A 60948-nucleotide genomic window follows, 5' to 3' on the forward strand; every position below is an offset into this window, starting at 1 on the left:
GAGCACTTACGAACACTCCTGCCCTCACACACAGACTGCTCCCATACCTGTGTGTGTGTGTGTGTGTGTGTGTGTGTGTGTGTGTGTGTGTGCGTGTGTGCGCGTGTGCGTGTGCGTGCATGCGTCACCTTGTCCTTGGATTGAGGAGATACATCCCTGCAGTGAATTCATGTCTGTTTCAGAGTACTTTATCCTCTATATGCCTTTGAATTCCACAATACATTCACATAAAACAATGCTCTGGTTTTAACTCATAATCATTGTAATTAAACGTCAGAATGAGAAGAAAGAAATGACCTACATCCATTCAAAGTTTGATGCTGCAGTTTCAACGGACAGATTTTGTAAGTTTTAAAGTAAAGAAAATGTGTTCTTCATTTCCCACTTTATTTACTGAAGGGATGATTTGAAAATATAACGTGGATAACACTTTGTTACTCATATGTATCGGATTTGTAAGTGCATTAAAGTTCTAAATGTGTCTCAGGGACAGCTTGTTTGTTGATGGGTGTTTAGGTTTAGGGTGTTTTAGGAGCTTTCATTTCAATAAGAATTGAATAAAGTGGGAAGAGGACAGCGCCTTTTCAGTTGTGTCACTAATAAATTCCAAGCTTTTTCAAGAGTGTCCCCTGAAAAAAAAAAAATCCTTGCTTTTAAATTCCTGCCCTGGACAGACACAACAACAACAGGAAGAAGGGACATTTTCACAGGTGTCAGGAAGCACAGGAAATAAACAAGCTGAATACTGGAAAACATTTTTGTACCACCAAGAGTCAGAGGTGAGGCTAATAAGAAATATTTGTAGCTGGTACAAGATTATTCTTTGCACCTTCTGCCAAAATGTTTGATTATTAGATGTTTTGCACTTTAATACTGTGTGGTGACATATTAAAAGAGCACTCTTCCTTTAATCAAAAACAAATCTTCCTTTAATCAAGGTTCTCTTATCATGTTTGATCATGAATGACCCAAGGTTTCATTCTAAGCTTTTAAAAAAAGTAAAAATCACAAAGGTGATACATATTTAATTGAATCATTGGGGTAATTTATGGCATTTATCACTTACAGACATGTCTGTGAATCCATTTGATTTTTTAAAGGTATATCACAAAATTATCTAATTGATTATAAACTCAGATAATGTATCACAGAAAGATTTCTAAAGATCACAACTTATTGCTAAATGCATCAGTGATTGATATATTTATTGTAATACAATTTGCTACACATTTACATTCACATGAAACCTACTTAACAGTCTGTGGTAAATAATGAAAAGATGTGAGACTTCTATAAATTCAAAGCTTTATCAAATATTATGTGAAGGCTGTATTCTTTATAAAGTACTTGTTACTTTCCCTGGGTAAAGTCACATTGAATACTGGTATGCCACTCACTTAGAATATGGAGAAAATGAGTCTGCTCGCTCAGGAAAATGATTCATTTCAGTTCACTGTATAAGTTGAAACTCTCAGTCGGGCTGAGAGACAAGTTGAACAACTTTATATGGATATTTTCCTGCAGGTAGGAAATTATACAATAAGCATTTCTCAAGAAAGACCTTAAGTAATATCTCAAATGTTGACTAATGTAAGTCCTGCCTGCAATGGCTGTTTTTTAGTACAGCTTTATCGGCAAAGCTGTTGAGAAGCTTATCCATGTTGCTGCAGAGAAACTACCCCAAATTCTCTTTCGTCTGCTCTTTTGTAAACCCAGTAAACCCAGTATTTGCTATTTAGTTCTTCTTATGCTATTAGTGGTGCATTTTTTCATTTCTGATAAATGATTTCTGCATGGGAACAAAGAATATCTTGCCATTTGTGGAAGTTGAGAAAGTAGGCCATTCCAAGAGTCAAGGATGCCTGACAAGTTCTCAGCACTCTCTGCTCTTGAGTTTGGATGTCCCACTTCACATCATCATGGGAAACAAGAATTTCATCTACTCAGAACATATATTTCTATCCAGACTTCTTAGCATTTTTATACTGTTCAGAGAAGCTTTTTCCAGCTCCCATAAATAAATCCCTCTGATGTAATCTCGAGAAAATCAATGTCTCCTCCTCTTTTTTTTCCAAAGAACTCATATTCAGAATTTTATTTGCCTCAGTTTCTGGGCAAATTATGTTTTCAAATATGTTACAGTAGGTGTCTGCAACATGTAGATGTCAAATTTTCTAGAAAAACTGTATTGAGTGCACATGTCAGAGATGTTACTTATTTATGGATCAATCAATCCATTGGATAACTTGTTTAAGCGAGAACTTCCCATTCAAAATGGTCCCAAGATGTTAAAAGACGGACCCAAAACATGCAACTTAAAACATGTTAGCATGACATGTAATTGACTTTTTGACTTCCCCAACCACTCTATAGCCTGGTATATGAATTCAGTTTTCCAGTATACCAGTACTGGGAATGTAATATTATAAGTGATATTAATGAAGTTCCTTTGTAGAGAGAGAACCTGTTTCAGTCCCCGCAGCATTCATGCAACCAAGCCTATACAGTAAAAAGGCTAGAGCAGAGCAAAGCATCTTAAAAATACTCAAGAGCATTAGGAAAAGGATTTGTTTAATGTTCAATTTCGGTGTTTTATCTGATGAAAAACTTTTACGGATAAGCGGTTGAAGACGGATGGAGGGATGGATCTGATAAAAAACTCCAGCAACGACAGAACCTCTGATTGATGTAAGATCTCTCTTTTAATAAACTAAAGTATACAGCCAAGACAATGCTGTAGACACTTTGCTACAAGTCTCTAAATGCTTTTGACTTGCTTGTTTTTGCCCATGAAATCTCATATTCACTGTTGCAGAATTAATTGACTTTATACATTTTCCCATAATTGGTCATTTGAGCATTATTTGTCTTTCCCTTCAGGTGATTGCTTGCTGTGTCTTTAACTTTACAGCACTTTTATTTGTTTCGCTACAGACATGTACAGTATAATTAATTGAATGGCATTCACGGGGTTTTTAGATAACACAATTACAGATAAATTATGCAATTAAATGACAACAGTCAGTCATAACGTTGGTTTAATTGTAAGAGCTTTCTTTACATTGGCTGCCATATACATGATATTTTCCATGTCCGCTTTTCATATATACAGTACACATAAAATATCATTTTGGAAAACTTCAAAATATTTGTTGGACTACAATGCATCGATGAAAGATATTGCTGTGTCCAGTTTGAAAATAAATGCAAGGTCCTTTTCTTGTGACATTAACTCTCATGTTCTCAACAATATTGTATGAATGAGGGCACACTAGATGAGACAATCAGATGGGAACAGACTACAGGATCATCTTGAGGAACGGATGACGAACAATAACAGAGGAACAGAGAATTTGAAGAGAACAACATAGTCTGCTTATTTCATTAGAAAAAAGATGCTTGTGTCAAAACGAAGACCAAACAAACCAAATAAAACTTCCAAACTGCTGTAAAAAAGTTGTTCATCGTTTAACATAATAAAATATATCTTTCAGTTCATTTATAAGTTAATGCTACATTTACACTGAATAGATTCAGTCTTGTCAGCACTTGTCAGCGAGGGTTGAGCCGCTTTGGAGCAGCGGATCTTTCCGTGTGTTGATCTGTGTTCTGGGGAGTGCTGACCTCTCCTGAGCCTACCTCGCCCCCTGAAAATACAAATGAAAGAACATTTGTTTTAGTCCATTTGGTAAGACAGTTAACTGTTTTGACCCACTGAGAATTTACACTTTAAAAAAACAAACAACAACAGTATAAACAATCTTTATTCTAAGGAGTTTTTACCTGCTTGAGGCTCAGTCTTGAGTTTGCTGGCGATTTTGGCAAAGAATTTGAGGGTGAGACAAGCTCCTGTCTCCCTGTCGCATATGCTACCTTTGCAGTTGCATGTCTTGCGGCACTCAACCCCATAGGTTCCATACAGGCAGTCTGTAAAGAAAGAAAACATTATTTTAGAGTAGCATGTCTTGCAAAACAAGCAGGGAAAAAGATTAGTGTTTCTGACTCGGCCTTTCTGAAGTGGGGCCCTATTCTATATAGTGTTACAGGCTCATATTCACAGTCAACATAATGATGATCACTTACAAGAAAAAGGAGCCATAGACAGGAGCATTGATGTTTGAATGCCTAAACTCCAAGCCTCTAATGAGCTAATCATCAAGTTCAATGTCCAATTCTTATTTGAAACAATGATGCACAAGTCTGCACATGTGCCTCTATAACCAATGATTATATGGCAACGGTGCTATTCATTGTGATAATTCAATAAATAGAGCCTAAAATACTGTAATACCATAATGGGATACTGCATTTGGTGCAGCAGAGCATCACATAGGCTATTCAAAACGCAGCCTACAGGCAGAAATAGCACACCAGGGCACATTACAATATTGAATGTGAATGTAGTCTACCTCTGCAAATCCCATATTCGTCTCCATAATCGTCCTCATCTTTGTAGAACTCGCAGTAAAATCCCGGTCCGCACTTCACCCCGTGCATCCCCGATACTGTGCGGTAGCAGTGCTCCCCTCTGCCGGCTGCACAGACCTGGCAACAGCCGCAGTCATCCAGGACCGTCCGTGTGCACCGCTGTGTCCCACCACACCGCTCCACGTTGCATCTGTCGGGGCAGTTCACCGCGTACTTGACATTGGCGCCCCACGCCTCAGCATCTTGCACTATGAGTGAAGACAGCACTGTGATGAGGAGAAAAGACATCCCGGGATGCAGGTAGAGAGCTCGTGAAAGGGCTGCTGTCTTTTGGATGTCTCGGGAAGAGGAGACAGAGAAGCGGACCACCTCTGGCAGACTTGAGTCAGTGGAGTGACCTCTGGTTCATCAGGTTGTATGGTTATCAGCGATGAACAACTTTGTTTTGCACGTTGCTTGCACTCGTCAATTTCCTCATTCCGGTGTTGTCGTCCTTTTTGCCAGTCAGCCCCCTTTTTAGAAATCCGGCATGGAAGTGGGATTAACTCTGGACCGCCATCCAGGAATTGAAATGCGTGTGACCTGATGTCATACGTTATCTTTGGTTTGTTTTTGTGTGACTGACGGAACCCAAACATCGTGACTGCCTCGGCTTTGAAGAGTCACATTTGATGTTAGGATGTTTTTTAGTCACAACATCATATGATTCGAAACCATAGCCTACGGACAATATTTAACCAGATACATTACTTGAAAATAAAATAAAAGCAAAAGCTATGTTTATACTAATTAACATAGTCTACACAAAAAGAATAAAAGAACATGACATTACAATACAATAGCCTGTTAATAGCCCAGCGGTTTACGAACCTGCCAACTTTTTATCAAATCATTTTTTCTACTGTAACTGTAAAATTAAGGAACTGACTAAAATAAAACATGCCATCAAATGTACCATTTATAGCCTAGCTAACAGCAGTTTAAACCATTTGAATCTGGAGTGTTTAAAAGTTTCTAAGAAGAGATTGTGTTGTAGGCCTACTTGTGTTAATTTAGTTGATCACATAGGCTACTTTTTGTTTTAAATATTGCGACGTTTATTTCTCTTTTCAATTAATTGATTGGTGATACGGGAAAAGCCTAATGTTATTAGGGCATACAGGAGACAAGAAGCCTAATGATTAGCCTAGATAAAACACACACACACACACACACACACACACACACACACACACACACACACACACACACACACACACACACACACACACACACACACACACACACACGCACACACCCGATTACAAATGTGAAGGTCTTTAAAAGCGCACTTCACATTTAGTAGTCTAATGCAATTCCATAAAGTGGAGGACGAGATTAAAAAGACTATGGTCAAATCCAAAGCCGCAAAAAATGAGATATCCTCCCTTTTAGTCCCAAAAACACTGGATCCTACATTTCCCACAATGCAACGTCATCAAGGTTAATTTCTCATATTTGACAAAGCTCCCTCCTGAGCCACAATGGGAGGGCAATATGCATCTTTCCTTTTCACAGACTGAATAATAAAACTGTAAAAGAAGTGAATACAAAAACAATCGTATAGGCTACTGCTTTCATATTTGTATCAATGAAGAAAAAACACCGGACTGTGTCAGGCACGTTGGATGGGAAATATCTATTGTATACAGTCTATGGAAAATATAAGCAAAATAGGTGAATAAAAAAATGATTATGATGATGATGGTTATCCCTACTCCGAGACACAAGGTGGCGGTCATCAAACAGTGTTTGCCATCAGTGGTTAACACTCCAGCAGACGAAGAAGAAGTAGAAAGAGGAGAAGGTTGATATGATATTCACGTCCAAGGGAGACCTCAACGGGACGGGACAGGTAACGCAAACCATTTATCTGCGGGGGTTTACGGTCAAGGTAACTAACATGTCTGTGGTGTAGCCTATTGTATGTAGCTATAACACCCAGGTTAATATTATAATACGACGTCAATGAGCTGCGGGAGTGTTTTTGCTGAGAGCTGTCAGCCAACTAGCGGAGGGGCTTGGTCGGTTTTGATAGCCATGGATCAGACTAGCATCTGCACTGCAGCCAGTCGTTAGCTCAGCTGTCACCGCAGATGCAATAATAATGTCACCCGGTATTTGTCAATGACACGGCGAAGACTACGTTTCATATTCACATATTTGGCTGTTTATGTTTATGACAATGTTACACGGAGCTAACGTTAACTATTCCCAGATATGTAAAAACAATAATGCTACAAAATGTTAACATACGCTTTAAAGTAAGAAGCCATATACAGCAAGGCTGGATAATGGCGTTAATTGTACTTTAATTAAATTATCCTGTCGGCTAATGCCCTTAGCGTGAATGTCTACCGTTAACTTCTGACAAGATGACATTGTAAACGGTGTGTTTTAGCTCACTGCCTTTCCCCCAGCATGTTAAGACAATTAGCTAAGTTGCACAAGACTAGGCACTTTATAACAATAATGCCTAAAGAAATTAACACTAAATTCTAATGTAGTAATAAACATTTGAGTTACATGACAAATATTATACTTGTAACGTTAGTAGTTGGTACATTTTCACATAGTATAAGGCATGGTCGAATATAATTTGCAGCTATATCGATACATTAACTCTTATGACAATCCAAAAAAGTGAACGTAGGCTACACACTAGTTAAAAAAAAAAAATTGTATCCCCAAGTTATATTGACTTATTGATGTCATTGTTTATCTATAATGTTTAGATACCTTTATGTTTTATACTTGATTGCCTTTTTCATATTTCATTTGATTGATATGTATTTTTTTTACACTGGGATCTTTACCGTAATTGTATGATAACAGTGTCAATGACTGAATGTCTGTTTGTTCACAATGTTTAATAAAGAATAAGTAAGTTGCTGTCAGAAATTACAGTACGTACAGTAGTTCATAATGTGGTGAATACAAATTAGCAAGGTTTGTGATTACTGTAGCAGCCATTAATGCATCCATTGTAGAAATGCTTATTGTGGTTAGGGTTGTCATGACAACAGAGCAACCCAAACGTACTTTGGCCGTGTTACTTCCTCCAGTTTATTCGGCATGCCTTTCAAACCCCTGAATCACCTTGCTTTAGCCACTTCAATCAAAAGGAAGCAGGATGGTAGAGGTCATCCCAAATAGCTGAGCTTAGTCTCTCGTAGATTGATTGATAGTCCTGCAGAAACATGTAGGCTTATCTAGGCCACATTATATTCTCAATATTAAATCAACATATCTGAGGGTTAAGACTTTTCAGAGCTGTCCATTTTCATTGTTAATTAAATATCTTCTGTAATATCTGTGTCTCAGACGGTTTGTAGGACAAAACAAGTAATTAAACAATGTGAACTATTTTTCTAACATTTGGCACATAAAAGAGTAATCGATTTATAGAAAAACCAATAGGCCAGATTAATTGATAAGGGAAATAAGCATTAGTTGCAGCCAGGTTGAAGCCAAGGTTTAAATTTCATATATATTTTTTAAATTCACCTTCATTGTCCAATAAAGAGCATGTGTTACTTCAGCTGCTCAGTATTACAACTTTTTGGAAAAACACACTCTTTGTTAACTTTGTGATATAACTGACATTTTCTTTTTCTCTGATCATACATGGTGCTGCATTTATTCAAAGCCAGTCACTGATATTGATTTTAAATGCATGAATGTTTTTTTTTTTTTTTTTTATAATTTGCCTCTAGGCCTACACATGAGCACTTTACGTTTTTATTTTATTTTTATAGCTTACTGGCATGTCGCTAGGATATTTGGCTCAATTTGTTCTCTGTAATTAATAAGTAGTGATATAAAATGTTATTTTAATTAACTGACATTGAGCTGTATAGTGGATGTTTAATAAAATCTGAAGCTAGCCAAGCGGGGTGGGGGGGTGGACTTAAGAGGCGTGCTTAAAGTTTACGTCCTACAATTCCAGATAGTTTGTAATCAGTGATGGTTGCGCCACATTGCTGGTTGTTGCTTGCTGGTGGTTGTCTTACCCGAAGAGCCCATTACTATATCAATGCTTGCTGTTATTTTTGGCCAGTGTGGAAACCATATAGCCCCACAGGCCTCAGGCAAGGCAAGAGAGATGACTGTGGACTATGGTGGCATGCTCATGTTTAGCAGCCTGTAACTAGCATTCTGTCCCTCATACTGGTTCATGTTTGTGTACACGTTTTAATCATAGAAGAAGTTTCAGCCATGACCCAAGAGTTAGGAGATTTATGTACAATTCAACAGCTGATTTAGTTAGTTTTAGTAGTTTTCTTTTGCCATTTGTAGGTATTTGAAAACAAAATGTTGTTTCCCAGGCCCAAGGTGCTAACACAAAATTACACACATACACAAATACACAAAAGCAACATAGACACAAATATATGCAAGTAAGAATAAAAACAGTGCAATAACCCTAACCTGTTTTAACCTCCATTATGGATTGCATGGTTTTCAAGGGGTTGAGTCCACTTAACAAACCCTCATACGATTAGCCTTGCTAAAATGCAAGATGGGAAAACCCCAAATCTGCACTGGTGTCTGCAGTTCTTTGTTTCAGGAAAGCTGTTCCTGTGAATACTGTATGTACAATCTCCACTAAACAGCAGCAACAGACTTGCTCTTTATTTGTTTAGAAAACAGACAAAAATGCAGACAGACTGGGGGTTAGGTGGAGCTCCAGTGGTTTTTGCATGGGATTGTATTGCAGAGCATCAGGTGACGAACTTGGAGACGAATCTCGATGATTTTGTCAACTGCATTGAGAATATGAATTTATTGGAAGGAGAATCAGATTGTTATCATTCATCTGCCTAATGTCTCAAAGCAGTGTTATTTCATTGACTGGCCATAATAGGAAACAAATGCAATTCAAATGCTATTAAACCAAATACATCCCTTTGTATTGTGTAGCATAACGGCTTGTTCAAAGTCTCCTCATTAGTGTGGGTGTGTCGCTTAGCTGTTATCATAGGGTGAGCTGACCTATTTCAGTGATACCCACTGGGCCTATGCCACTAGCCTGAATGTACTGTATGATGGAAAAGTTCCAACGTGAAGGAGAAACCTGACACTTAACTTGGCATGAAATGCATTATAACATAAGCTTTTTAGTGGCAAATGTTGCCTGTAAATTTATGACAGAGATTAAACAAAAAGCCATTTCATTATGTTTATCAAGTGTGTGGAAATGATACATGGGAATTTTATAAATCTGCCAATTGACATCCCTCATTAGCTCTTTCGATCACATTTTCCCTCTGTTTTTCAGGCGTACATCAGAGTGTAGATAATGCTCAGACATGGTGCCTTGTCAGACCCATGTGTTGCGGAAGTGGCAGGAGCACTTCAATAGCGCCTGGGCAGCAGAAGACAGTGTACAGACAGCCAGGAGGCATGGAGCTGCTGTGCTCTACAATAAGCTCCTTCACAACAAGGAAGTGGTGACTCTGGCCCAACCTGTTCAAGAGCTCGTCGGCCCACGCCTGCCAGACTTCGAGTGCGAGTCCAGTGCCTCAGCGGAGAAGGAGGAGTACCTGTCATCCCTGCTTCACAGCCAGCGATGGCTGGCTCACCGGATGCTGTCACAAACCTCCTACACCTTGGGCCTCCACCAAAGGCTGGTAGTTCTCCAGAGGATCTACTACGCACTTCACAGCAAATACCATGACAAATTCCGCGTGCAGCTGTCCTCCCAGTCCACAGACAGTGGGACCGAAAGTGGGCAACTTGAGCTGGCCTCAGAGCCCGGCCTGCCAGGGGGAGCATCCAAAGTCAAGTCGGGTACAGATGTTCTGATAGAAATGGGCGTGAGGACAGGTTTGAGTCTGCTCTTCTCGTTGCTGCAGCAGAACTGGAGATACGCAGCCTCCGTGCACCCGGAGTCGGTGCTTTGCAATGACGTGCTTGCCACAGCGTCCTCTGTGCTGACTTCTCTACCACCACTCTCTCTGGCCAATGAGAATAAGATCCCATCAGTCGGGCTTGACTGCCTGGCACAGGTGGCAGACTTTCTGAAGAAGACATCAGTGAGCAGTGGGACAGGTGGGGCCGACCCCACCGGTCGGAGGTTAGCTCTGGAGCTACTGCTTGGCCTGGCCATGCAGAGAGGCTCTCTAAAGTTTCTGCTGGAGTGGGTGGAGGTAGCCTTGGCTGCTTCTACGTCCTCATCCACCTCTACACTGTCTTCCTCCTTCTCACTGAGCTCCCACCACCCAGCTGGTGTGGGCTTTGATGTCATCCATCAAACGCTTCTCCAAATGAAGCTATATTCGGTATGTCTTCAAATTTGGACCTTTGTTTTTTTGTCTGTTGTTGCCTTCTAGTCTTTTCCAATGTTTTTGGACTAATCCTCTTTTTACTGTATGTTCTGTTAACTCAGACATAACTGTTATTATTTACACCATTGGTGTAGGGCGGGGTGATTTATATAGATATTATATCGACATTGTGATATAGTCCAAGACTACATATTGTCTTGGATTTTGGATATCGTAACATGATAAGTGTTGTCTTTTCCTCCCTACGACTCCAATGTGACTCATTGACCCTGATGTGAGTAATGACCCTCAGGGGACACAACCCACCAGATAAATATCTGGAACTCCCCACTAGTCAGTCAGAACTGAAGAAGCCTTTTGGATGAGAGGCGAAACATCTTCAAGAATTTCTAGCAAATCCAGTTGCCATATCACAGATAACTGGTCTTTTCCTGGTATAAAAGGCTGCATTACAGTAGAGTGATGTAATTTCAGATCAGACTGTTCTAGCTGTTCTATCAGCTATCTTTCAACCACTTAGTCATTATATCCACATTATTGATGATTATTTATCTAAAATCTAATTGTTGAGATATTTTGTTAAAGCTCCAAAACTCAACCCTACAATATCGTCGCAATATCGACATCGAGGTAGTTGGTCAAAAATATTGTGATATCTGATTTTCTCCATATCGCATAGCCCTACATTGGTGTCTGCGTTATAGATTATTGGCAGCATTTATCAAGCTTCATGTGAACTCATTTTAAATTAATTTGTCCAGACATCACATTTATTTGGATTTATTATATTTCGGAAGTTTGACAGACCATAACATGGGATAACGTGGAGTAATCAACCCAGTTCTAATTGTATGGCAAAACTCTAATTTATTAAAAGAGCTTGTTCTAATATGGATGCATTAATAAAAAAGGCAAACAATAGCCTGCAGAAGGAATTCAGATGTGTTGACATCTCAATATGAGAATATCTCTGCCCATCGTAAATTGTCTGTGTTTCTTCTGCTTTGCCTTGGTTTGTTACTTTATTATAAGTAAAAAGTAACTTTGCATTAATGTATTGTGGTTAGTTTACAAATTATATGAGGAAACTTACATGCACATTTATGAACCTACTGATAAAGCAGGACAATTGCTCTTTACTGCCACATACCACCCTGCAGTAAGCTGTTCTTTTTATTTGAATATGTTTCTCATCTAAAGCTTGGAGTGATGCATTAGTGTGCAGATGGAGATTAAGATGTATTGTAAGATTCATGTATGCATAACGAGTCAATCTTTAGCAGGCTAATCAGCTTTGCAATATTTCTGGACAAATGAAAATAAGGGCTGGGTATTGCATTAAAACCTCATGATTGATTTTGCCTGTCCTACACATCATTTAGAGCTCTGTAATAGCTAAAGAAAATCCAAAGGGATTACACAACATAAAACACACTTAAGATCTGCCTCTAAGGACTGGGATCTCACATTTTTGCCTCTTTGTCTGTCTGGATTTTGCCTGCTGCAGCCTGCCGGATCATGCAATGACTTGTGGCTGTTCTTGGGAAAAGATGTTTTTCTTGTTGTGATTAATACTTCTGGTTCAGAAAGAAATGTGCTCATAAAATTTTTAGTTAGGAATGAAATGAAACCGATTCATTAAACAACAAAATAATATTTACACAAGGCTAAACAGAAATCCCCCCTCCCCCCCCCAGGGTTTCCGCGGGGACACTGTCAACACTCAGGTGCTGAAGAAGGATGCAGATGGACTTTGTCGACTCTCCCAGGCAGCTCTCTGCCTGTTTGAGGAGGTAAGGCAAGATTTAAGTCGCATACTAAAACATACAGGCACTATTTAGAACTGTTATACTTTCCAGTAACTGACCTTATGGACCTCACCCTCCTCCCTTTTGGCAGATTTGTAACCTAGCATCCTACTGCCTGTGCTCCTGCAGCACTGATGCAGCTGCTCCCGGTTCAGAGAGTGACACAGTCATGGTGTATGTGTGGGGCAGCAACAGCAGCCACCAGCTGGCAGAGGGAACTCTGGAGAAAATCCTGCTGCCAAAGCTGACACAGGGCTTCAGTGATGCCCAAATGGTATGGCTACCCATATGGACAGGACTAACATCTTTCCATGTAAAATAATATCAATCCATAATATTATTCTTCCCATGTCCTTACTTTTATCCACGTTGTCCTTTTTTTTTTTTTTAGATTGAGGCAGGCCAGTACTGTACATTTTCAGTATCTGCAGATGGTTCAGTGAAAGCATGTGGAAAAGGCAGCTATGGCCGTCTTGGCCTGGGGGACTCCAACAACCAGTCCATGCCCAAGAAACTTGTGCTGGAGCCACATAGGAACATGAAGAAGGTGTCCTCCTCTAAGGGCTCTGATGGTCACACTTTGGCCATCACTGTAGAGGGAGAGGTATAAGATGATAAAACAACTACTGTACCGATACATATTTCACACATCTGCAGATTTTTCTTTTGACAGTTTCTCTACTCTTTTTTTTGGTATCAAAATACATTAGAAGAATGAAAAGAAGTGTTTCTCCCAAATGTTTTAAATAACTATTTAACATTAAATTCTTGACAGTGACAAAACAGTGTAGAATCAGTCAAACTAACAACATGTGATTTACACTTCCTGCTTTTTTTTTTAACTTCTACTTCCTCCGTAGGTAGTTCAGTTAGTGAGATTTTAATTGACCGATCAAATTCTTTAGTTTCTTCATACAATTTTCAAAATATTTCTTTCAGGTGTTCAGCTGGGGTGATGGAGAATATGGGAAACTGGGCCATGGCAACAGTGCTACACAGAAATACCCCAAAATCATACAAGGGCCACTGTTTGGCAAAGTAAGCACGCAGAACACACTGCTTGTTGGGGAAGAGATGGATGGGGAATTTAGACCTACATTTATTCATAACTATTTATTTGAAAAGCCATGGGATTTAACATAATCTTTCATATATTATGGTGTCTCTGCCAGATTGTTGTTTGTGTGTCTGCTGGCTACAGACACAGTGCTGCTGTGACTAACGATGGAGAGCTTTATACCTGGGGAGAAGGCGACTTTGGCAGACTTGGTACAAAACTTATTTCTCAGGTTGATTGTGCTCGTTTTGTCTCAACAATTTCATTGATTCCCCTCCTCTTGGTATGTCAGCAACAGCCTCTGTTGTCCTGTGTTTCTCCCCTGAGCAGGTCACAGTGACAGTCAGAGTCGGAACGTGCCCACGCTAGTGAAGGACATCAGTGGTGTTGGGCAGGTGGCCTGTGGCAGCTCCCACACCATTGCTGTGGCGCAGGATGGACGCACTGTGTGGTCCTTTGGTGGAGGGGACAATGGTATGTTGACAGATGACATACAGTTTGATTTAAGCCCATAATGCAGTTCTGTGTGAAGTGGTGTAAATCACACTTTGAGTGGGAGGTTTTCATTTCTATACAGCATATAAAAGATGCTTGAAAATAACACACACTATGTCATTTTTTTAACCTAAAGACCATACTAGCATCATTTGTGGTCTATGTTAAGAGAGCTGGTGTGAACTAATGCTGGTACTCTGACATTACTCATCCTTTTCAGGTAAACTAGGTCATGGAGACACCAATCGTGTGTATCGCCCCAAGGTGATAGAGGCCCTGCATGGATTCATCATCAGGAAAGTGTGTGCTGGCAGCCAGTCATCTCTGGCCCTTACCTCTGCAGGACAGGTGAGATGCAGCATTGTGGGTCAACTTTCAACTAGCCTTAGTATGCTTCTTCAAAATAAAACCTTTCCACAAGGAGAATGTAGAAAGAGCTGAGTTTCTTTCTGCATTCTCCTAATGGAAAGCATTTATTTTGAAGAAACATACTATAACCTCAACAATTGCCTCTCAATCTGTATCAGCTCTCGATATGTTTGGTTCAAACAATGTATTTGTTTTTGATTACATCCTAAATACAAGGATTGAATACAAAGACGGATAAGGACATTTGTGTTTTTTTTAGGTGTTTGCATGGGGCTGTGGCTCATGTTTAGGATGTGGTTCCTCTGAGACAACCTCTCTGAGACCTAGGTTCATAGAAGACCTGAGTATCACCAAGATCATTGATATCTCCTGTGGAGACAGCCACTGTCTGGCTCTGACACACGGTAAGAGACCTACAACAGTTTATAGTCAGTTCTTCAGATGATTAGTGTAAAGAAAAACCTTGCTTTCAGAATATATATTTTTTTAAATTTGGGGTAAAAATTATCATTTTAATAGTTCTTTTTAATTGGATATTAAAAGAGTGAATGTGCTCTAACTGCAATGTTCCCCTTTCATCAGAGAATGAAGTGTATGCCTGGGGGAACAACACCATGGGCCAGTGTGGGCAAGGCCACACTTCGACACCAATTACCAAACCTAAGAAAGTCAGTGGTCTAGAGGGGGTGTCGATCCAGCAAATCACTGCTGGTACTTCTCACAGCCTGGCTTGGACCGCAGTTCCAACCGACAGGTAAAGGTCGTGTTTCCTTGGTATTAGGGAAGATATACAGTGGGGAGAACAAGTATTTGATACACTGCCGATTTTGCAGGTTTTCCCACTTACAAAGCATGTAGAGGTCTGTAATTTTTATCATAGGTACTCTTCAACTGTGAGTGACGGAATCTAAAACAAAAATCCAGAAAATCACATTGTATGATTTTTAAGTAATTAATTTGCATTTTATTGCATGACATAAGTATTTGATACATCAGAAAAACAGAACTTAATATTTGGTACAGAAACCTTTGTTTGCAATTACAGAGATCATACGTTTCCTGTAGTTCTTGACCAGGTTTGCACACACTGCAGCAGGGATTTTGGCCCACTCCTCCATACAGACCTCCAGATCCTTCAGGTTTCGGGGCTGTCGCTGGGCAATACGGACTTTCAGCTCCCTCCAAAGATTTTCTATTGGGTTCAGGTCTGGCTAGGCCACTCCAGGACCTTGACATGCTTCTTACGGAGCCACTCCTTAGTTGCCCTGGCTGTGTGTTTCGGGTCGTTGTCATGCTGGAAGACCCAGCCACGACCCATCTTCAATGCTCTTACTGAGGGAAGGAGGTTGTTGACCAAGATCTCACGATACATGGCCCCATCCATCCTCCCCTCAATACAGTGCAGTCGTCCTGTCCCCTTTGCAGAAAAGCATCCCCAAAGAATGATGTTTCCACCTCGACGCTTCACGGTTGGGATGGTGTTCTTGGGGTTGTACTCATCCTTCTTCTTCCTCCAAACACGGCGAGTGGAGTTTAGACCAAAAAGCTCTATAAACATAAGTGATCTCACCAAATAAATCAGAATGGCATCTCTATGTTGCAACATTTCCATTGAGTGTTCAGCATTGTTTTATACTGCTGACCTGTTGTTTTCTTATCCCCTGTCAAAGCTGTGGTTCTGTGTTATTATTTCTGACTCTGTCTTTTTCAGGCAACTGGTAGCGTGGCACAGGCCCTTTTGTGTCGATTTGGAAGAGAGCACATTCACCTACCTACGGAACTTCTTAGAAAGTTACTGTGATGGCATCGGGGATGACACCCCCCCTGCCCCATTCTTATCTAAAAGGTATGACATTAAATGAACACAGCACGCTATTAGTTATAACATTACCAGTTACAGAAGATTGTCTTTTATTATTTCTGTTTGAGACTTTATTCAGTATAAAAAATGCAAAAAATGTTCTTTTGCTGTTGTGAAAAATACTTTTTTGTGGCCTGTTGAGCTCTGATCAGTTCTAATGAGTTGAAACCCCTAACATTTAACCGGCACTCCTAATACTCTCTGCATGTATTACTCAGGGACCACCATCAGTTTCTTTTGCTGTGCATGAAGCTGCTGTCCATCCACTTGTCCTTGGCCCATGCTGGGGGCACTGGTGCCATGGTTTTGGGGGCTCAGGGCAGGCCCCTCAGAAACCTTCTCTTCCGGCTCATAGATACCAATATGCCAGACTCCATACAACAGGTAACTAACAGTCTGTCCCTTCCTAGATTATTTTCATTTTATGCCTGTGCTGTGTTATGACAGGAGGGATTGTTAGTGCTGTCTGTCAGGTGTAAGAACCAAGATATTAAGAAATGTTTTTGTGTCTAAATTAAATTGTGAAGCGTGTTTTTAGAGCCTGTATGTGCTAATTTTATTATATTTATAGCTTGCAGTAAATGTTAACCATTGATATCCAAGTGTCTTTTCATATTGTGTTGACATTTCTTTCCATCCTCAGGCAGTTCTGAACACGCTCTCCATTGGTGCATCCCTGCTACTTCCTCCACTGAGGGAAAGAACAGAACTGCTTCTGTCCCTTCTTCCTCAGGGCCCTCAGAGCTTGAATGTCCTCTCCAAAGGACAGGTATTTAGAGCTATTCTGTGCCATTTTAAACATTGTGTATAGTAGTGCTGGTTCTCATGATCAAATGTGTTTTTTGTGCATTTGTGCCTCAATACATTATCAGGCAGGAATGTCTTTTTATAGAAAGTGTTGGTGTAAATACAGAACACACTTAAACAATTACATTTAAACTACTTTAAAAACAATTAACATGTATTTTTCCTTTGCTGCATGGCTTTTTCTCATTTTCAGTATAACTCTGATCCACATAGTTGGCTCTAAAATGGATGTTTGTCAAATCACAGCACCAACTTGGAGCGTTGCTAGGCAATATGCATTAAAGAATTGAATCTTGTGAAAAAAAAAAAAAAAAAAACTTCTTCTCCACAGAGATGTTCTGGTAACCTCACATTTAAATGATCAAATAACAAACAATTCCCTCTTCTTCTTTCCTCTGTATCTTTCAAAGCGTCTGCAGTTAGACATGGTCCTCAGCAGCCTTCAGGATCAGAGCCATGTAGCGTCTCTACTAGGTTACAGCAATTTTGGGGAGGTGACAGCCCTGGTACCCCCTCTCACACCCGCTATGTCCGTCGGGCTGCCCTCCACATCCAGCTCTGTCATGGCCTACGACCCTCTGCACTTAGCAGAGGTGCTGCTCAGAACCCTGCTCCTCAGCATAGGCTTTTACACGGTATGGAACGGAGGACCCTGTGCATTTGTATGTGTGTTAAAGTGGGATAGATTTACGCTTTAACTTTTAGGCAAATGTAGTGCATTGTTTTCTCAAATCTTGTTACCTGTTTTCACAAATGTTCCTATATTCATCTCCGCCAAGGAGGTTACGTTTTCGGCTCGGTTTGTCTCTTTGTTGGTTTGTTTGTCTGTCAGCAGGATGACGGAAAAACTACAGACCCGGTTTTCGTGAAACTTGGTGGAAGGGTGTAGCATGAGTCAAGGAAGAACCCATTACATTTTGGAGCATATCCCACTGGGCAGATACACAAATTATTTGTCACTTTCGTGAACTTTGCGAGATATGGCATTTGTGCTGCATTCACACGATGTCTGAATAATCGTAAAAATAAGTTCCCGACTGGGAAAATTCACACTGTATTAACTTTGTGGGATAGGGCATGCCCTGGCGGAGGTCTGCGCTCTCCGGGTGCCCTTCTAGTGTCTGGATATTTTAGTGGTTTTATCACTGAATTAGAGTTGGTGTTTTTACTCCTTCACACGCTTTCTTTTTGTGTATTCATACAGGAGCGGGCATTTGGGGAACTGGAGAAAAACAGTGACAAGCAGCTATCAAGTGATAGCCAGGGACAGACTGATCCTCCCTGTCACTTCCACCAGCTGCTGTCTGGACTTCACAAACACCTGCTTGGCCATTGCTACATCCATTCCAGCCCAGAGGTACACTTCTATTCGCATATATTTATTCATTATAACAAATATTTTACCCAGAGCTCTGTAGTCATAGTTGCATTTATGCTCACACAATTGCTCTGTTCCGTAGGATGACAGCAGTGTCAAGCTGCTGCGTGAGCATCTTTACCTGCTTCTTCCCTGTGCTGCTGAGACACTCCGGAGATCCACCAAACTGTTGAAGGAGAGTTCCCTGGATAAACAAATAATCAAGAATCTGCACAGTAAGGATAATGGCTGTTAACAAGTGTGTGTTATTATAACCTAGTTACTCTACTGTCCCACATATTTTCTGTTCTTAGACACAGAGTGCTTTAATTAACAAAATATTATGTATTGACCAGTGGAAGGAAGTTTCAAACATATATACATATCTATGCATATACTGTATGTATAGGGTAGGGTTCTGTTTACCAAAAACAACATCAGGTATACTTATCTGTCTTTACTTATTTAGATAATGAAGTTCAGGTCTATAGATTTTAGAGCAGCTGTGTCAGTCAACACTGACGTGTCAGTTGGTATGTATTTTAAAATCCATGGTTTAGTCTTCTACTTTGCTTCTATATCTGTCTGTATTTCTCAGTCATTTTTATCAGTCACTCTAATCCCCATCTCTCATCTTAACCCTTGCCCCAGTGGTGTTGTACAACTCAGTGGCTGGCGGCCTTCTGTGCCAAGTAATGTACTCCTTGCTGCTGCTGCCCCTGGGCACAGTTCAACCCCTCCTGAGCCATTTACTGGCAGTGTTGGAACAACTCAATGATTTCAACAGGTTGCTGCCAGAGACAGGCCTCCTGGAGCAACAAGAACTGGGGATAGAGGCTCAGAAAACCTGTTTAGGTCAGTTGAAGTTTGATTAATGCTTGACCCATTGATTTATCCTTATTATTGTTGTTGTTAGTGGTACTGTAACATCAGTGTCACAGGTTTATTTTTTAATTAAAAGGATGTCACATTTTTACCCTTGAGAGGATATAACATAGAACAGTTTAACAATGACACGGGATCTTCCTTACAGATAAAAGTGAAGAAAACACATGCCTCGGACAGCCGCAACAGGAGGAGGAGTGCACGTGGGTCTGGCTGTTGGATCTGGAACGGTCTGTTGCGTTGGCAGTCGGCCGTTGCCTTGGTGGTATGCTGCAAGGGCCTCCACCCTCACTCCAGGAGAAAACGTCAGAGTTCTGGCTATCAAATGTCCTCCTCAGGAATGGGCTTGAGATGGACTTTGAACAGCTGGGTAAGAAAACATACTGTTTGCTCTTCATGCTTTCATATGAGCCAATGCAATGTGTTGGCAAATAGATACCAAATGCATGCAATGTTTATCCCCAGAATAATGTTGCACCAATGTGTCCACATTCTGTTTGGGACCACTAATAATTAAAACACATTGTTTGCCAACTGGCAAAGAGGATGTAAGGGAGACTACTAATGAGTAAAGAGTAATGTTTATGTTTTGTTGTTGTTTATTAGGTAATTGACAGCAGAAATAGACAGGAAACACGGGGCTAGGTTGAAGGTCTACCTCATATTGTATACATACTGAAGGGCATCTTATGCAATGAGGAAATAATCTGTTCACTTGTCCTATGTCCCAATGGTTGTTTGTCCGTCAGAATCGAGCATGGCGTGGCTGACTGAAGTGGTGCTGCTAGGCAGTAGTGATGCCAGGCTGGCAGAGCTCAGTCTGAATGAGGAAACCAGGACTTTACTGGAATTGGCACTGGGAACCTCCAGAGGACCTGCAGGTGGCCTGTGGCGGAATATGCAGGAGTATGCTCACAGCAAAGGTACTGTGATTTGCACGTTTGTTTGTGTGTATGCCTGTGTTTCAAAGTTTGTAATGTAAATTATAAGTAATAAATTATGAATATGCATCTGTATACATGTACTTGCTGTGATAATTGCTGCAAAATACATCATATATATATTTTAAATTCTGGTCCTCAGGTGGTGTCTTTTTTTTGTGTGTGACTTTGTTGTAATTGAGCTGTGTTGTTTTGCTGTGAGAGCAGAATGGGAGAGTGGAGGCTCTTCAGGCGACTGTTTGCTGCAGACTGTCTGTCGCTGCAGTCTGGCTGCTCTTCTGAAACACACTGGACTGCAGAATGAGGCGTGTTGGCAGGACAGGTCAGTAACACAAATTGAATATAACTGAAATGCCTGTTCCTGTGCATTTAAAAAAAAAAAAAAAAAAAGAAATTATGTAAGATTCATACTGCAACGCAGAGCAATGCTAATCACCTACTTTATTTATCCACTTACCTTGATCCAGATATGAGCCCTGTGAGATGCTGTTAGACGTCTATGAAGCGGTTTATAAAATCAGAAGCACTCTGTTGGCCCATAAAAACTCACCAAGGATGTCACAGGTGCAGACTGCTGTCAAACAGGTACGATTACTAAAATGACTCCACTTTATGTCAAAACCAAACATTATGCAATGCATTTCATAGTTTATTTTTCCACTATATTTAAAAAGGACTCAGATAATCTGATTAAAAATGAGAGAAAACACAGGTGTATTTAACACGTCTTGTATTGCAGACCACTCAATCGCCCCAAAGTCCCGATGCAGACAGGCAAGAGCCGGGCACCTCAGTGGAGCAGGAGGGAAAGCATCCTGAGCAGCAGTCAGGAGGTCACTGCAGCCGGGAGGTGCAGGTGCCCCCACCCCCCACAGCAAACCACAACCAGGAAGAGGTTGCAGAAGAAGACACATTTGGAGACAGTCGTATGTACCTGTCAGGTTAGAAATATATATCTCTATGTCTGCCCTTTCTCCAGCAAATGTGTTTTCTTATATCTTAAAGGTAGACAGACCCAGACAGAAACACACACACACACACACACACACACACACACACACACACACACACACACACACACACACACACACACACACACACACAACTCATTATCATCATTACGACCCATCTGATCCTCACATGACTTTCCTGTCTCTGCAGAAGTCCTAGAATCGTTCATGGCCACCCGGGAGGCCATGCAAGTACAGCAGAACGTGACAGTGTATGAATCCTTTGGCACTTCCACCCTCCCCAGCAGCATGGCGAGCCCAGTCAGCCCAGAGAGGGAGCTGGATCCCAAGCAACAGTGGGAGAAGCAGAGGGAATCTGAGGAAAGCTTGGGTTTCCCTGACGCCTGCCATCTGGTGGTGTCCCGCTGTCTCTTCCTCCTGCTGGGGGTCAGGCCTGCTTGTGTGGAACCCAGCGAAAGGGAGAACAGTCAGGCTACTGGAGCAAGGTAGAGTTTGTGTTAGGCAGCCATGTTTGTTATGGTATGTTTGCTTTTTAGTGCAGTTGTGTTTTCTGCACTAACCGTCTGCATTATCCCACTTTTAGGAAATCAACAACAGAATTCTTAATGATGGCTGCTGATGGCCGAAAACAGGTGAGTCTTATACTTTATCAAGATTTGGCCCCATGCCTCTTTATCAGTGCTAATGTATTGTCTCTGTCTTACTTAGTCTGACCAATCCAAACACTCATTGGGATCTTCCAAGAATAAAATGGGTAGGTGGAATATGTATACTCCTTAATATTTGTTCAATTAATGCATTTTTAAGAGGTACATCTTACCCTACAGCCATGTATTGAGGGAATAGTTTAGCAGAGAATTAGATGAGAAGATCAATACCACTCTCATATCTGTGTGCTATATATAAGGCTACAGTCAGCAACCCGTTAGCTCAGCATAAGGACTGGGAACAGGGAGAAACAGCTAGGCCTGGCTCTAGCCTGGCAAGAAAGCGAAGAAACGTATTTCCCAAAATGTCCAAATATTACTTGTAATACTGTGTCAGTACTGCACATTTTTTTATCTTCTTATTGTGTACTGAACTTAAAGTTGTCTCTTTGGGTCAGCACAGATTGTTGCACGTCAAGTCTGAGTTATTACAGGGGAACGTACTGTAGCGTGACAGAAGGAATGCATATAGATAAACATTTTTCATTTTGCTCTGCGCACAACTTGTTTGGACATCAGAAAAATTAACACACCAAGTATGTTTTTATACAGAAATTAAAACTGAATGATTAACTATGTAAGAGGTGTTGGAAGTTAATATCAGAAAAGACAGAGTACTGGCCTTTATTCTTCAGGTCTGTTTGTTCCAGGCTTACCTCTGTGTTCTCTGGGAATCATGAAAGACGCTTGGGATCGCCTGCGGCAGTGTATCAGCCCAACCACCAGTATGTCCCACTATGGCAACAACACGTTGCCTATTCTTAACCAGGTGTTCCACTTTGTCTGTGGAAGCCTGCTCCACGTGCCATCCCCCTCACCAACATTGCCGGGTGGACAGACTTGTAGTCAAGCAGATCCGAAGGCCATTACTTTTGCTATACTCCAGCAGCAACAGAGGGCTGAGGTAATACGATTTTTCTCTTTTACACAATATTACAAGCACACCGTTAATTATTACAGCTGAAGAATTAGAATACCCCATAACACCTATCTGTTCTTTCATTGGTTTCATCATATTTTTGACGTTTTAAGTCTCATTAATGTAATGGCTGTCTTCAGTGACTGCATTTAAAAGGTCTGAACTAGCTACTAACTATTCCCTTTGTTGTGATCAGCTGCGTCTGGAGGCCTTGTGTCAGATGTCATCCTTCCTGTCTAAGATGGAGGAAAAGAGCAGTGGGTTCACCGTCTCCCCTCAGTTTCCTGCATTGTTGCAGTCCGTGCAGCTTCAGTTCCTCTCAGGATGCTTTGCTTTGGGAACACAAATAATTGGCTGTCACTCTGGAGCTAATTATGAGATGCAGCATTACATGGTACATCTTGTAATCATGCTATGACAATTGTTTGTATAGATGTTTATAAAAGCTGTTAAGACATAATGAATGAATATTTAATTCAAGCCAGATTGGGAGAGGAGAATCTCTGAATATTGTATTAATTTGGTATGTTTGTTCTACATTACCATTTTGTTGTATAAATTACCCTCCAATCCCTTTTATCTTAATCCAGTCTGGTACGCATTCAGCTTCTCCGGATACACAAAGAGAGCTACAATCCGCAGCCCACATGTTCTACCAGCAGGTAGTGTGTGTCCTCAAACAGAGGGTCCTGTTGGAAAGAGAACATCCAGGTTTGTTCATTATTGTTTCACGTTTCTTTAACAAAGTATGCTTTCATTTGCACTGCCTTGTACAACTCCCTGTTGCAGCAGTTTTTATTGTATTTTGCATGTAGTAAAGATGATGTCTCTATCATACCCAGGTCCCTGCCAGCACCTTCTCCTAGCTACAATGTTTGCATTGAATTTCTGCTACCAACCAGTGGACCTGGTGCTGGTCATAAAATGTGGCATCCTGGAAATTCTTTCCATGCTGACCAACAACAGCTGTGCACTGATGAACCAGGGTTGGTTTGCAGCCCCCAAATCTGGATCCATGCTGCTAAGTGGGGCTGTTAAACTAGCTTGTGCCCGCCTGCTTCAGATATTGACTGTGGCTGCAAGGTGAGAACGAAGAGACTAAACAGCTGCTACGAAGTGTGCATTAGTTCTTCTATTACTTTGATTAATTGAAAACTGAAAATACACTTTAGTGTTTACATTTGCATAACAAATTGTCCTGTGCTCTCAGCTCCTGTGAGGATTTGCTGCCTATGGATGTATCCCATGCTCTGATGGAAGTGATGTGTGAGCAGCTACAAAATATCCTGTATACTTTCCACCAACAGCAGACAGCAGAGAGAGGAACAGCTGAGAGAACAGATCTGGACTCCAGCAGCAAGAGCGCAAATCAAATTGGTATTGCATATTTAGCTATATTAAACTTCACAAAAGTATGTTTTTTACATAGAGCACATTGAAATATATTCTTTTTAAGGACAGATGTTGCTTTTGTAAGTCCTTTTTAAATAGCCCTTCTGGTTTTGAGTATAGCTTTCCTTTTGTTTTTGTTGTTTTAGGAGTGGAAAGCAGCAAAGTGGTTGAATCTCAGCTTGCAGATTTCTTGGTGTTTCTGAGGCGTGTCCTGTCATTAAGAGTAATGAAAAGACTTTCTACTTTTGTCAAATGGATTGATCCACTCATGACAATTATTTCACATAAGTGCTCTTCAGGTAAGACAATTTGAAACAATAATTTAAAACGGCATTGATATTGGTTACAGTATAGAACCGTTTACTTTGGTTCCTTTTAATTCCCTGTTCCCCTCTACCGTCCTCTTTTAGGATCCCCGTGCTTCCAGAACCTTCGCACTAAGCTTTTGGCCTTCCATGTTTTAGAAAGACTGTTACCTGCTTGTTCTGAACCTGTTCAAATTCAACAGGTATGATGTAAAATTGCAAATGCAACATGCAAGTGAAGATATTTATGCATTCAACATTTGAGTTTGAAACTGTGAATGTGATAATGAAGGCTTTATCCATTACATGTATTCCTCTTCTCTGTTTTCCCGTAGATTGTAAAACAACTCTTTCAGCTCATGTCTGTTTATATGTGGAAGGAACCACTGGCTGAGAAGAACCACGAGGAGATGGCTGAAAAAGAAAAGGGGGTAATACAGCAGTACTACATAGATATGGAAAAGGCTTCTAGATTCCCTGATATGAACTGCTCTCTGTAGGTTCATAAGACTTTTTTTTCAATAATAATACTATGTACTTTGAAGACTTGTGTACTTCTCACTATACTATACCTCTTGCTATATAATACTGCTATATAAGCAGTATAATTTCAGTGTGTTATTATGCAAAACAAATTATCCTTGCAGTTCTATGGCATGTCCTGCCTAATGATCTCATCATGTGTTTAATCACATTGTAGCTACTGATCTGCTGTCTCAAAAACAAAATGAGGCAAAAATTGATTAGTCACCTAATGTACATAAAGAATAGGGCAGTAATTCTCCTTTTTTCATGCAGTATCAGTTTTACAAACTATCTATAGCTAACATTTTGAAGGTTTGTGCTATCGCAACTCTAAACTTGAGTAAACGTTTCACAAAATGCTCCACTGCAAACCCTTTAAATTAAGTTGTGTGTCTTATTAAGTCATCCTGTTTTCTTGATTTTAAGGAATTCTTTTTAATGTATTTTAAGGTATAAATAAATTGCTAGCCTTAGCATTTTGTTCCCTACATAAAAAAAAAAACCCTGTCTCAGCTTATATACAATTCGATCAAAAATGTTTCCAAATAATCAGCCTATCATAACCCTCATAACAATATCAGAAAATGTGTTGATGTTTTCTTTTGACAATTGTGAATGAATGCAGTAATCCAAGACTCAGACAATGCTGTGTTTAAAAAGAAGTGAAAATCACTCCTGGCAGTAATGAAATTGAAAACAGCAGGGCTTCTTGATAGAACAGATGGGCCTGTTCTCCATGGTGGGGGTGGAATGAGAGGTGGGAGAGGACAGGAAAATAACAACATTTTTATGTTAATTTAATGTTCCCTGTATGTTATAGTTAATCACAAAGTGTCATATCATTTATGTCATGTCGTTGGATGACTTTGTTTCTATTTTCTTTACGTTCATCCACTGCTATTACACATTGCAACATGTATTTATTTATTTATTAATTTACTGTATTTATTCAGTTGATGAACATTGCTGGTAAACTGTGCTTCTCTCACCCCCCCCAAAAAAAAATTATGCTTGCAGAACCCTGGCAGCTATGATGAATGTATTCCCATTGGAGATTTTTCCTTTGACCCACACAAGATAATCTGCTGTTCTTTGGAGAGTGGGAACATCCTATCCCATGGCTCAGGAGGGAAAGGTTACGGCCTGGCAACCACTGCCATCACATCTGGCTGTTTTATTTGGAAGGTAGGGACTGGTAATTGCATAAAGAAAAAAAGCAAACTAAAACAGTTCATCTTAATTTTTTTATTTCCCAAACTTTACCACTGAAATGTGTTGAGAGAACATGTTTAACAAACTGACCAAAACGTCTCTCCTCAGTTCAACATTACCAAAGAGAATAGAGGCAATGAGGGCACATGTATTGGCGTGTCACGCTGGCCAGTCAGAGATCACAACCACCACACCACCAGTGACATGTGGCTGTATCGTGCCTATAGTGGCAACCTGTACCATGGGGGGGAACTGGTCCGCACACTTCCTTCATTTACCCAGGGTGACACCATCACCTGCATCCTGGACATGGAGGCTCACACCATATCATTTGCTAAGAATGACAAGGTCTGACCAAATGTTCGCAGTCAGTATTCAGGGCTTTAATTCTTATTGCCTGTTGTGTTTTTCTGCAATCTCTGCGTGTTTGTGTTTTTCTGCTAGGAACCAAAGTTGGCATTTGAAGGCGTGGTTGCCTCTGAACTGTACCCCTGTGTGTTGTTCTACAGCAGCAATCCTGGAGAGAAGGTACTTGATATACTGTACTATAGGCACTTACTTCCCATCTTTGAATCCTGTGTAGGTATTGGTGTATTTTTGCCACTAAACATTTTAGTTAAGTTAAAGACCAGGAGAACTGCTAGCTACCCGTACAGTGAAATGACTGCAGAGTGAATGTGTAAAGCAAGTGAAGATGAGTTTTCTTGGCTATTCCAGGAAATGTCTTGAAATTTCACGTACATTTTATTTCAGGTGCATTTTGTAGTGCAACAAAATTGTGCCTCTGTATTTCTCACAGGTGGCACTGCGTGACCTCCAGATGCGAGGCATGCCCAGTAATCTACTTCCCGGGGAGCCTCTCTGCAGTCCTCGGACCACGGTGCTGCTGGAGTCAACAGTGCAGCTTCTCCGTCGGCTCCATCAGTTTGACCAGTGGGCCTCGCACATCAACCACTACATCCACACCCACCTGGAGCTCATTGGTCCCCTGCTGAAAGAGGACGACTTAGAAAGCTTCAATCCAGGTCAGACACTGCATGTTTAGCCTGCACTTTTGTTAATAGACCTTGCTTTAGTTACTTTTTAGTTTTTTTAGATACATTTTTTAATATCTTCTATATTTTTGAACATACAGAACAGATAAACACAATTGAACAAGAACAAAAACCCTCTCCCACCCTCTGCGGTCTCGAGAAAAACAAAAACAAACAAATAAGCAAAAACAGAAATCACACCTTGCCTAGTCACTCTCCTCTAATTCTTGTGATGCTGAGGTCATTACGACTGATACTTGTGCCGGTGCATTTTTCCATAGGTCTATAATCTTTGTTAATCCTTGCTGTAGAGAGCTCAAGCATAACTATGTCTAAAAAATACGCCAACTACTGTTTTATACAAAGCGAGTGGGGGGGGAGCCAGCGTTGAGCTATCATTTTCTTGGTTGCGGTTGAGCCAGCTAGCCAAATTTTCTTCCCAAGCAGGTGTCTCTTGCTCCCATTTCCTTGCTATTGGGAGTTCTCCTATGGATACTTGCATCAGTCTAGCATAGATCTTGGACGCTAATCCTCTCACCGGAAAATCAACAAACCATTTATTAACTGGGTGTGGCTCAAGACTGTTTCCCCATGGCACTCCATAACATTAGCATTTACAAACATTTACAAACATTACAAACATTAGCTCTTAAGCGCAGATACAAGAAGAAGGATAACCTGGGGACCTCAAAACTACCTCTTAGGTCTTCAAAACTCATACCTTTCTCATTGAATAGCTGGTTTACAGTATAAATGGCTCTGTCACTCCACTGCTTACAAGTAAAGGGTTTGTTACCAGACATTAAGTGTGTATTGTGCCAAATTGGGGTGTCCAGATGCCACTTGTTGGTGTAGCATAGTTGCTCCTTTTAGTTTAATTTTTATAAACTTTGCTAGCACAGGAAACCTTTATATCTTCAACTATTTTCAAAAAAGGTAAAAATAATAATGTCACTTACTAGTTTCTGAATGTTTATTTTACAAACAACAATCATTCTTAGACATGCACTGCTGCATTATTTCTTAGATAGTGATAGTGGACAGATGACGAGGGAGAGAGAGATGCAACAAAGGTCCCCGACCAGATTCAAACCAAGGAAGTTGCGACTCATTGTCTTAACTCCTTAGGGCTTTCTTTTCAATTTGCACCCGTATTGTTCAGATGTACTTGTCCCAAGAGAGAGCTGATACCTGACCTGCTAGGTACTCCGTATAGGTATTCTGATCCTGATAACGCTAAATTAAGAATTGCTGGCCATTCTGGCAGTTTACACTTTGATTCTTCGGGTTACTCTGTTGTGCAGCCACCCTCATTGTTTACCTAAATTCACCAGGCTTAAATGAACTTTCTTGAAAGTCAGGTTTGTGTAATACTACTCCCTAAGATTTTGACAGGCCTCTCCATCACAATAGAAACACTATACTCCCTGAGGTCAGTTTAATTCTCTCAGCTTCACATTATCTTTTAATTATGTGAAACTGAAATGAAATTAGCGATCCCTGTCAATCACAAATTGGCTACAGTGGACCAAGCAATGAACAGCTGGTGTAAAGAACAGCTGGATGAAAACCAGCGGTGTTTGATTTGTTACATCTTTGGCTTGAGCATCTGACCGCTGTAGAGTATCAAGTATTTGAAAATCAATATTGAAGGCAATGGATGACGTTTATAAAAATGTACCATCCTTACAAAGCATTTTATTCATGCCTATTACGTATTAGGCTACACTTTGATTTCTTCTCACTGTCTCACATTCTTCTACAGGCTTCAGTCCCACACATTTTGAGAAGGAAGAGAATGAAAGAGACCCAGACGTTGCTGTGGACGACACAGGGGAATTGTTGGCACATCGTCGGCCCCTGTCAGAGGCCAAGCTAGCTGCTCTTTGCACTGAAGTGTGGCCGGTACTGGCCCTAATTGGAGGAGTGGACAGTGGTCTCCGTGCTGGAGGTCTGTGCCTGCACAAGCCCAGTGGGCGTAGGGCCATTCTGCTGGGAGTCCTGAAAGAAGGAAGCTCCCTGGCCAAGCTTCAGTGGGAGGAGGCAGACCTCTCTGTCAGGTATAACAAATATATATAGATATTCATATGCCAACTTATTTATGGTATGATATGTCTTTGCATATGTTTCTTAAACGATGATTCTCATTGACTTCCATGAAACAATTCTTATAATTTTCTTGTCTTGGTCCTTTCAGCATGTTTATTACTCTGTATAATTCGTTTCTGTTAGTCTTTATTTTTCCTCCTCTGCAATCTGTCTAACATCTTTATTTTCATCATTTACCCCCCTGATCTTACTTTCTTCTTGCTTTTTCCTCTTCATTCTTAAATCCATTAACCCCCCTGTTGAATCCGTCCTGGTGTCACTCCATGCTGTATCTGTGGGTTCCTCCCATCCTTTCCAATAACTAAGCTCCATGAATTCTTGGTCACCCAGCGACACGCCGATCATCTCATTGGAGCCCTGTGACATATCCTGCTGTGATGTCACCCCACTCGGAGGCCTCAAACCCACGGTGTTGTTAGACCTGATTTATTTGATGGGGCTGCTGGAGGAGCAGGGATGGCTGGGGGCTCATCCAGCCTTAAACCATAAAAACAAAAACTCAGAGGAGAACATTGAAGAGAGAGAGATGGTCGAGCCAGACCCCTTCCCATCACCGTCGTCAACCAAAGATGCCACAAAGATCGGTGACCATCATGAGTTGACCTGTCTACCCCAACCTCCGCAGACATCCCAAACCTCCAAAGTGGATGCTTTTGCACATGAACTGAGAGCAGTTAGGGTTTCATACCTTCTTATTGGAGCTTTGAAATCCCTGACTGTCATTTTTAGTTGTGAGAAACTATCAGATTTGCTCTTAGTGCCTAAACATGACCCTCCCAACTCCTCAATTAGTCCCATTTCCAGCCCAAACCCTGACCAGGCAAAGGCCAGCAGCAAACAGTGGGATGAGAGTGCTGAGCTGAGATCGGTGCTGCAATATGTGGTGCAGAGCATGGTGAAGTGGGCAGTCAGGCCCTGCCCCATCAAACAGGGCGTGTCTCTTGTAGACCTGGAAAGGGCTCAGATCATGATCTACAAAGGTGCCCTTAGCAGACTGCAGGAGGACAAAGAACACAAAGGTATCTAGATTTATGGATAAGATTGCAGATACTTTGGTAGTTATTTTAGTTTGTTATACTGTGTTGCAGAGCTGTAGGTTTGAAACTTGGACTTCTGTCAGGCTTAAATTACAAATGACTTGGACTTCTAAAGTCGGGAAACTATTAAGAAATTAATAAGATATTGACATGGAGGTCTTGCTTAGCCACACAGCATGATTATTTCATTATTTGGCCTTGGCAGTGAAATGACTTATATAGTATTAGGGCTGCAACTAACGATCTGTTGATCATTTTCTCGATTGTTTGGTCTACAAAACATCTTAAATGATGAAAAATGCCCACCACTATTTCCCAGAGCCTAAGGTGACGACTTCAACTGTCTTGTTTTGTCTGACCAACAGCAGACAACCCAAAGATATTCGGTTTACAATAATTTTAAGACAAGCAAAAGCTTCAATGCATTAAAGAAGCTGGAACAATCAATTGTCAGATTAGCCCATTTGCTTTCTGTTGATTGACTAATCTTTTCAGCTCTAGTTTGTATGTAAAAAAAACCCCACTATAAACTGCTTTAAAATTAAAATGTTTAAATGATACGACACGCTAATAATCAACATTCAGACCTGAAAGACTTGCATCTTGACTTGCAATTTGCTTATGAAGACTTGTGACCGGACTTGTCCTGAAAGACTAGGGAGTTGGACTGACAGATTTAAAAACTAAATAAAAAGCATAGTATAATAATAAGTACTGAGTGTGATCTGACCTTCCTCTCTTCTTTGTCCTTGCAGAATCTGGCCACCTTCAGCCCATTTCTAAGTCCTCCAGCTCCGTGTCCTTGTACAGCGCGGGTTCAGAAGGCACTGCCATCTTTGGCCAATCGAGCAGAGCCTCTGCCTCATCCTCTAACACTGACTTGGCATCCTCTCTGCCAGCACACCTGCAGGCGGATGGCCTTGATAATTTTAACCCTTTCTTTCCCATCAGCCTCCTCCAGTGAGTATAGAATGGGTTAATCATGAATGATTTTCATTTGATTTAACTGTTGGTTGAGTAATTCATACTAAACATGTTGAATGGACACAAACACAGTAACTAGAGTTATCTTCAACCCTCATGTTGTTACTGATTGCTACAGACCTGTCTCTTTTGGCAGCAGCAGCTTTTCTGAAGTCCAGGGAATGGGTAAGTTAGGATGATAATGAAAAAAGAGAGTGAGGATTTTGCCTGCACTGTCTGTAACCTCAGCTGCAGTTCTGCCTGCTTGTTCTTCTCCTAACCCAGACAGCTGACCCTAGTGTCAGTGTTATCCCTGCTTTAACGAGGCAAACAAACAGCCTCAGCGCTATATACTCAAACAGAAAATCAAATCAAAGCCCTCCAGCGAGGAGAGTTTTGACAAGAATAGTACTCGCAGTACAATTCCCTTATTGTACAGGGTTTCCCGCAGAACATTTGTTAGTTAAGGTGGTAGGGTTGGGGGGGTTCTTTGTGCGACTACAGACTCTGTACTACATTTAACAATTATTTATTAAACACTAAATATAAAATTTAAATAATATATAATAATAAATAAGAAAGTGCAAAACAACAGTCAAAATGTGCAAAGGTGATCCCAGTCACTGCTTATGGCAGAGCTGACATCTAGCATCGCTACAAGCTATCCTTGGTTTTAAAAAGATCAATTCATGGGCCCTTTGGTAATTGCACTCTTTTACAAGTGGACCATTGATGCTTATTTTCATTACAAACACCATACAAACTATACAACACTATACAAATGGTTAAAAATATTTGTCCTTAACAACTGAAACAATTTTAACAAACTTTACAAACTAAAGTGCAAAAGAAAGTGCAAAACAACATTGTCAAAATGTGCAAAGGTGATCACAGTCACTGCTTATGGCAGACCTGACATCTAGCATCGCTACAGGCTATGTAAATAATGCACATAAAATACAAACGTGAGCAAGGACGTTCAACAATCGCCATTATATCGAATCAACAGGCACGTGCAACCTAGCTAGCAGGTGAAGAACTCAAACAACAAAATCACCAGCTTACTTACTTTAAATTTGCAAGAACTATAGACTAATACAATAACAGGCTTAAATAAACCCAAAACATAAGTTATACGACTTACAGTTCTCACGGACACACGCGCAATATCAACTGGCTAGTTATCCTCCAGACAGCGACGGACCACGTCTCTTTTTCTTTCTCTCATTTCGGCCGTGTGGCGCGCGTGCCCCCTCGCGGTGTGAAGCGCGTCCGCGCTATTCTCCGAGATGCACTTGACGGCCTTTTGTGCATTTGACAACCTAGTTAAGGCGGTAGGGTTCCCCAGCTTAGGCGGGCCGCCCGAACTGCAAAGTGCTGCGGGAAACCCTGTTGTACCTGCTTCTCTGAATGCAAGTCGATACAACAAATACTGGGCTTGAGCATAATGTTGAGATTCAAATAATTGACATAAGGATACATGCCTGGTTTATTGCAATGTTTAGGCATCTCCAAATGTAAAATCGGGTTAAATAAGACTCACCTTATTCCTTCAGATACGTTATATCTCAAATCTTTGGTCAGGACTGAGCACTGGCAGTAAAGCACCACTTGCACTGTGTTATTACTGTATATACTTTATCTTTACTCCCTCCAGGCACATGGTCTTAACTCGGTTCCCCACGCTTACCGGCCTGGTTAGCGCTCCCCCCGTGCTGCACCCTTGCTTCAGCCTGGCCAGCTCTGCTTCTTGTGATGCCTTCACAGAGCAGCAGACTAGCTTCATGGAACCAGGTCCCTGCAGCACACAGGCCAGAAGCAGCCTGGGTAAGAACAAGCGCAGAGATGTCAATGGGGGAAAAGCTGTCGGACATCAATACATAGACAAGAAAAGAAAAAAATGTCTCTCCTAATTTAAAATTAGTGACAAACGACATCCTGTGTTAAAGAGAATAGCTCTGCTAATCGTTGCAGTTCTGCAGGTCAGTTCATTTTTAAACAAACTTTTTCCCCATGCTGGCTTCATATTCAAACACGCTACTAATATAATTTGAATCTTAAGTTATAGTAAAAGGAGTGGATTTATGATTACTCAGTGGAAACTCTCTTGCATGGTCTTATATGTTCAGCTATTTGTCTCAAAACAGCACGTGTTTTGTTTGCAATTGGACAGATATGGTATTTAAACTATCAAATGCATGCATGACACAGTTTGTGCTCCCACATGCTTGAATGGCACCATTTTTTTCATCATCAGTTATGTTGGTGTTATTTTATTTTGTGCTTTTTGTGGTCTGTAAACTAATAAAGCGAAGCAAAAACTGATGGGGGGGAAAAAATAAAACAAAATGTGAAAATAATTTATTACTTTGACAAATTTACAGTCTACACGTATGAACATTTATAAATGGAGCTGTGGGCTTGTTTTTGTTTTCTGTTTTTTGTGTACTTTTTCTTTTCTCCTCAACCACCAGAACGGACACAAATGTTTGTCACCAGTCGGTTGCTAGAAATGGGATTCTCTATGAGACATATCTACTGGGCCATGGAGGCAGCAGGTACTGCTTTGTGGAGTGTCTAATATCACTAAATCCTTTGCTTCCTCGGCTTTCTATTTTAACTGTCCTTCACTGTGGGCTGCAGCCTTTTTCTAGTATTTGGCATACATAAAAGTGTAGTTTTTGAATTAAAAAATGATGCTGTTACTCATGGTGGAAATCAGTTGAGGCTTTCTTGTTATTTTGTTGTTTTAATGCAAAATTAACAAGCACCATGTTACAATTGTCATATACTGTATATTATGATTAGTACATGTAGGATTTTCAAAGAGCACAAAACAATCTGTACCTCAGCGACTGTACCTCCTGGAGCAATGTAATTTGATGGGTAGTTTTCAGATTTTACTCACTTCTTATGGTAAAAAGGCAAAAATGCAAATCCAATTTTTACTAAAATGTTGCAGAATATACAGAATATATCTGCTTCTAGGACTACAATTTCACCACATGGTAAAGGTGAACAAATTCAGATTTTTTTGCTCACGCATGGCATGTACCAGTATTATGTCTTAAAATACATTGTAATGTTTTCAGCATCACCCATTTTAATCACAAACTCCCCACATTGTTAAGTTGTAGGCCTTCCCTCACGGTTTTTTATTTTATTTTATTTTTTACAAATTTTACACACTAACCCGTGTCACACACTCTGTATCATCAGAGCATATGTGCCAGTCTGACCTCAGACACTACACAGAAGCGTGGTCATCTGGTGGTGTTGTCCAACACGAATTAGAAATGCAACACTCCATGAGCCATCTTTTCTTTTTGAACTCAGTTCAACTTCCCTGTGGTCCCTCCCAGATGTAGCAGGTCACTTGGACTCGCAAACCATCGAGGTGTTGGCCAGCTGGATGCTGGAGCACCCCCTGACAGAGGAGCAGCAGGCAGCTGACTCAGCTAGACCCGAGGGTGCTCCTGACACCCCGTCGTCAGATGGGCCAGAGACAGTGCAATGTCCTGAGCGCTCCACCAGTCAACCCAATGAAAGGTCAGGGATTTGAATAACATACAGACATTTTTTTTTTAAATTGGTACTGGCATGATAGTATTATCATTGTTATATATACAACCAGTACACTGATGGACTGTATGTTGTTTTGTTTATAGTCTGTTGCCTGGGCTTGACTGGATAGAGAGGGAGAACTTCTTGGATGTCCACCTCACTAGGAACAGACCTCCTCCAGCACGGCGGCGACGCTCAGGCCCGAGTCAAAGGACCTCTTTCCGAAGGGCAGGTCAGAGTCACCGCTTTGAACCAGAAATAAGATGTGCTCATCAAAGCTCATGTGTTAGTAAAAGCAGACATTGTAAAAAAAAATGAAGAAAAAAAACACAAATGTCTACATGCTGGTTTTAAGCTTCCATTACCTGGTTAAAATATTGTGATCAACCTGTGCTGTGACTCGGAATAAAAACCTTACTACAAATTGTATTCATTTTCATTTGAAGCAAACACCATCTTTTCAGACTTGCCATCACCCAACCCCCTCCCGCAGCTGTACCAGCAGCACACATCGGTCAGCGATTGGCCAGAGCAGGTGGAGTTTCATCCCTTCTCTGCTGAGGAGTCAGAGTTGGGCTACATGGATGACCCATACAATGAAGAAACTTATGAGGACCTGCTCACCCCTTCATTCTTCAGCTTGGAGAGAGACACGCTCCAGATAGTGGAGGTGGCACATACACACACTGTCACCAAGGCTGCATGACATAAACAAAACACAAATACAATTTTTGATTACTTTGAATATGCAAGTCATGGTGGGCCTGATGTTGCCTTTTTGTTTAATGGCTTATTTGAAACATAAATGTATGCCTGTTCTTTTATGTCATTGTTCCTTACTAGAAATATCCTGATGAATCTTATCACCCTTCTTTTAGGCCAGAGAAGAACACAGTCAGATGGTGAAGTGTGAGCTGTGCAACACCTTCACCCTGCAATTTAACAATCACATAAAGCGGCGTCACCCAGGTTGCGGTCAGAGTGCTGCACGCAAGGGTTACGACAGCACCGGGGCCTACGTGGATGTCTGGTTCAAAGGGGAGTGTGGCTCCAACTTCCCCTTCTACCTCCTCTGCAGCTCCTGCAGAGAAAAGTATTTGGCTGCAAACCTGAGCGACTCAAGTTCTAAATATGAAAGGTATAGTAGATAATACAGGAAATAATGGATGCATGCAACACACTACACATAGCAACCAATAATGATACCTCTAGACTGTTTCTTGTTCTCATACTTTTATAAAGACTTACTAAACTGGTTATTTACTGGAGCCTGTTATTCAGCATTGTTCTCTTTCTTTTGCTTCAGGATTAAAGGTCTGACATCTGATTTGATTGGCCAATTGGACAGCACTTCTGATGGTAGGGGAGGTCACTAAAGTGAAAGGTGTACAGCAGAACGATTTCATTTTTACAATGATTTTACAATGAATTTTATAATATGAATGGTGCTTCCGTTTGCTCAGATGATTGGGAAATGAGCCACCAAGACGAGTGTGACACAGACAAGCTGACGGGACTGGAAGACTTTGGGCTTTTGCTGAGACCACTTGGGCTGACTGAAAATAAGCTGGTGCCAGACCCCATTGCCTTCACTGAGCCAGATCCCCTCGGAGCCCTGGTTTACAGCTCAGCTGACCCTACAAGAGCAGTAGCTCCCAAAGGTATTGTGTTTTGGTATAGAAAGACCAAAGTCCTATCATTGGCTGAATGCATTTTAGTCACTTTTGGAGACGATATATGATATATACGGGTGGAGTACGGAAAAAAAGAAAGGGGGAAAAAAACAGTTCCGTGCAAAGCTGTTCATTAGTAAACGGACATACATTATCCTGTTTAAATCGCAGGGCAGGGGCTGACAATAGACCAGACCGGCATTGTGTCATCAAGAGCCATTCGCCAAGGTCGCACCCCATTTTGGGAGAAAGAGGGAAAATGCTGAAACGCTGTTATGTAGCAGGTTGTGAAACAAAAAAAAACAGAAGAATCCATATCAGATATGAGGCACTAAAGATGCATGTATATTCACTGTAGGTGTGGTAAATTGCTAAATAAGGCTGGTGGCAACTGTTACTACTGATGAATCGCTACCGTTAGCTTGAGTGGGAGGCTGCTACAGTACAGTCTGGTACAAGCTGTTGGCTCCAATTAAATCTCAGCCTAGCCTTGATCAAACAGTTGGCTATTAAAAGGTTGGTTATTTACACTTACCCTAAAAGATACCTGTTGATGTAATCAAATATGTATCGATGTCTGGGTAAGAAATAACCGGCCACTCCGGGTCATTGATCCACTTGGATGGGGGAAGACTTAAGGGACATGACGTCAGACCAGTCAGCCTTAATTTATTAAGGTATTGTGAATGTGCAGGTTCAGTTAAGGTTGCAAAATAATTGTCTAATAATATCTATGAAATAAACGTTTGTTTGACAAGAAATAAATGCATAAAAAAAATATACCAAACCACCTGGCCATATACAGAGCAATTACTCCTTAGCTAACTGTTGACCTCTTGTTCATGTTGCAGTGAATGTTTTTTATAACTTTATCTCTGATAAAAGATTCAGCCCACTTGAAACACACACCCACATTCCCTCTGTACTTGTTGGCAGGAGGAGAATCCAACCACAGTCAAATGTGCTGCAGAAAAGTTACTCATCACTCATTTATCATAGCTGGGCATCTGAAGCAGACATAAAGTACTCCCAGTTGTCCCATTCGATCCAGTATTTTGACTTTTTTGCCTGCCCACACCAGATGGTGTGTAAAAATGTGAGTTTAGCAAGATATATCAGGGATTTGGCCATAATGATTTACCATAATATAATGCCTTTTTAAATGTGTTTTCCCTCACTAGGGAATGCCCTTGTTGAGCAGAAGACCTCTCTGAGCCTTGGACAGCAGGCCGTATCACTGAGGGATTCTCATGATAGACTAAAAGCTTTAAGAAGAGTCACCTCCACAGCCCAGATCCTGCTAGCTTACAGCATGGTGATGAGAGCACTGTCTCAGACTGCCTCCAGGTACGTTTGACCAGAATATATAGCCTTTATGAGATACTTTTTTTTTTTCACAAATTCAATGGGGTTTTGTTAAGAGTCTTCTTGTATCTTCCTCTCCAGTGCATCAGTGTGCAGCCACTCTAATGGACTAGAGTCCTTGGGTCTGGCAGATATCCGTATCCTGGTTCGTTTAATGACTCTAGCAGCAGGGGGCAGGGCTCACGCCTGCGTGGACAGACAGTCAGGTGTGAAGGGGCTGGCGAAAGAGCGCAACAACTCCACCTGCCTCAGCTTCCTTACCTCAGCCATCGGCAGTGTGGTGTCCCACAGCCCTACTGCTTACAGGCAGCTAGTGGAAATATGCACTCAGGTCAGTTTTCTTCAGTTAATCCACTAATTATAAATACTGTATATGGTAATTATAGGGCCAGGAGATATGATCTAAAATATACATCACAACTAGAAGGGCATTCGGAGAGCGCAGACCTCCGCCAAGGTATGCCTTATCTCGCAGTGTTAACGAAAGTGAAGTGCCACTAAGTTTTATAAGAAAATTGGGCCAATAGTTTTTTCTATAATCCTGCTGATAGACTGACAAACAAACAAACAAACAAACAAACTGACCATCCAAACAAAAAACATATCCTCGACGGAGGTAATAACAATATCACTACATCAGTTCTATATCAAGTGTTACATTTGTCTTTCATAACAATAAATTAAATTTTTTTGTTAATACATCAGTAAATTACACTTTCTTTTTTGTGCTGGCTTACTTTTATATAATTGTATTTACAGTGTTCAGTTTAATACTGTGGATTGCTGGACTGGACTAATGTTTGGTTGAAAATTCAATGAGAGTAACTTTAGGTTGGTAATAGACTAACTAGTAATTCATAAATTTGGTTTGTTGATCAGCTCTACTAATTATAAATAATGAAATGATGACACATTTCAACATGTAATTATCTGGGCTCATCCTGGATTATTGAATTGTGAAGACATGTAACTGTTAGCAAATGGATGGAAATATCTTTTTAATGTTACTGCCTGTAGGACCTGATGGCAGCAGCTACAGGGGTGAACATTGGGGCCATCAGTGACCCGCAGCAGAGAGATTGTCTGAACTCCAGTCTAACAGCTGCAGCCCAGGGAGCCCAGCAACAGAAGGACTACAATGAGCAGACGCCCCCTACATTCTTGGTCACACAAAATCTGGTGTCCCTGCTCACTGAAAAGTGTGTTCACTGCTACAGCCCAGATAAGGCAGAACATGAGGCTAATGGTGAGAGGAAGTAGTACATTTAAGTAGTTGTGTTGGTATGTATAATTATTTATTACAGTGTTTAAAACCTTGTGATTTTGTTATTCATCGTAGCTCTCTCCTCTGCATATGTGACCTAGATACAGGAAACCAAGGGGTGTCTTCTTCATCCTTGCCTCCTTCCCCTTTACCCCACCTGAGTGCCAGAGTGGGCCCTCTGGAGCTGGCTAATGCGTTGGCAGCATGTGTCCTGTCTGCCAGGCTGACCAGTAAACACCGCCGCTGGGCAGCACAGCAGCTGGTGCAGGCTTTGGCTGCCACAGGAAGGGACAGTCCTAATAGGCCCCAAACATACAGTGACCTGGCTGGCGACTTGCGCAAAAGTCCTCTCAAGAGGCTGGAAGGACATTACAACAAGGTGAGGGACTCACAATGTAATCTGCATTATAACATGTTTTTTTAAAACAGGATATGTCTCGTTTTTGTTTACCCTTGCTGCAACCTTATTGACCAAACAGTGTTTCCCTTGTTCTCACAACAGGATGAGATGTTTTTTTGGTTTGTTTTTCAGAAAAAGTCCTGTTTAGAAACTCAGGGCCATTCATTATCCACATAAACAATCTGTATGCTTATTTTTACTCCAAAACAGCAATCTTTGCGCTTTAGCTTGAGAATATGAAGAATTTTAATCACAGCTCTAATCGTTACTATGCAGAGAATTAAGGCCTGTAAAACATCCACCAAGACAGGGATTATTTGGTGGTAGCATTTTAAAAACAATATGTGAGACACAGACAGGTGTGAATATTCAAGTCTCCTTGGACCTAGTGAGAACCTGGCCACTGGCACATTTCAGTTATAGCGGGGGCAGGTCTGGTATTTCACAACAAGTTAAAGGAAGCTTTCCATTATTTCTGTTCTGTTCAGGTGACCAGCTGTTCCTGGAACAACGACCAGAGTTTGCTGGCTACATGCTCTCAGGACAAGGTGGTGCAACTGTGGAGCATCGGCCAGAACACTGTGGAGTTACAGACCACCTTCTCCTGCATTACCAGGTTTTGTCTGCTTGTTTCCTTAGTGTTTTGTCCAGTGAGGGTTTTACAGTTTCATGCTTATTTTAAAAGAATATCCATTCATATTTATATCGACTGAATTGAAGGTCTCTTTTAAAGCTACGTTGTGTAAGAATTTCTCCCATCTAGCGGTGAAATTGTATATGACAACCAATTGAATATTATTCTCTAGCCCTTCCCATTCCGAGCGCGTTTTAACTCCTACGGTGGCCGAACCCGAAATTAGCTCTCTCCATCGTTTACACGCAACTGATCTAGCCACTCCAATATTAACTTTGGTCTTGTTGCTTTGCCTGTCGCGTTGTCGTTTTAATAATTTATTTTTGCTTCCCTGGCGAGTAATCTCCCCCCTTGCATTCGTCAGGGTGCCACTAGGTGTAAGAGGGCGAAAGGCGGAGGTATGTCCCTCTTTGGCTAATGTATTTTAAAGATGGAGGCGCTACATGGCTGCCGTCATTCAAGCGAGTCACTTGTATGTATTCTGAATGATTCTGAATAGCAGATTCTACGCTTACAAGAATACTTTGATTAGTAGGTGGAAGGAATTACACATGAATGAGTACATATTTGTGAAAGAAATGGTTTTTGCTAAGAATCAACTCAAAAAATTACACATGTAGGTTTACATGTAAATAAAATGGACTGACATTTATGTGTTGGGTTCTTGAACTTGATCATTTTGTTACATTTGTTGGCCATCACGCTTGCTGTGCTGTAGCTTGTAATAACTGTTTTAAAAATGTAAGCTTAGACCTCGATAGATTATCTGACAATTAGCTATAATGGGAATGAGGTAAGGTTAGTGACTAACTGTCAACTAACTGTGTTAATTGTATCCATATGTTAAGTCTGAGAATATGTAATTTAGCAAGTCTCACATCATTTTAGCCTAATGCATATTATCAAAAGTTAATGGCAAGTTTCTTGGGTCTTGTAGATGAAACAACAAACCTAGACATTTCTGAAGATCTAACAGAGGGGGTTGCAATTCTATCAAAGAACTGGGATTACTTATAGTTGTAAACTTTTCCTTTCTCTCTCTCTCTCTCTCTCTCTCTCTCTCTCTCTCTCCAGTAAGACGGACAGATCAAGCAGTGAGAGGGCTGCTAGATGTCATCACATGTCTCCTGTATACTGGAGTACAGGGGGAAACTTTTTGGCCGCTCCAGAGAACATACACATCAACATCATGAACATCAGGGGTAAGTCTGTCTTTTTTTACTATCCATCTACTATCGTGGCAGGACCCTGCTTGACCTCATGTTTGTAATGAAACTTTTCGGTTGTACGTTATTGCTGCATAACAACTGACTAACTCACTTGTAATATTTCTAATTCAATTCAGTCCTAATAATTGTAATAATGAGAACAGTTTCTACAATTTGAAATGTTCTGTTACATTACAGGATCTCACTGTCACGTGGAGGCTCAGTTGTCTCGGGTCACAGCCCTCTGCTGGGCTCAGACCTTCAGCTTGTGGGCTCTTGACCAGCCAGCGGCCTGTAAGAACAGACCTGCTGAGAGCCTGTTGGTAGGACGGCTGGATGGCTCCCTCTGCTGGCTGCAGGTCACGATGCAGCAGATAGACCTGACTGTAAAGAGCACCGAACTCACCCATTGCCACAGAAAAGAGGGTAAGGGGACTGCCACACACACACACACACACACACACACACACACAAAGATATTTCTCTACATTAAACCATTGCATCTTAAGAATAAAATAAAAAGATTGATACCACTCGCATGTCTATGCGGTAAATATAAAGCTGCAGTACAGCGGGCAGATAATTAGCTTAGCTTAGCATACAGTCTGTAAGCAAAGGTTAAAAATACACCTACCAGCACGTCTAAAACACTCTAATTTTAACATATGATATTTTGTTTGTTTAATATGTACAAATGTACACTAACAGAAATGTAAAAGCAACACATTCTAGATTTACAGGGAATTACATGCTGGAACTATTTCTTGCTGGATGCAGTGACTTCCTGTAGTTTTTTTTTTTTTTTGGTTTGGATAGTGCCAGGTTAGCTGTTTTCTAGCAGTCTCTTTTCAGTTTGCTATGCCAGGCTAACAAGTGTATTTTTCAAACTGTCAAACTATTCATTAAAGAGATTGATCTTTTCCTCTGATTCCTTCTAGCTCCCCAGTGTGTTGCCTGGCACAGTGAGGACAAGCCTTTCGCAGTGGGCTACTCCAATGGAAAGATCCTTTTAGCCTCAACCGAGATCTATGAGAATGAGCAGCCTGTAGTGCTGTCTGTCTTCCAGGTTTGTTTGCAAAATGCACTCCAGAGCACAACCAAAAAGACAAACAATTGGATGTACTTCATACCCAAGTCAGTCGGCATATGTGACTTTGCTGTTTACACATTGTGACATAAAATTTACATTGTATCATTTTCCACTGTTCTCTTATTGACCACTCCACTCTCCCTTTCTTTACTCTACAGGATAGTGTGAGTTCTCTAAAATGGGACCCCACAGGACACTTACTGCTCTGTTTGGGCAGGTCAGAGGTAGTGAAGATACTGGGACGCTCTGGGGCCACCTGGGTGACCCTACACTCCCTCATTCACACCAGCAGCGTGAACATCGCTGAATGGTGCCCACTTGCTGGCAGAGCACCGGATCCCAGGCTCATGGTGGCTGTGTGAGTAATTAATTATTCTTTCTTTCTCTGTTAAATATTCTTCCTCTTTCTTAATTTTACCCTTAAGAACAGTAACAATGATACAGTACAAAGAAATGGAAGCAATCAGAGAAAATCTATGTCATATGTTTATCTAAATATGGTGTAGATTCTCAATACATTCTCTCCATGTTTCTATAGAGGCTGTCAGAATGGCTCTGTGCATGTCTGGACACTGCCACAGGGGGGTACTTTTGTGTCTTTGCCCAACATATTGAACTCCCAGGGCCAGGATAAAAGCACTGATGTCAAGGTCAGTTTGGATCTGCTGTTGGAGCTCCTTTTTGCAGCCACAGTTTTACTAATAACTTTAAATGTTGGTATGATAAAACCTTATCAGGATTTTATGTTATTAAAATTGTATGTTTATTTTATTTTGACCTGTGGTGTTTGCGACAGTCGCCTCTGATTTAGCTCATGTAATCATTCAGCTCTGTTTTGTTTTACAGCAAGAGCATGCAAAGTGTGTGTTTGTACTTCATGGCCACATTACGGCAGTGAAGTCCCTGTCATTTTGCTCCAGTGGATTGGCTCTGGTCTCTGGAGGGATAGGAGGACTGCTCAACATCTGGTCCTTACAGGTCAGAAAACAGCATACACAGTTTGCTTGAGCTGAAGTCAGTGCAAAGAGCCCTTACTTAACAATCAACTTTATCAAATTACCCCAAAATGTAACTATAATTGTGTATTACTCTTAACATCTGTCAGGGGTCTCATTTTTCATAATCTTAATCCTCCGTCTTCTCTGTGCATTTTACAGGATGGTTCAGTTTTGCAGACTGTTACAGGTTTGGGTTCAGTCGTCAGTACTACCTGGATACCAAACTTGGGTGTAGCCGTCTGCTTTGGGAGGTCAAAGGTATCACTTATAACTTTTCTAACTGTCACCTGGCTTTAACTTCATATTCAGCATACAGACATGAGAGTGGTATCAATCTTCTCATCTAATTTTTGACAAGAAAGCTTATTTCCCAAAATGTTGAGCCAGAATATCACTTTGCTTCTCTTCATACTATTCTATACTAATGTTAAGTTCTATATTACTTATCAGATATTACTATTTAATAGCCAATTTAAAAAAGTGCCCACATTTTTGCAGATGTCACTTTACAGTTCTGTTCTGTCATTGTTTCTTTTCCAGGATGTTTTGTTGATCTGCTGCACCCCTGACTGGATCAGTCAAAATCATGTGCTAGCTTCCTGTCGTATGGTCCTCAGAAGCCAGAACATCCTGGGTCTAAATCGGGCACCTTGTTTGGCTGTCTTCCTGGAGAGGCTGCCCATGCTGTTGCAGGAGCAGTACAGCTATGAGCGGGTCATTACTGATATTACGTTTTAAAGTTGTTTTGTGTTGTTTGTGGGCCTCAGCTGAGACGTGGTTTTGAATTTCGTCTCTTCATGCAGACCCACGTGGCGGCCGGTGACCAGCTAGTCCACAGTGCCTTCCTGCAGAGCCTGGCCTCCTTGACTGTTGGTTTGTCCTTAGAGAAACACCTGTGCCGTTACCCACGCCCTCCACACCATATCAGTCCTGATGCCCACTCCTGCCCGTCAGAGTGGAGCTGGCTCGCCACTTATGCCACTACTGTCCGGAGCGCTGAGGCTATTTCCAGTGGTACTGCCTTCCCAGAATCCTTCAATCTTTCAGAGTTTCAGGAGGTGGAAGTCACTGAAATCACCAAGGCACTAGTGAGTGGTGACAATAGTCTTTGTGCTATTGTTGCATATGTTCCAGGAATCTGAATTGACTGCAATATACACAAGTTTCCCCAATGTAGGCAACTATTGAGAGACTTCTCTGTCTTCTAGGACAATAGTAAGTGGAGCTTCAGGATGGATGAACAGCTGATGTCGTGGGCCACCACCAGACCAGAGGTACACAGCTTAGCCATCTTGAAACAGTACACACAATAAATTGCATTTCTCTTTAATTTACTGTCTGTCTGCACAATTAGATACTATTTTCTTTTAGCTGGAGAGTTATAATAGGTTGTAATTTCTATTTCACCTGCTGGGTTTCACAGGACTGGCAACTAGGGGGAAAGAGTGAGGTGTACTTGTGGGGGAACGGACGTTACGGACAGTTGGCAGGAATGGGAACCAATCTCATGATGCCTACTCTTGCACCCTCTCTTTTACAGACGCAACAGGTAGGAACTTTTTCACTCCGGACACAGACTTTGCCTCAGTCCTTTGACTTTGCCTCAGATTTGATTGCTACTGTTTTCTAACTTTTCTCTCCCTTTGTGGGTGTATTCATTGTCATTCAGGTTGTGTGTGGACAGAACTGTTCCTTCCTGGTGCAGTCCAATGGGACAGTACTGGCTGTAGGGGAAGGACAATATGGCAGACTGGGCCAGGGGAATTCTGATGATCTCTATGTCCCCACTATCATCTCTGCTTTTCAAGGTACAGTATTCATCCAGGGACCAGAGCTTTTGCATGTTGTGATGAATTTTCATCAGAGCAGGGGGAAAAAAAAAAGACATTTCCGTTGTTATTTGATGTGGCACTTTCTACTTCAGCCTAATTGTTAATACATTTTTCTCCGTATTCTTAGTTTCATAAGTTGAGCTTTATTGACTCTCTCATCTGTGGGCAGGGTATGTGGTGACTCAGCTGGTGACATCCTGTGGATCCGATGGACACTCCATGGCCCTGACTGAGACTGGGGAGGTGTTCAGTTGGGGAGATGGAGATTTCGGAAAACTGGGCCACGGCAACAGTGAAAGGCAAAGAAGACCCAAACAGATAGAGGCCTTCCAAGGAGAAGACATCATTCAGGTAGAGATAAGCCTGCTTTGAACTCTTAAGAGTATGGTATAGGAAAACAGTTTGACATTGACAAATCAATTTAACTCTGTTTTTGAAACTTTGATATGGCTTTTCCTTCTCTTCCCAGCTTGCTTGTGGTTTCCGACACTCAGCTGTGGTAACAGCAGATGGGAAACTGTTTACTTTCGGCAGTGGGGAATCTGGTCGTCTGGGTCAAAGGTCAACATCCAACAAGATGGTGCCTGAAAGGGTGGCTGCTCTGGAGGGGTATCATGTGGGACAGGTAAGAAAAATGGACTGTGTTTGTTTTAATTAAATTCAGACGGTTATACAGTCTCACCAGTGAAATAAGAAAAATGATTGAGATATAACTCAACGAAGCTAACTTGGTGACCTTTTTCAGGTGTCCTGTGGTCTCAACCACACACTAGTGCTATCCCTCGATGGCATGGTTGTGTGGGCATTTGGAGATGGGGATTATGGCAAATTGGGAACAGGTTCCTCTACAGCAAAATACTACCCTCAGGTAAGTGACAAAGGCCCAAATTCAGGAGTCCTCAAAAGTAAAAACACAGGTTCACATTTATGTTATGTACCTGGTTATGGTGAATATCTGTCATGCTTATTATTCTTTTGTATACATTGCTTTAGTCACTTATTTTAATTTTAATTGAGTGCTTTTAGATAGTATAGATGAAATATTATATTTGTTGTTGCTATTTTCAGAAAGTAGAGCAGCTTTGCAACAAGGGAATTAAGAAGGTCAGTTGTGGAACTCAGTTCTCTGTGGCGTTGGCCTCTGATGGACATGTTTACACATTTGGACAAGGTACGTTGTACTTGTTGTACTGTGTGTATCCATTTGGTTTTTGAAACACCTACAATGTTTCTTACTTATGTCATAATAACTATGCACCAACTTTTTTAAGTGTACATTATTTGATTGGAAATTCTTAAATTGACTCTTCAAAAAACACAAACACAAAGATTTGTATTTACATCTAAAACGTGTAAAATTGTTTGTACTTATTGTATTGCTGTCTGCCAGTGTCTTTTCTTGAAGCTATGACTTAGACCTGAGCCCCACATTTACAAATCTGACACATTGGATATTTAGGTAATTAAAAACACATTTGTTTCCTGGGTCTTTTGGACAATGACTGTTATGTGTCATGATGTGCAACATGTCTGAACCGTATGCTAGTTACCTCACAAAAAAGTGTTGATGCTGTTGACACGGAGGGAATGTTCTCCTGCTGCATGCAGAAATAATATACCATGTTCTTCGTTTAAATATGCTGATGTGTTAATTCCCCTTGTTCATCACTCAGAGCGTCTGATCGGCCTGCCGGACTCTATGCTGAAGAATAAATCCTGCCCCCAGGTGGTACCGTCACTGGAGGGGCTGTTTATAGAAGATATTGCCGTGGGCTGTGAACATGTGCTCGCCCTGTCTTCCACTGGAGATGTTTACGCTTGGGGCTGCAACAGCGAGGGACAGGTAAACAACATCCTCTAGAACAAAATGATACACTTCACAATCTGATCTTTGCTTTTATTTAACATCAGAAACACTATTGTTGTCATATGTGTGTGTGTGTGTGTGTGTGTTCTAGCTTGGCCTTGGACACTCCAACCCAGTGAAGGAGCCCACGCTCATAACAACCCTCCAGGGGAAAAACATCAGACAGATCTCTGCAGGCCGCTGCCACAGTTCAGCATGGACCACCCCCTCTACCTCGATGAAAAACTCAGGTACACACACACACACACACACGCAGCAACCTACAGTACACATGTACACATGCAAATACTCTTTGTACCTCTGATCCATGAAAGAGAATACACTTGGGACTCCCACTTCTCATCTTTATCTCTAGGTGGCTCTGGAAGTTTCCAGCTAGGCCTTCCCCAGTCTGTTCCTCCCCAGTACAACACTCTGAAAGACTGCAGCCCCGATGTCCTCAGTATGCGCCTCAGGGTACTCTACCACTTTTCTGATCTCATGTACAAGTCCTGGAGGCTGCTCAACCTGGATGCCAAGAATCCGGTAAACTTTGATCCCATTTTCTTCCCTTTTTGATATGTTAAGAGAACAAAATGTTAGGAAAACATTCCTGCTTATAATAAAGCACCTGCTGCTTGTTAGTTCTCTCTGTGCTTCACTGTAATTTTTTCATCGTGATGCCTCATTTACTTCGTCCTATTTTATTTCCTGTCCTGCACTCTATCCAGGTGTCCACGTCACGCTATAGTTCAGGGACAACAGCCATCCTCCGGGGTGATCTCAGAGGTCTTCTATCACCCAAGGTCAACACTCTGCCTCTAGTACGCTCCATTGGCAGAACAATGACCCAGGGCAAAACATATGGGCCACAGATCACTGTAAAACGAATTTCCACAAGGTAAGGATGACCATGATATACAGTCCGTTGGCATAATCTGTATGTCTTCAGGGGTCAGCTGGTGGAAAAAAAGGCCAAAAGAACCAGCCAGCAAGGCTTATTTCCATTTTAGGACTTGTGTCTGGCACCTTGGTTGTTTTATACAGTATCTGATAGTATTTGTTCATAAAAACTTTGATTGATGTCCCCTCCCTTACACTCCCACAGAGGGCGTTCGAGCAAGCCCATCTTTGTGCAGATCGCAAAGCAAGTGGTGTCCCTGAATCCTCTGGAGCTGCGGCTTCCATCCCGAGCCTGGAAGGTCAAGCTTGTCGGAGAGGGAGCTGACGATGCCGGAGGAGTGTTTGATGACACCATCACTGAGATGTGCCAGGTAGGATGGAAACCACACAGAGAAGCTCTGCAGAGATGGCTAAAAATGCAGCCTGGAATATTCTCTTCATTTGTAAATTGACAAATTACAATGTTTTTTGTTTTCACCAGGAGCTGCAGTCTGGTGTGGTGGATCTTCTGATTCATACTCCCAACAGCTTTGCAGATGTGGGCAGTAACACTGACAGGTGCGCATGTTGTAGTTATCTTTTAATATTCACCAACAGAAACAGTACCCCTACCTAAAGCATAACAAAACATCTAAAATTGTACCCTCACAGGTTCCTGTTGAACCCAGCAGCACTCTCAGAAGATCACATAGTCCAGTTTCGCTTCCTGGGCATCCTCATGGCTGTGGCTATCCGCACTAAGAAACCTCTGGACTTACACCTGGCTCCTTGGGTGTGGAAACAGCTGTGCTCGATGCCATTGGGAGGGCCTGACCTAGAGGAGGTGGACCTGCTCACCTACCGCACCCTCCAAGGCATCCTTCACCTGGAGAACAGTGGAATCACAGAGGATAACTTCCATGTGGTGGGATGCTATGCAAATCTTCTTATTGCAGAGTTTACTTCTTTCCTTTTCATTCTGTTTTCCAACTTCTCACTTCCTTTTTCTACGCTATGCACTGTGACATCTCTCCAGTTAGTGCATATATAGGTCCTGGGCATGTGTGTGCATTTCAGGCCTGTGTGTAACAACAGAGTGTAAAATGTAGTTTCCCCATGGAGGATTGATAAAGTATGTCTTCTTCTAACCTTTTTTCACTCTTGTCATACTGTATCTCCCTCTGAAGATGATTCCACTAGACTCGTTTATGGCCCACAGTGCAGATGGAAGGCTGGTACCTATAGTTCCTGGAGGTCAAAACATCTCCCTGACTTTTGCCAACCGGACTGAATATGTGGAGAGAGCTCTGGACTACAGGCTGCATGAAATAGATTCACAGGTTTGAAGGGTTGAACTGTTGGAGAATGATTTTGGTGTATTTTGCAGACCTGTTCGGATGTAACCTGTAAACACGCAAACTACGGTGCATTTCTTTAGGATACACAAAAGTGCCTGGTTTAAAAAAAATACACTTTAAATACATTTCTTTCAACTAAATTTACCAAACAGACCTGACCCACGTAGACAACATTTTTAGACAATAAAAACGTTGGTGTGGATTTCTCTCGACTCTATCTGAAACTCATCCATTTTAAACACCCAGTCTGTCCTACAGTTTCCATTAGTGCTCACTAGACAGTACAGACAACACTGTTTGTTGTGCTGCTGTTGTTCCCTTTATCTTGTCTTCAGAAGTATCAAAGCTGACGTTCTGTTGTGTCCAGGTGGCAGCAGTCAGAGAGGGCATGTCCACCATCATCCCTGTGCCCCTCCTCTCCCTGCTGACAGCTCAGCAGCTGGAGCAGCTGGTCTGTGGCCTGCCAGAGGTCTCTGTTGAGATGCTGAAGAAGCTGGTGCGATACCGTGACATCACCGAGGGCCACCAGCTTATTGGTTGGTTTTGGCAGAGCTTGGAGGAGTTCACCAATGAGGAGCGGGTGCTGTTCCTACGTTTTGTGTCTGGCCGGTCCAGGTTGCCTTCCAACCCAGCTGATATCACGCAGAAGTTCCAAATCATCAAGGTTGATAGGGTGAGGTCATCACTAACGAATTACCAAGCCTGTTCACAAAGACAAACATATTAACAGTACAAACAATAAAAAATGTTCCCCTTATCATTTCTTTCAGCCTGTCAATGGCCTTCCTACTGCACAGACCTGCTTCTTCCTGTTTCGCCTGCCCCCGTACACGAGCCAGGCCATCCTCGCAGAGCGTCTGCGTTACTCCATCCACAACTGCCCCTCCATTGACATGGACAACTACATGCTGACCCACAACACCGACCCAGCAGACAGCTCCGACACCGAGGACTGAAGCAGCCAGCTGTGGTCAACCTGGTGATGAATGTATCTTCTCCCATGCCATGCACATTATGCACTGAACACAGATTTGTATTCGCCAAACCTGTAAGGTAGTGTACTGTTTATATGTTGGTTGATTTAAAGATATGTGTAGTTTTGGTTTTCCAAATGTGCAAGGTGTTGTAATTATTGCAGTGCTTACTCTGAATCCAAACTACGGGGATACAGAATAAGATTTTTAAAAAATATAGGTAAATAAGCCACAATAAAGGAGTTAATGTGCCTGTTTGTTTGAAAATATGTAATAATTTAATGACCTGTCCCACACAGGCACTATTATTGTAAAATAAAAGAGTGTTTAAATAAGGATTTTGGAGTATTGTATAATCTCTGCATCCATTTCTTTTCTGAAAATATATACCACAAGAAGTACATACATCCACATTATGAATTAAGTGAATATCCTATTAAGTAAGTGAATGCAAAAAGCTTGCTTGTCTTTGTGGATGGAATGTCACATACAGGACCCAGCTGCATATTATGCATAGACCATCTATGGCATATACTGTAGATCGCAGACCAGCTAAAAAAAACGTAAAACGGAAGTGTTATGAGTATGAATAAAGCCCCAACTTCAGGCAGCAGAAAGAAGTAGGGGGTTGTGTGAGTAATTACAAATAATAATTCTGCATTAATGCATGACATAAAACATCCTCGGTTGCTGCGGTTATTCATTATTTATTATTCTACAATTTTAAGGATATAGTAGTTTTAAAATGATGGCCGAGGCCGTGTGGATAGCAATGTCACGTGCCCAAAGTGTGGGAAAACAACAATAGCTTCGGCAATGAAAGCGGATGGCACAAATGCTGCAATGTGAGGCTGATTCGTTCGTTGCCTTATGTCACGCTGCCATCTGATTGGCTGTTTGCCAAGTAGGCCTACTTGCTCGTAGTTGTCAGAAGTTATGGTAGTAACTAGCTAGAGAAGATAGTGGTCACCAGGGGCGGTGTGTGGATTATCTAATACAGAATTCAATGTGAAAGTCTGCCTTTTGAAGAAAATAGTTAATATTAACCACCTGTCACCACCAGTCACGGGATACTGTTATAAACCAAACCTCTGGTAAAAAAAAAAAAAACGTGGAGTGGTTCTCCGGAGGGTAAATGGCTAACCGCTAGCTAACACCGTGTGTGTTCGGAGGTTGCGTGGGTTCCTGCCTGGTCAAGAACAGACTAAGGATCTTTCTGTGAGGATTACGAAACATGAAAGCAGCAGGAAACGCGTTAAAATTGGGGTTGCTCGGCAGAGCTAAAATGGCTACACAAACTGACAGCACACACAAATGGGGACAATGATAACAGTTATGTGCCCAGTCGATTTATTACGTGTAGCTAAACTGTGTGTGACGTGTAAATATTGCATCACTTAAAAGTGTAATTTTCTTGTTTTGCATCTTTCCAAAGTAGTTGTTGCCCCACCTAAACACGCAATATATCTTTGAATCTGCCCACCACATCAGTGTCTGATATCATGCAAATATGTTCCTACAGTATAGGTCAAATATAGCTCATTCATTTTAAGTTGAAATAAAACCAGATGTCCATCAGATGTCAATAAAAAGTGCGCAAACAAATTGAGTAACTATCAGATCCCTGAAGTGTGGCCCGAGCAGGATAGCACTTTACAAGGGAACTGACCAAAGCTGTGAAAAAAAGTGTTTTATCAATTAACGTTATCAGTTGGGATTCTCTGATCAGCATTGACAAAAACACAGATCTTTGAACAGGATTAGAGCATACCATTATCCAACACCGTTTACTACAGAAAGCTCTGTTCAAAGTCTATATTAAGAGCAGAAACATAATTAGAAACATAATTTCTGATGTGGTCAGTCAACCTTCAATAAATAGGCTCGTTGGAGATGAGCCAGCCCAGGTAACAATTTTTGGTTCCCAGAACGTTCTGGGAACGTTCGTTTTTGGTTGCGGGAACGTTCCCTGAAGGTTGGTTTCAGTTGGTTGGTTCCCTTAACGTTTAGGGAACGTTATAACCATGAGGGAACGTTCCCTAAACGTTAGTTTTTGGTCTGGTTCGAACTAACCTTTAGGGAACCAGAAACTAACGTTCCCTAAATGTTAGATTTGTGTTCTGACGTCATGCACACGTGGGCAACGATAACGTAAGTTATGACTATAACTATGGATCTATGAGACAGAACAATGACCGTCACCATCTCTTGTCGCTCAGAACGGGCTGAGGCGTTCCAGGCAGCAAATTTACAAATCCTACTATGGCCACGCCAAGACCCACCCTACGAAGCAGCTCGATTGGTTGGGGTTAGGCCTTTGACCTCGAGTGGTTAAGGTTAGGATAGCCGATTGGTCAGGGGATAGGACCTGTACAAATGGAGTTACGTTACCTTGCGTAAGCATGGACGCCTGGCCAATAAATGCTATTGAAGGGCGGGTCTTGGCGTGGCCATAGTAGGATTCGTAAATTTGCTTCCAGGTAAGAGGAAGAGGCATGGCCACCTGGATGCTCTTATGGACGGCGGCCAAGCCTCCTTAGGTCAGTCACATGAATTTGTTGACATAATAGGCTCGTTCGAGATGAACTGCGCCTCGCCTGTAAAGTGGACGAGAGCAGGTGGCAGCAGCCGGGGGCAGTGACAAAAATCCGCTGTCAAGTCGGACAGTTTCCAGCTGATTCCAGCAGCCTTCAGGCTGAACAGGAAGTCACAGAAACACTGTGGTCCGATTTAATAAAATGTTATCAGGCCCATATATCAGCTTGTACACAGTCAGTGCTCTACATGTGATCTGTTGCTGATGTTAATAAACAACACACTGTAGATGATCCGTACTCTGAACAGATTTAGTCTCTGACTTCTAAACATAACTATCAGCCACACGACATGTGTTCTGTATAGGCGGCCGCAGGTTTGAGACGCAGGCAGCGCAGTTGCTTTTCACCGGCTGCAAGACCCAGGCGGACCCAGGGTATGCTGGGAAACGCCTGCCTCTCGGCTGATCTAACAGCTGATTGGTTCAGAATCGACTCAACATGATGACGTTTTATATGAACTTTTTATTGTTTTTGAATTGGAGGGATTTTAATTGCTATTTGTCTGATTTAAAGGCGTATTCTGTACAAACCACATGTTGTGTGGCTGATAGTTAAATTTAGAAGTCAGAGAGACTGAATCTGTTCAGATTACGGATCATCTACAGTGTGTTGTTAAAGCAACACCAAAGATTCTTTTGTACCTTAAAATAATGTTTCCAAAATAGTGTCAGTGGTTCATCAACTCAGGGTGAACGGCACTTCTGCATTCGCTTTGCGGCCCTCTATCGGCTATAAGTTTGCCACATTGGGTAGCGGATCTGTAGTTCGAATGAGACATACGACAGCAGTAATGGACAATTCCGTTTCCAACCTGTAGGGGGCCTGAAGAGGAAAAGTGCTTTGGTGTTGCTTTAATTAAAATAAAAAACAGATCACATGTAGAGCATTTTGACAGCTACTCTGTCATAATAAAAACAACTGGAGACTGTGTACAAGCTAGACAAGATATATGGGTCTAATAACATTTTATTAAATCGGAATCGGACCTAACAGGATGGGAGTGTTTCTGTGACTTCCTGTTCAGCCTGAAGGCTGCTGGAAACGGCTGTAAACTGTCCGACTTGACAGTGGATTTTTGTCACTTCCCCGGGCTGCTGTCGCCTGCTCTTGTCCACTTTACAGCTGAGGCGCAGTTTATCTCGAACGGGCCTATTATAATGCCCAAAATTAGTAATCTGACGCGTCAGATGATTATGTGATCCCGCGATTCTCGCGTGGTCTCGTCAGCTGCCATCTCTCGCGAGATCTCTCAGCTGCCATGCAAGGTGAATTAGGGCACCTCAGGATAAAGATGACGCAGTAACTAATTTGTGAGCGAAAATAATCGGCAAAGGTATTGCTATGTGGGTTTATGTGCTTAACATGACTTAAAAGTAGCACACGAAAAACATTCATTTGGTTGAAGAACATTGGAAAAAAATTGAAAAAGAAGGAAAATGAAAATGCTCTTTTGTTCAGGAAATGCAGGGAATATTACATGTTGCATTATTAAGATTCTGTACTAAAACATTGTCTTGACAACAAGCGTCTATAGCTATGCTGTCATCTAAAGCACTGCTATGCTTTGAGCTAAATGCTAATGCCAGCATACTAACATATGCACAATGTTAATGCTAGGATGTTGTGTGGCAGCAACATTTTTCACATTTTAGTGTAGGTAAAATATTAGAATGTATTGGCTGGGAGACATGTACAGGTGCTGGTCATATAATTGGAATATCATGAAAAAGTTGATTTATTTCAGTAATTCCGTTCAAAAAGTGAAACTTGTATAATGTATACATTCATTCCACACAGACTGATATATTTCAAGTATTTATTTCTTTTACTTTTGATGATTAGAACTGACAACTAATGACAACCCCAAATTTAGTATCTCAGAAAATTAGAATATTGTGACAATGTTCAATATTGAAGACACCTGGTGCCACACTCTAATCAGATAATTAACTCAAAACACCTGCAAAGGCCTTTAAATGGTCTCTCAGTCTAGTTCTGTAGGCTACACAATCATGGGGAAGACTGCTGACTGGACATCTGTCCCAAAGACGACCATTGACACGTTGCACAAGGAGGGCAAGACACAAAAGGTCATTGCTAAAGAGGCTGGCTGTTCACAGAGCTCTGTGTCCAAGCACATTAATAGAGAGGCGAAGGGAAGGAAAAGATGTGGTAGAAAAAAGTGTACAAGCAATAGGGATAACCGCACCCTGGAGAGGATTGTGAAACAAAACCCATTCAAAAATGTGGGGGAGATTCACAAAGAGTGGACTGCAGCTGGAGTCAGTGCTTCAAGAACCACCACGCACAGACGTATGCAAGACATGGGTTTCAGCTGTCGCATTCCTTGTGTCAAGCCACTCCTGAACAAGACAGCGTCAGAAGCGTCTCACCTGGGATAAAGACAAAAAGGACTGGACTGCTGCTGAGTGGTCCAAAGTTATGTTCTCTGATGAAAGTAAATGTTGCATTTCCTTTGGAAATCAAGGTCCCAGAGTCTGGAGGAAGAGAGGAGAGGCACAGAATCCACGTTGCTTGAAGTCCAGTGTAAAGTTTCCACAGTCAGTGATGGTTTGGGGTGCCATGTCATCTGCTGGTGTTGGTCCACTGTGTTTTCTGAGGTTCAGGGTCAACGCAGCCGTCTACCAGGAAGTTTTAGAGCACTTCATGCTTCCTGCTGCTGACCAACTTTATGGAGATGCAGATTTCATTTTCCAACAGGACTTGGCACCTGCACACAGTGCCAAAGCTACCAGTACCTGGTTTAAGGACCATGGTATCCCTGTTCTTAATTGGCCAGCAAACTCGCCTGACCTTAACCCTATAGAAAATCTATGGGGTATTGTGAAGAGGAAGATGCGATACGCCAGACCCAACAATGCAGAAGAGCTGAAGACCACTATCAGAGCAACCTGGGCTCTCATAACACCTGAGCAGTACCACAGACTGATCGACTCCATGCCACGCCGCATTGCTGCAGTAATTCAGGCAAAAGGAGCCCCAACTAAGTATTGAGTGCTGTACATGCTCATACTTTTCATGTTCATACTTTTCAGTTGGCCAACATTTCTAAAAATCCTTATTGTATTGGTCTAAGTAATATTCTAACTTTCTGAGATACTGAATTTGGGGTTTTCATTAGTTGTCAGTTATAATCATCAAAAGTAAAAAAAATAAACACTTGAAATATATCAGTCTGTGTGGAATGAATGTATACATTATACAAGTTTCACTTTTTGAATGGAATTACTGAAATAAATCAACTTTTTCATGATATTCTAATTATATGACCAGCACCTGTATGTCTGTACACAACGTGGTGCAAATCCATCAAGTAGATGTTATCACTCAATAAGTGAAAACTTTGACCTGCTGGTGGAGCTAGTATGTTTCACCTCTCTGAGGAAAAACTGTTGCAACTTTGACAGAAAATAGTGTGTTTGTGTAGAAAATGCATTCAGATTAAAGAAGCTGATTGAGGAAACAGGTTTTCAGGGCCTTCTTTGTTACATTTCTATTTACACACAACAACAACTTCCCTTCTTACAAAAGAGATCTTAATTCAATTCCCCTGAGTCTAATGTTGTCCTGAGTCCGTGCAGCTGGTGCGTCTGCAATTTGTCTGCGCAAGTGAGAGGTACGTCTGCTGTGACCTTATTACCCATCTGTTTCCCTGTGTGCTGTTTGGCCACTAACGCAGAATTCAAGCTGCAGTCAGCAGCCCTACAGCTGAGAGATGGAGGCTTTTTCATGAGAGCCCTTGGTATAAATATAACTACCATCTATCAACTTAAAAAGTATACACAATTTAGAAAGGACAAGGCAGAAAAAATTTCAGGGATTTCTTTTCAAACATTTTGTACGACTGAATTAAACTGGAGTATTCTAGTTATTGCTACTTTGCTGCAGGTGTAAATTCAGTTACAATTTAATAAATCCTACTGCAAATGTGAAAATAATGGTCGAAGCTTCCGGCACTGAAAAGTGAAGCCAATGCGGAAGTGCCTTAAACCTGCATTCTATCTAATTTCTGGTCTCAATTGCTAGTTTCAAGTCTTCTTCAATACAGCACAATGTTCATTTTGAAAATTATAGTTCCATTTATTTTAAAATGGACTATAAAGCAGGACATGCTTTAGGGTGCGGCTACACGCCGACCTGTCAATCCTGATCCAGGCTTAGGAATGTGTTAAGTTTGAGTTAGATGATTTTCTGTTCTGCCATACATGCAGATGAATGGCGGCAGTACCCAGAGGTCCAAGTTTACCCGCCGGTAAAACTCCGCTGGATGACTCGCTTCATAAGGGTTGAAAATCGTCAACTTTCCCTATTTAGTGTTTAGCGCAGCGCCGTTGCAACCATAAACAACACTGGCTTGGCCACGTCATCCTCCCCGGCTCCACCCTCTCGTCAAAAATCCTCACATCGGTTGCAAAAAAAAAACAATATGGCGATGCCCGGACCCCCAAACTCAAAGCTTCAGAACTGCTGTCACTGATGCTAAGTCCACTGTTTTTACAGTTTATGGTAGACACATGAGTCATTTAGGGAGACTGGAGAGGACATTACCACACACACCTTAGTTGGTGTAATGTTCTCTCCAGTCTCACTAAATATATATTATATTCACACAAATACAACCACAAACAAAAACATCCTGGCTGGAATTACATGTTTGAAAAACATTATTTTGACTGGTTTAGACCTCTTTGCCTCTTTGGGGATTTTCTGGACTTGAAAGGAACTTTAAATTCTCTGCTTTCACTGTTATTTCTTTTTCTAGCCTAGAGAGCATAAAGTAAAAAGACCAAATATGGTTTCAATTGCAGGAATAAACTGCAGCTTACTTTGAAAATGAACAAAATGAAATCCTCTCTGCATGTGAATTAGCATATTCTTTGTTAGTGGTATCCAATCATTGTACAGGACTTTTTTCCCATTCAGATTCAATGTGCAAAATTACTAGCATACTGTAGATAGGAAACATCTAATCTCTGCAGCACTCCATTAATCATATAAGTTAATGCCTTAAAATGCCTATTTTATATACACAGATATAACATTACTGCAGCTGGAAAACATTTACTATATAGTTATTAGGAGTGACAGATCAATACTGTCGACATACTGTAAGACTGGCTTTAGTTTTCATTATCAAAGTGGGAACAGACCTGGTCATGAATATGTAATACTTCCTATTACCACAGGAGGCCAGTCTGGTTGTTGCACTTAGATGTAACGCTGCACAAAGCAAGTTCAAGAGAGCATTAAGAATAAGCAGAGATCGTCAGGGCACGCACGCACGCACGCACGCACGCACAGATCTAGTATAACTGATGATGCGTATCACTGTCAGCTAATCTCTGTCACCTTGTTTCTCCCAATCAGCTAATTTGATGTGTACAAATGAATGACAGCATACTGGATGACAAACAGTATGTGGTCAAATTACTCAAATAGTACACCGTTTAAAACCTGAGAGCATTGAGTCAGTGACACATGCATGTCTTTGGATTGAGATGTTCTATTTAGTTATGTATAGGTACTGAGCATGTGTTTGTGTGTAATTCAGACCTGTGTAATGTGTGTAATAACAACAGAGTGAAAAACATTGTAATTTCCCCTTGCAGGATTAATAAAGTATACATTATTATTATTATTATGACCAAATATGTGCAGCTGGCCTTAGTTTGCATCATAAACTTTTTTTTAAATGCAGGAACTGCTTGCGTGTTACCACTTTAACTAGGCCACCAAGGTTTGTTTCAACCCAGGTGCAATTTACAAAAAATGTGTTTGCTCAGTTCAAAGAGACACGTGTGTCTCCTAAATTATCCAGCTTTTTTCGTACATTAAAAAAATCACAGACATTTGGCTTTGTGAAGCCAAGACTGCAGGATGATCCATGACCTGCATCATAAGGCGCAATCATTTGCGTAGCATGACATATTTGTTATAAAGTGGGCTGCACGAATAAAGACTGTGGAGAGAGAGAGAGAGAGAGAGAGAGAGGGGGGGGGGCGCACTGCATTAAAGCAATTCAGCATATGTACTTGTAGCAGTGTAGCATTTATTCAGTGACATATGCTTAGCTACACTAGCATATGTTAAAATACATTTTTTATTAAAGATCATGCAATTCATGAGTCTTCCTTCATTTACCATGCAGATATCACATTCCTGAGCCTACATAATTATGTTCTGCATCTACCACAATGTTGTCATAGGTGTACAGTAGGAGACACTATGAATTTAACATTTGCTTCCTTGCCAAAGATTGGATGAGAAAATTGTTTCCACTTTCATATTTGTATGTTACACATGACATATGAAGCTACAGCCAGAAGGCGGTTAGCTTAGCTTAGCATACAGACTGGAAACGGGGAAACGGCGAAACGGCAAGCCTGCTTCTTTCCAAAGGTAATACAATCTGTCTACCAGCACAACTAACGATCACTAATTAAAACGCTATATCTAAATTTGTCAAACCTCTAAAATCCCCAAATTGTAAAAATGCAAAGATGGGGTTATGTGCTGCACTATTTCTTGGCCAGAAGGTGACTTCCTGGAGTCTCTGCTGAATTCCTGCAAACCTCACGTTGAAAGCAAGACTCCAGAAAGTAAAGTAAAACTTCAAATTGCCATTATGTCAATTTGGTTTTGTATGGATAAAACAATTGAGATATAATGTATCACACCTGCTGTCGTAAAGGTCTTTTCTTTACAGTGCTGTATTACCCACTGTATTACTGTTGTTAGCGTTACCAGGAGGTCATATAGTCGCGATGAATGTTTTGCTCAACCAGAAAATCATTAATTTACAATAAGAGAATACGTTACAGATGCATCGTTGCATTTCAAGTGTTGCATACGTTAACTTCGCCTACTTTGTATGTCTCGTGAGCTAAACTGGTAACGTTATCACTGTCACTGTGTCACGAGCCACAAGAGATTAAGAGATTGTTGTAGCAACCAACGTCATAATAATAACTTAGATTTATATAGCGCATTTAATGAAACCCACGGATGCTTTACACAAGTAATGTTACAGGGGGACAAAAAGAAAATAGTAGGCCAACACAAACACGGACTAAAAGGTAAAACATTTTTTACGAAATAAAATGTTTTGCTAAATGGAAGGACGTCATTTAATGTAAGCTACTGATGTACAACCACATCGCGCATTGTAAGTTATTTTATGAATGAAATAGACATATTACATACCTGGCCAATGGGCCAAAGGGTGGCTTTTGAATCATTTACAATCCCGCAATTGTCTCCATCTCTTAAAAGCCTGACCGAAGTTGACTCACGTTATCGCCCGTTGTCTTTCACTTTTCCTTTCCCTTTTAGCTTTTAGAGCTGTAGAAACATATAAAAAGTTACATATAGTCACTTTAAACCTTTGGACAGAGCAAGGCTAGCTGTTCCCTCCTGATTTCAGTCTTTATACTAAGCTAAGCTAACATCCTAGCTTCATATTTAACAGACACATAGTAGTTGGGTACTGAATTTAATACTTTTTAGGCACCGACCGAATTGCCTCTAAAGTATCGAAAAATGCCTCGTCATTCAAAACCCAATTTCAATACCTAAGGAGTAAATCTCATCAGCGTCAGTGAGCCAGTAAGCACGCAGCATGCTTCTACCAAGATCTAATAATGCTGGTGATTGGCTGTCTAACGTTACACATCCTAGAGGCAGGCAGGAAAAACTGTTACGCACGGAGACGGGGCTCATGTAGTAGGAGCT

General features: G+C 41.3%; 2 protein-coding genes across 7 annotated transcripts; one reads left to right on the forward strand and one right to left on the reverse strand.

The window, feature by feature from the left end:
• Positions 1 to 3020: 3020 nt before the first annotated feature.
• esm1 (endothelial cell-specific molecule 1) lies at positions 3021 to 4915 on the reverse strand. Its single transcript, XM_078272134.1, has 3 exons — positions 4410 to 4915; positions 3784 to 3927; positions 3021 to 3647 (listed from the first exon to the last, which is right to left on the reverse strand). Exons 1-3 carry the CDS (start codon positions 4714 to 4716, stop codon positions 3553 to 3555), a joined length of 546 nt encoding a protein of 181 aa, XP_078128260.1. The 5' UTR covers positions 4717 to 4915; the 3' UTR covers positions 3021 to 3552.
• A 1323-nt stretch (positions 4916 to 6238) lies between these two features.
• LOC144531881 (putative E3 ubiquitin-protein ligase HERC1) lies at positions 6239 to 50937 on the forward strand. 6 transcript variants are annotated; one of them, XM_078272236.1, is made up of 80 exons: positions 6239 to 6322; positions 9749 to 10751; positions 12455 to 12550; positions 12657 to 12839; positions 12957 to 13169; positions 13505 to 13603; positions 13738 to 13834; positions 13953 to 14096; positions 14338 to 14465; positions 14746 to 14890; positions 15069 to 15240; positions 16198 to 16332; positions 16566 to 16731; positions 16991 to 17116; positions 17565 to 17789; positions 18359 to 18511; positions 18615 to 18747; positions 19163 to 19366; positions 19545 to 19766; positions 20146 to 20319; positions 20545 to 20659; positions 20805 to 20922; positions 21077 to 21278; positions 21499 to 21793; positions 21892 to 21940; positions 22017 to 22062; positions 22666 to 22919; positions 23131 to 23328; positions 23525 to 23645; positions 23777 to 24017; positions 24145 to 24311; positions 24473 to 24625; positions 24737 to 24834; positions 24967 to 25062; positions 26174 to 26341; positions 26477 to 26716; positions 26813 to 26896; positions 27168 to 27393; positions 29168 to 29462; positions 29818 to 30530; positions 31304 to 31508; positions 33169 to 33338; positions 33986 to 34069; positions 34874 to 35060; positions 35180 to 35307; positions 35522 to 35745; positions 35954 to 36213; positions 36382 to 36434; positions 36539 to 36736; positions 37930 to 38095; positions 38195 to 38444; positions 39131 to 39359; positions 39479 to 39756; positions 40266 to 40393; positions 41486 to 41613; positions 41818 to 42045; positions 42558 to 42685; positions 42868 to 43067; positions 43248 to 43359; positions 43556 to 43687; positions 43867 to 43965; positions 44248 to 44421; positions 44511 to 44795; positions 44916 to 44981; positions 45131 to 45256; positions 45377 to 45515; positions 45709 to 45890; positions 46009 to 46164; positions 46285 to 46407; positions 46608 to 46710; positions 47213 to 47382; positions 47498 to 47636; positions 47762 to 47931; positions 48117 to 48286; positions 48494 to 48659; positions 48770 to 48846; positions 48940 to 49192; positions 49455 to 49607; positions 49993 to 50298; positions 50396 to 50937. In XM_078272236.1, the coding sequence occupies exons 2-80, from the start codon at positions 9780 to 9782 to the stop codon at positions 50579 to 50581; spliced, it is 14397 nt and encodes a 4798-aa protein (XP_078128362.1). In that variant the 5' UTR covers positions 6239 to 6322; positions 9749 to 9779; the 3' UTR covers positions 50582 to 50937. The 6 variants fall into 6 exon arrangements, with proteins under 6 accessions (XP_078128362.1, XP_078128361.1, XP_078128365.1 ...); XM_078272235.1 differs by having other exon boundaries at positions 6275 to 6361; XM_078272239.1 differs by having other exon boundaries at positions 6275 to 6361; positions 35540 to 35745.
• Positions 50938 to 60948: the final 10011 nt, after the last annotated feature.

Source organism: Sander vitreus, chromosome 16 (genome assembly GCF_031162955.1).
Source record: "Sander vitreus isolate 19-12246 chromosome 16, sanVit1, whole genome shotgun sequence".
Taxonomy (NCBI): Eukaryota; Metazoa; Chordata; class Actinopteri; order Perciformes; family Percidae; genus Sander; species Sander vitreus.

Bases quoted from the DNA above. Each gene is read 5' to 3' on its own strand.
- LOC144531881 (XM_078272236.1), top strand. From the start codon at position 9,780: ATGGTGCCTTGTCAGACCCATGTGTTGCGGAAGTGGCAGGAGCACTTC. The intron at 12,840-12,956 runs GTATGGCTACCC...TTTTTTTTTTAG, and splicing joins GCTTCAGTGATGCCCAAATG to ATTGAGGCAGGCCAGTACTG. The intron at 43,068-43,247 runs GTGAGTAATTAA...ATGTTTCTATAG, and splicing joins CCCAGGCTCATGGTGGCTGT to AGGCTGTCAGAATGGCTCTG.
- esm1 (XM_078272134.1), bottom strand. From the start codon at position 4,716: ATGTCTTTTCTCCTCATCACAGTGCTGTCTTCACTCATAGTGCAAGAT. The intron at 3,928-4,409 runs GTAGACTACATT...CTTTCTTTACAG, and splicing joins CGAATATGGGATTTGCAGAG to ACTGCCTGTATGGAACCTAT. The intron at 3,648-3,783 runs GTAAAAACTCCT...TTGTATTTTCAG, and splicing joins CAAGACTGAGCCTCAAGCAG to GGGGCGAGGTAGGCTCAGGA.